General features: G+C 52.0%; 4 protein-coding genes across 5 annotated transcripts; 1 reads left to right on the top strand and 3 right to left on the bottom strand.

The window, feature by feature from the left end:
* Positions 1-7462: 7462 nt before the first annotated feature.
* On the bottom strand, positions 7463-18193 carry TAP2 (transporter 2, ATP binding cassette subfamily B member). Of its 2 annotated transcripts, none has more exons than XM_036414658.2 (12): positions 18039-18193; positions 17229-17728; positions 17034-17148; positions 14912-15042; positions 14518-14723; positions 10509-10706; positions 10259-10387; positions 9293-9481; positions 9000-9173; positions 8672-8831; positions 8337-8473; positions 7463-8113 (listed from the first exon to the last, which is right to left on the bottom strand). In XM_036414658.2, the coding sequence occupies exons 2-12, from the start codon at positions 17719-17721 to the stop codon at positions 7910-7912; spliced, it is 2136 nt and encodes a 711-aa protein (XP_036270551.1). In that variant the 5' UTR covers positions 17722-17728; positions 18039-18193; the 3' UTR covers positions 7463-7909. The 2 variants fall into 2 exon arrangements, with proteins under 2 accessions (XP_036270551.1, XP_045428754.1); XM_045572798.1 differs by having other exon boundaries at positions 17229-17732; positions 18039-18177.
* A 1517-nt stretch (positions 18194-19710) lies between these two features.
* PSMB8 (proteasome 20S subunit beta 8) lies at positions 19711-22391 on the bottom strand. Its single transcript, XM_036414687.2, has 6 exons — positions 22142-22391; positions 21296-21443; positions 21031-21142; positions 20780-20909; positions 20215-20419; positions 19711-20012 (listed from the first exon to the last, which is right to left on the bottom strand). Exons 1-6 carry the CDS (start codon positions 22379-22381, stop codon positions 19924-19926), a joined length of 924 nt encoding a protein of 307 aa, XP_036270580.2. The 5' UTR covers positions 22382-22391; the 3' UTR covers positions 19711-19923.
* A 1423-nt stretch (positions 22392-23814) lies between these two features.
* TAP1 (transporter 1, ATP binding cassette subfamily B member) lies at positions 23815-31141 on the bottom strand. Its single transcript, XM_036414651.2, has 11 exons — positions 30249-31141; positions 29743-29857; positions 29477-29607; positions 28284-28489; positions 27655-27852; positions 26741-26869; positions 26403-26591; positions 25686-25859; positions 25259-25421; positions 24791-24927; positions 23815-24087 (listed from the first exon to the last, which is right to left on the bottom strand). The coding sequence occupies exons 1-11, from the start codon at positions 30853-30855 to the stop codon at positions 23875-23877; spliced, it is 2262 nt and encodes a 753-aa protein (XP_036270544.1). The 5' UTR covers positions 30856-31141; the 3' UTR covers positions 23815-23874.
* A 191-nt stretch (positions 31142-31332) lies between these two features.
* On the top strand, positions 31333-35700 carry PSMB9 (proteasome 20S subunit beta 9). The gene is made up of 6 exons (XM_036414716.2): positions 31333-31473; positions 33040-33107; positions 33766-33897; positions 34391-34520; positions 34771-34912; positions 35524-35700. The coding sequence occupies exons 1-6, from the start codon at positions 31414-31416 to the stop codon at positions 35649-35651; spliced, it is 660 nt and encodes a 219-aa protein (XP_036270609.1). The 5' UTR covers positions 31333-31413; the 3' UTR covers positions 35652-35700.
* The last annotated feature ends 33179 nt before the right edge of the window (positions 35701-68879 follow it).

Raw genomic sequence — 68879 nt, 5'->3', positions numbered from 1 at the left:
TGGATGTGTCTCTCTCTCTCATCCATGTTTCTCTCTCTTTCTCTCTCTTCTACTCTCTCTGAAAAGCAATGAAAAATATATTCTCAGGTGAGAATTAACACAAAAACAAAAAGAACATCCAAGTAGATGATTGAGTCACAAAAAGACTATGTCCAAGACGACAGAAATAGGATTCAGAGAAAAGAGGCAAAATGCAGCTGTGTAACCTTTTAATGTATTGTGATACACTTCCACACTCACTCTTACTAAGCATGCCCTGCCCAGGAATCTCACCAATCAGAATAATTTCTTCTCTTGTAGATCATGACAGATAAGAAAAAGATGGGGAGGTGTGGAAAACATCACCAGTTTTCACCAGCTTCCTCTACTTCTTCAACACATGGGGAACTATACCTCCTAGCCTCCTGGGACTCTGTGACTAGTTCTAGCCAAAGGTTAGTGGATAAAAGATTCTTGGTCAAAAAATTTAACTACCATTGCACGATTCTTCTCTTCCCATCCCAAGTCAACCAAGACAGCCTTGTATTGAAATGTGGAATCCTACCTAATAAAAGAGTGATATGCAAATTAACCATCACTCCGTTACACTAACAAACCATGCCCACCAGCCACACCCACCAGCCTATCAGAGCGAGTATGCAAATAAACCCAACAAAGATGGCTACAGCCACAGAGAGCAGGAGAGAGGCTTGGGTTTCCCAGGCAACAGAGGAAGCCAAGCTTTCCACCTGCCCTTGCCAACCTAAACCTCACTCAAGGCTACGAAGTTTCAATTATAGAAGGTTATTCAATTATAGAAGGTAAACAAATCCAAACAGAAATGGCTGCAGTCACAAAGTGAGCAGGGGGCTGGCTCTGCTCTAGGCTACAAAGTTTCAATTGTAGAAGGTAAAAAAATTCCAGATACCAGGGCCTTCACCAGCCTGAAAACCACCACAGGCCCCCCAGGCTGTCCCATGCCCCAAGGGAATCCCCACCCTGATCCAGGACATTCTTCAGGGCAAACTACAGTAGCTGGCCCCCACCGGTGCACCAGGCCCCTATCCTGTCTAATAAAACAGTAATATGCACATTAACCATCACTCCAACACATAATAGCTGCCCCCATGCAGTCAAAGATGGCTGCCCCCATGTGGACACAAGATGGCCACCACAAGATGGCCAGCAGGGGAGGGCAGTTGGGAGGGACCAGGCCTGCAAGGAATGGCAGTTGGAGGTGATCAACCTTGCAGGGGAGGGGAGTTAGAGGTGACCAGGCCAGCAGAGGAGGGAAGTTGGGGACAAACAGGCTGGCAGGGGAGCAGTTAGACATTAATCAGGCTGGCATGGGAGTGGTTAGGGGGTGATCAGGCTGGCAGGCTGGCAAGCAGTTGGGAGCCAGCAGTCCTGAATTGTGAGAAGGATGATCCCTCTAGGGTCCCATATTGGAAAGGGTGCAGGCTGGGCTGAGGGCCACCACCAACCCTTCCCACACACACACACACACAGAATTTCATGCACCGGGCCTCTAGTCAGAATATAAAAGTGGTATAGTGAGCTGAATTACCCAAAGCTACAACAGATGCTGTATGAATGGGAGATAATTTTTGCTTAATTAAGGCGCTGGGGGTTGTTTGTTACCACAGCCTGGCCTAACATGACCTAATAAAGGACAGGAATAAGAATGGTGACTGCCCCTACCATATCCCTCAGATAGATTTGATTGGTCATGAATGAAGTCTGACCACAGGCCAGAAAAAGGTAGATGCTGTGGGTGCTTCTAGGGGTAGATGTGTGCTGCCCTATTTGTGAGGCCGTGTGTGAAGCCAAGCTGAGGGAAAGGCGACAGAGGAGCTCAAGCCACTGAGTTTGACCCTCCTCCCTTCTTCCTCCCCACACCTGCTTTAGTCTTTCCTGTTATCTTAGCTCATTTGGCCGTGGAGAGAAACATTTGACTTGGGGCTGCGTGAATGAGGTTATCAGAAGCAGTAAAAGCCTGAGAGGGAAAATTAGGCATTAAGTCTACACCTTTTCTCTCCCTGCAGGTAGTACCTTGGCTGGGCTTCTGCAGCTGCTCTCAGAGATGAAAGAGACAGGAGGAGAGGAGAAAGGATGGGGCCAGAGAACTGAGATCAAATGGAAGCTTGTATTTGGATTTAGAGGGAAGAGAAGGAGTTGTCACATGTCAGATGGGGGTGGGGGGGTCAGGGGGAGTTGGAGGACATAGAAGTTGACTCAGCAAGTTAGGAGGCCTGCTCTTTTTTCCTTCTGGGTGAATGTTTCCAAGGCCCATAAGCACTAAGCTTGGACCTGCCTACATCATAATAACTAATATTTGTTGCTTGCTCATTATTGGTCAGTTTTCTAAACACTATATGAAAGACAGACAGGAAGACAGGGAATCATTCCAACAACCATTCACAGTAGACTCTACTATGAACCCCATTTTACAGATGAAGTAACGAAAGGATGAACCAAAGGTCACATGCCTAGCAAGTCCAGAGGCCGTGCTCATTCCATCACACTGCATTTCGTACTTGGGAAGCTCTATTTGTAAACCTGAGCGTCTCGGCAATGATAAGGTGCTCAAGGGGGGAAATAACAAGAATGTTATTATAACCCTTGGTGTTAGACAGAGCTCCATCACATCCTGTCTCACAGAAGGAAGCCGGTGGGGAGCGGGAAGGGGCAGAGCTGTCTGCAGGAACTAAGATGAGAAAGCAATGCCAGCCTGGGAGGCCCCTTGCCAACAGCCTCAGATACATGTTGAGTAAATTAAATGTATCTGATTGGTCCAGTTCGAAGCTTTGTTGAGTCATTTCCCATTCTTGGTGTCAATGTCTACAGGGGAGGATGTGGGCTCCCAGGCTTATCAGAGAGACTGTAGAGCTCTGGGAGGCAGCCAGCAAAGGGAGAGGTTGCAGCCTGCTTCCTTCCTCCCACATTGTGTTCCTGTTCTCCTTGTATAAGCTTGGAAACAAGGAATTTCAATCTTCTCATCCTGTCTGACTTCAGCCAAGAGCCCTCCCTAACATAGACAGGCTTTCCTGTGCTGTTTTGCTCCAGCTCATAATTTGCATCTCTTTCTCTTTTTCGCCCCATTCTCTAGGGGGTGAGAAAAGTTGGTGACAACAAATAATTCTCCCTATTACCTAACCCAATCACCCCTTCAATTGCTATTTAGATGACTTTAAATTTGAAATATACTGTTCATTTAAATTCATGTTCCTCTTTCTACACCCTCCTATCACCAGAAACATAAGCTGACTTGGAGAAGTTAGAAAAGTATTCTGAGATGCTAGACAGCGAGTTAAAACATATTTTTAGAGAACACCATGTGAAAGGGTTATACGAGGCTAAAGACATTGCCAGCTCAAAACATGTAACTCTCCCTCGGTGGTGATCGAAGTCCCTAGCCAGAGGGGGCTGTCACCTGAGGGGAAGGTAAGAAGGAAAGAATATAAAAAGCAATGGAAATTGGTGGAATTTGGGGTGTCTGGAGCAAACTCATGATCTCACCCAGAGAATCCGTTGGTAGCTGAGGAACTAAAGGTCTGGACTCCAATCAGCAATCACTCCTTTGCTGTGCTGTCTGGTGAGTGGTTCCTGTCTGATTGAGTGACACCTTTCTCCTAGGATGGCTTTGTCTATCACCGCATCCTGGGAAAGTGAGTGTTTGTGGTCCTTCGTTGTCCTAATTTGTTCATTTGAACTCGTTGTTCCTAGAAAAGAGCCACTGAAATTATACAGTATTTTGAACTTCAGAAAGGTTTTCTAGAACAAACACAACTTGGTCTTGATGTTTTTGGTTTTTGTTTTTCATTTTTTGGGTTTTTTTTAATCTGTATTAGATTCTGTTTGCAATATTTTTAGCACTTTTGCATAAATATTAATAAGTAAATTCATCTGTAACCTTTTTGTGCATTATCACAGTTTAACTTTTATATTATACTTACTTCATGAAAATAATGCTTTTTTTTTCCTCTTTAAAGACTTTATTACAGTCCCCTAAATATCTGGGCTTTAGGCTTTCCTAGGGATAACTCTTTTACAATCTTCTCTATTTCTCCTATGGAAGTTATTTTATATAAATTTCTTTGGGTATGTTATATGTTTCGAGATAATTATTCATTTAATCCATAAAATTGAACAAAGTGGTCTTTTTATACAATATTTTTCCTATGTTCCTATATTAATTTTGTCATCTCTCATTTTCTCTACTTGCAACATCTTTACTGTTTTTCATGATTAGATTTATCTTAAGGGGAAAAATTTTAAGTTTGAATTAAGGTGTTCCACTGATCTGTAGGTGGGCCCCACAATCACCAGACCTCAATCCAATTGAGCATTTGTGGGATGAAGTTAAAGAGCCATCAGGCAGCTGGTTCCACAACCATCCAATCTCACAGACTGGACAGTGCTATTCATCAGGCATGGTGTTAGATTCCTCACATCACCTTTCAACATCTCCTGGAGTCAATGCCAAGAAGAATCTCTGCAGCATTGAAGGCAAAAGGTGGCCCAAGGAAGTACTGATGGGGTGGTCATAATAATCTAGCCACCCAGTATATGTATATATATTATGCTAAGTGTCCCTCCACCCATCTGACAGGTTGCTATGATGCCAGACTGAGAGACCACACCTGCTGAAGGGGACCCCAGTCACTCCACAGACACTGGGGAGGGACTGCAGGAGGTTGGCTTCAGGGCATGTCCAGCCCATCTCACCCAGTCCCACCCCGCCAGCCACCTTCTAATTAATTTGCTTTCAATGTGCGCGAATCCATTCATTGAATCACTAGTAATCTATCTACACTAATAAAAGAGAAATGTGCAAATTGACTGTACCTTCGCGATGCCCACCAGCCAATCAGGACTGGGTATGCAAATTAACCCAACAAATATGGTGTTTTAATTTGCATATGCAGGCACAAGGTGGCCAGATGGGGCAGGATGCCTGCTATGAGGGAGGGAGGGGAAGAGGAGAGAGACAGAGAGAGCTACAGGAGGGTGCTCTGGCCAGAAGCAAAGACTTGCAAAGGCTTTGGGGTGGCCAGGAGTGAAGCCAAGGGAAGGAAGGCCTATTCTTGCACGAATCTTTGTGCAACAGCTTCTAGTATATGTAAGCCTAAGTGACAGTTCAACTGGTAGACTTGACATGCACTGACCACCAGGGGGCAGACGCTCAATGCACATTCATGGAAACATGAAACTGATGAATCTCAGAGGGAAGTAGAGAAAGGGGAGAGTGGGAAGAGATTAACCAAAGGTCTAATATGCATAGTAGAGGCCAGGTGCATATATTTGTGCACTGGTGGTGTCCCTCAGCCTGGCCTGCAGGGATTGGGTCAAAACCAGCAGTCAGTCTGACATCTCCTGAGGAGTCCCAGATTTCGAGAGGGCACAGGCCAGGCCAAAAGACTCCATCGGTGCATGAATCCGTGCAACAGGCCTCTAGTTAATAAATAATAATACAAGAATACTTTGTGTTTTGTGTACTCTCAACTGTAAACCTACTTTCGTCCCACCTTGTATTTGTAATGTATTTGCAATTTAGGGAGTTGTTATAGGTAAAACTAGGGAGAAAGACTCACGTATGCTTATTAAGTTTCTCTGTAAGGATAAGCATAGAGCTCCAAGCAGGGATTGACAAACCATGGGGAGGAATGGGAGTGGGGCTTTCCTCTGTGCACCGTTTTGTGCCTTTGATTTTAAACCGCATCAACAAATTGCCTATTCAATACATTGTATCTTAAAAAAAAAAAAAAAGAAAGAAAGAAAGAAAAGAATAGCGGGAGGGAAAGTGGGTGCAGGAAGTATAAGCAACAGCTCTAGATGAGTCTGTTGTAAAACTAGCAGAGGCCACCTCTTCCTAGCTCTGTGGCCAGGAAGTCAGTACATGAGTCCAATTCTCTTGGATTTGGGGGTTGCAATACCTGCCATTTAGAATTACCTTGAAGATAAAATAAGAATATATATCAGGCACAGCACAGCAGTAGCATTCAGGAAGGACTCGATAAATGATTATTATTGTTATTGAATTACTTATAATTCATGAGTCCATAAAACTCTGTTGGAAACTCAGGGTTTTCCCAGAACCACTAGATGGCATCAGACTCAAATAAAGGGGCACTCCTTTCTCTTGCTGAACACCCAAAACCGGGGAGATGTTTGTTTTCCTTATTCCCTAGTCCTTTCCCTCACATCCCACAACTCCACGCTTCTCTGCATTCACCACTCGGCTGGGGCACAAGGGGCTTGAAGTTCAATGCTGACCAGGGCGGGGGAGGTAGCGGCTGCTCTGGGCTCCTAAAGTTCCCTCTTTCCTTTTATATCTTCCTTTGTAGCGAGTGAAACATGACTGAGTGGGAAGGATACTGAAGGTCAGCGACAAGAAGGGAAATCACATGGTGTTGGGGCTGGCAGGGTGAATGAAGAGAATAGAACTCTGGGACAAGCAGGACTCCCTGTGGTTGCTAAACAGGCCACACCTGTAGGGTTTGTCTGTCAAGACCGACCGCCTTGACTGCCGGGGAACATTCTCCTGTGTCCCTGACAGGTGTACCTGGGAGTTTGTCCTGAGATAATTGGGGACACCTTAGGCCCCACGGCCTGCTGCAGCTCCCTGCACTGGCATCGGCGCCTGACTCTTCCTCCGGCTGTCGCTGCAGAGCCCTGGTTTCAAGCTGCTTTCCTTTCTGGGTTTAAAGTATCGAGTCTGTGGGTGCAGTTGTAGTGAGGATACCACAGAATTTTAACAGATCTTCTTCATGAGCGCTGGTTTCCACAGGCTGGGAGGTCCGGGAATTACGATTCCCATGTGTAAGTGCAGGAAGAACTTTTTTTTTTCGGGGGGGGGGGGGGGGGAGGCTGGCCTGCGTCTCTCCAAAGCCGTGTTTCACCCTCATGATCTGCGAGCCCGAGCTGTGGCGCTGTGAGCGGGCCGCCAGCTCTTCCACCCGCTGCCGCTGCCCAGTTCCAGGCAGAACAGAACTCACAGCAGCAGCCCTGGCCCGCCCACTGCCAGCTGGAAAGTACCTGCCGTTTCTGAGAATGTGAAAGCTTCTGCTTCCTAGAATCGGAGCCTTCACCGGCAGCCCCTCCCTGCAGCCGGACATGTGTACAGCTCTGCTTTCATTGGCTGGTCCCCGGAGGAGGACCGGGAATGAGGACAGTGGGAGAAGAGATGTATTCACATACCAACAGGCACGTAGTTTTGCCTGCAATGAAGGGAGCCCTGTGCCAAGTAGTGGGAAAGAGCTTATTGTGATTCGTGGCCTAGTGTGGGAGTCAGGCCTGGATTCAAACCCCGGCTCCACTGTGCACTCTTGGGGAAGTTATTTAATCTCTTTGAGACTCGGTTTCTTCATCTATAAAACGGGGATAATACCCACCTCATAGGATTGAGAATAAGGACTCAAAATGGTAACACAGGAAAAACACTCGGCACAGTTCCTATTCGCATTAAACATATAAACAGCAGTTATTATCCGTTTTTATTAACGTTGTTAATTATGGCACTGAGCTCTGCCCCTCCGGGTGCTGGTGGGAATGGGGAAGGACTGGGGACTATGTCTGTCCGTGTGGCTGGCACGGCTCTCAAACAGACAAAGCACCAGCAGGAGGCGGAAACGCAGCGACGGTCACCTCTGGGAGGTGGAGCAGGTCAGCCCTACTTCTCTGTGTGAGTGTGTGCTGCTTAGATCCCAAGGAACGTATTTAAAATACATTGATTCTGCACAGTACCCGGCTGCAGCAGGCACTGCGCTGCTCTTCAAGGAAATAAGGTCGCTGGGCAGACAGTAGCCCCCTCCGCAAAGGCACGTGTGGGTCCAAATCTGCATCAAGGAGCTACGGCTGCAGGGAGGTGCAGCCCGGGAGGCTCAGAGCGCGCTGCTCCTCCGAAGGCCGCGGGGGCCAGTGGCGGGCCTCAGTCCTCCAAGCCCTCCAAGCCCTCCAAGCCCTCCAGCTGCTGCGCCAGGCGGGAGTAGAGGTCCTGGCCCGCCCGGAGCTGCTCGGGCTCCAGCAGCTGCCCCTGCCGCAGCACCAGGACCTGGTCGGCGCGCTGCACCGTCTGCAGCCTGTGCGCGATCACCAGCACCGTGCGGTCCTTGCGGCAGCGCCAGTCCTGCAGCTGCATGGGGTCCCAGCCTCAGGAGAGCGCCGCACCCCGGCGCGCCCCTGCGGTTTAGGGTCCCGAAGGCGAGAAAGCCAAGGGGCAGGAGAGGGGCCCACAAAGGCCGCACTGCCCCCTCGGCCGCAGCAGCCCCCGCGGGACTGCCCCACAGCACCAAGCTTCATGCCCCCCTCTCCCCCCCCCCCCGCCTTCTCATGCCCGCAGGCCCGCCCGCACTCACCGCCTGTTCGCACTCCACGTCCAGGGCGCTGGTGGCTTCGTCCAGGATGAGCACGCGAGGGTCCCGCACGAGGGCCCGCGCAATGGCCAGGCGCTGCTTCTGCCCCACGGCCAGCAGGCTGCCCTTCTCCCCTATGTCTGAGGGCCCGGAAACGCCGCCCTCACTTACAGGTACCCCGACCCTCCCTACCCTCCCGCAAGCCGGGCCGCACCGCCGGGAGCCTGGGAAAGGGGGGCGCCGGGGGGCGGGGGGCCCGGGGAGGCCAAGGAGCAGAGCCGGCGCAGCTACAGGGGCGCCGCCCTCACGCACAAAGCAGTCCGCTGGGCAGACGGTACCTGTGTGCAGTCCCTGCGGCAAGTCCCGGATGAACTCCTCCGCCCGGGCCGCGCGGGCCGCCGCCAGCACCTCCTCGTCGCTGCAGCGCTGCAGCCCGTAGGCGATGTTGTCCCGCACGGAGCCCGAGAACAGCACGGGCTCCTGCCCGACCACAGCCACCTGTGCGGGAGCGGCGGCCTGGCACCTGGCGGGTCTCCTCCCCCGGGCGTCCCCCAGGACCGTGCCGTCTGCACCCGCCCCCTTCCCTCCCCCCCCCCCCGCCCCGCCGCCCCACCCCCTACTCCCCCGGCCCCACTCCGCCCCCGGCCCCGCCTTCCTCCCACGCACCTGCCGGTGCAGGTAGCGGTGCTCGTACTGGGCCAGGGGCGCCCCGTCCAGCAGCAGCGCCCCCGCCGTGGGCTGGTACAGGTTCTGCAGCAGCGCCGCCACCGTGCTCTTCCCCGAGCCGTTGGGCCCCACCAGCGCCGTCATCTGGCCGGGGCGCAGGGTGAACGTCAGCCCCTGGGGAGGCAGGAGAGACTGAGGGCCTCTTCCCCTCAGAGGCCGGGCCGCCCCCCTCCTCCCCCCACCTCCCCGCACCTGCGGTCCCGCCCGAGGCCTGGCGGCCAGGGCAGCCGCACCTTGAGCACCGGCTGGTCGGGGCGGTGCGGGTAGGCGAAGCTCACATCCCGGAATTCCACCAGGCCGCGCACCGCGGGCGGCTCCAGCACGCCGGGCGGAGGCAGGTTCGGCCGCCGGTCCAGGTAGCGGAACACCTTCTCGGCGGCGCCCACGTTGCTCAGCATGTCCCCGCACATGTACACCAGGGTCTGGGAGACAGGAGGGAGGGTCAGCCCCCCGAAACCAGCCTCCGCTGCGCATCCGCTCTGCCACGCCCCACACCCCCAGCCACACTCCCCTCGTCCAGGCAAGTGTCCACCTTGAAAGGTGATCTACAAGCCGCGCCAATGCCCCGGTTCCCGCCGGGCCGCTCCCAGTCCCGCTGTGGGTGTGCTGGTGCCCAGACCAGCCCGGGAGGCAGGGCGTGCTTAGAGGGGCCCTGTGCCCACCCGCCTCCGCAGGCCTCCACACACAGAATGCTCAACCAACGTCTGGGGAATTCACAAAATGAAGCCAGGATGAAGTGACGAGCTGTTATTGAAACCCGCTCAGTCCAGGCAAAGAGCCAAACGCTCCTTCTGCCTTTTCTAGTCACACCACACGGCTGGGCACCAAGCAGTGGGGACGTGATGGGATGGCAGAGTCACTGCTTTGCAGGCCCGGGCTGATGCACCACAGCCGAGAGAGAGAGAGAGAGAGAGAGAGAGAGAGAGAGAGAGAGAGAGAGAGAGAGAGAGAGAGAGAGAGAGAGAGAGAGAGAGAGAGAGAACAAGGTGGGCATGAACTGGCCCTTGCTGAAGCGGGTGATGGTACATGCGGGTCATTAAAGTCTGTCCGTGGGGAGGGGAGGGTATGTTTTAAATTCTTCATATCACAATGAGCTGGGATTTTTGTTTTGTATTTTTAAGGAGAACCAATAAATCCCAAGGCCCAGAGGCCAGAGAGAACACAGAGGGACGGAGAGAGCATGCGCGCTGCTGACGCACCTGCACGTGGTGGCCCACGTCCTCCTGGAACAGCAGGAAGGAGAGCAGCCCGCCCCGCGTGAGGTCCCCCGCCAGGATCTGCCGCAGCCCGCAGCTCAGCATCAGCACCTGCATGGCCAAGTGCAGCATCTGGAGGGAGGAGAGAGGCGGCGCTGAGAGACTCCTCCCGTCCCCTCCCACCCAGCCCCGCCCTGGGCGCCCCCTCCCTACCACCACCACACCCAGCCCCGCCCCCAGGCACCCTGCTCACCCTCCGGAAGAGCAGGTAGAGGGCCCTCTCCAGGTCTCGCTGCCACCACAGCTTCCGGCACCGTTCCAGGGCCTCCTCGTAGCGACAGGCCTCGTGCTCCTCAGCCCCAAAGCTGCGCACGGTCTTCAGCCCTCCAACTGCCTCCCGCACCACCTGCCCCGCCTGTGCCACCGCGTCCTGGATCTCCAGAAGCACCGCCTGGGAACGCGGAGGACATGCAGGGGTTCGCAGGCAGAAGGCAGCATCCCAGCCCCGATGTCCCAGTCTACCTAGGAGCACAGCCCTCTTCTTCCCTCTCCCTTACATTTCCCGGGGAAATGCGTGAGGAGGGAGGGGACAAGGGAGCACCCACTCTCGCGCTGGTGAGTGTAGGGGACACTATTTCCCTTCACTTGAGCTCACACACACACACACACACACACACACACACACACACATTGTCTAAACAAGAGGGGCGGGGTCGTTTCCCTAGGAGCTATGGCTACTTCACAGAAGGTGGAGATGTAACTTAACATGAACCACAGACCAACCCCTGGTGCCCTGGCGTGGCTCAGCGGCTGACTGCTGATCTATGAACCAGGAGGTCATGTTCAATACAGGTCAGGGCACATGCCTGAGTTGCAGGCTCCATCCTCAGTAGAGAGCCTGCAGGAGGCTGCCAATCAATGATTCTCTCTCATCGTTTATGTTTTTTCTCTCTCTCTTTCTCTCTCTCTCTCCCTTCTCCTCTGAAATCAATTTTTAAAAAACTTTATTTTTTAATGGACCAAAGACCTACACCTAAGAGCTAAAATTATAAAACTCTTAGAAGAAAACACAGGGAAAGCTCAGGACACAGGATTTGGCAATGGTTTCTTGGATATGACACCAGATGCACAGATAACAAAATAAAAAATAGACAAATTGGACTTCATCAAGATGAAAAACTTTCGTGCAACAAAGGACGCTATCAATAGAGTGGAAAAGAAATGCACAGAACTGGAGAGAACATTTGCTTATCGCTCATGAAAAGATAGAACACAGAATATACAGAGAACTCCTACAACTCAACAATTTAAAAACAACCCACTCTTAAGACATTTCTCCAAAAAAGATATAAAAATGGCCAATAAGCATGTGCTCAACGACACTAATCATTAGGAAAATGCAAATCAAAACCAGTGAGATATCACCTCACAGCCATTGACAGTTATTACTTTTTAATGTATATAAATGCATGTTATTCTACCATTAAAAAAGGAAATCTACCTTTTGTCATAACATGGGCCTTGGTAACATTATGCTAGGTGAGATGTCAGAGAGGGCAAAGACAAAAACTGTATGAGCTCATTTATAAATGGAATCTAAAAAAAACCCAAGTTCAAAGAAAAAAGATCAGATTTATGGTTACCAAAGGCTGGTGTAGAGGGCAGGAAAATTGGATGAAAGTGGTCAAAATTCCAATCATAAGATAAATAAGTGCAAGGAATGTAATTTTATAAAACACAGACGGTAACAAGTGTTGGCCAGGATGTGGAGAAACTGAACCCCTGTGCTTTGCTGGTGAGAACATAGTGCAGTGGCTGGGAAAACAGCACGGTGGCTCTTCAAAACATTAAACATAAGGTTACCATGCAATCCAGCATTCTACCTCTGAGTATATGCCCAAAAGAACTGGAAGCAAGGATGCCAACAGACATTTGTACACTTGTGTTCCTAGCAACACTATTCACAATACCAGTAGCCAAAGGGTGGAAGCAACCCCAGTGTCCATCAACAGATGGCTGGATAAACAGACTGCTGCCTGCACCGATGGAATATTACTCAGCCTTAAAGGAGAAAGACCTCCCGGCCAGCTTGGCTCAGTGGTTGAGCACTGACCTATGAACCGGGAGATCACTATTCCATTCCTGGTCAGGGCACATGCCCGGGTTGCAGACTTAATCCCCAGTGTGGGGTGTGTGACAGGCAGCCAGATCCATGATTCTCTCACATCATTGATGTTTCTATCTCTCTCTCCCTCTTCCTTCCTTTCTGAAATCAATAAAAATATTTTTTTTTAAAAGGAGAAAAATTCTGACACATGCTACCACATGGATGAACCCTGAGGACACTATGCTAAGTGAAGTGAGCCAGTCACAAAAAGACAAACACTGTATGAACCCACTGATAGGATACCTACGTAATCAAACCCACAGACAGAAAGCACATGGTGGCTGCCAGGGCCAGGGGGAGGAGGGATGGGGATTTATTGTTTAATGGGTTGGACAGGCCAGTGAGACAGGCCAGTAAGCCAGGTCAAGTGGGATGGGGAAACTGAGGCAGGGAGCTAGACACACTGCAGAGCAATGTACAGCAGATGCAGAAGGTCTCCTCCCTAGAGACAGCATCTAGGCCTCAGCTGTGTTTCAGCCTCGGGCTCACAAAGCCAGGCCCAGCTGCGATGCCTGATGACTCCCTGCCCGGACACTGACCAATTGGTGGAGACCATGGCCCTGACGGAGCCCACCTAGAAAACTGATGAGTATTCTGTTGAACACACCCCCCAAAAACCGGAGACCTCCCCTAAGATTCCTTCCTGTGAGAAGATAAAGCCTCAAGACAAAGGACCCAGGTGGGCTCTCCCTCTGGGGAGCAGCCGGCCATACTCTTTCCCCTCTTCTCCCCCCACTCCCCTCCCCCACAGGCGTGCATCTCCTAAACCCTAAAGGGCCCCACAAGGCTTGCAACCAGGGAGCAATGGGCAGCTAAGCCTGAACTGCCCCCAAGGCCCCCTTGTCTCTGACGCCCTGAGAGCTAGGGCGGCCCAGACGGGGCTCTCCTGTAGCTTCTTCTAGGCTAGGCCCTTCATGTTTTATGCCCGCAGCTCTAATACATGTTCCCTCACACTGTGGAGATCTGGCTCCTGGGTAAGTGGTGGGCCAGCCGCCTGGGAACAGGTGTGTGTGTAATGGACTTTGTGCCTGGAGCCTTTGTAGGGGTGTCGAACTCAATCAGAGAAGGGGCCAAAATCTAAAATCCAGCCTAAATCGTGGGCCGAATGGTTTACTGAACAGTCATAAACTGTCATTGTGATGGAAACGCAGCGGAGTGCAGTGATGACAGCGCGGTGCAGGCCACATTGCAAGGCCTGGCGGGACGGATTTGGCCCGCGGGCCTTGTGTTTGACACATGTGCCTCACAGCGACCTGGACTCACATTGTAAAACGTTTCCTGCATGAAGGCAAGAACCCATACACTGCTGGCCAGTCTCCAGCAGACCTGCTCGGGGCCAGGTCCCCTTTCTGGTAACGGTGGTACAACAGTGTGAATGTGTTTAATGCCACCGAAATGGCATTTTTTAAAAACATATTTCAATATTGGTTTCAGAGAGGAAGGGAGAAGGAGAGAGAGATAGAAACATCAATGATGAGAGAGAATCATTGATCGGCTGCCTCCTGCACACCCCCTACTGGGGATGGAGCCCACAACCCAGCCATGTGCCCTTGGCCAGAATCGAATCGAACCTGGGACCCTTCAGTCTGCAGGCTCACGCTCTATCCACTGAGCCAAACTGGCTAGGGCTGAAATGGCATTTTAAAATGGTGAGAAATGGTAATTTTCTATGTTACACACATTTCCCACAATTTTTGTAGAAGAGAGAGATGGGGCTAACATGACCACACACTCTACCTGCTCCACACTCTTGCTGATTACAAGGGGAAAGCTCTGCCTAAACCTTCAAGGCAGCAGTTTTAATCTTTTGTGGGGAAGTTACGTGCACACTCGGCTGAGAACCTGATGGAAATTACCCTCTCCTCAGAAAAATGTGCCTTCCCTCCATCCTTCTCTCTCTCCTCCACCTCCCCCCACACACACTCATACTCTCTCTCTCTCTCTCTCTCTCTCACACACACACACACACACACACACGCACACACACACACATATAGTCCCAGGGGTCATGGATCTTCCGAAGCTGTCAGAACTGCTGCCCTGAGGGCTGAGGAGAGACCTCTAGGACTGGTTCTTCCCTAACCGCCACGCATACCTGATGGCGGCCATTGTACACCTTTTCAGCCGCCATTGTGAGAGGCATCTCGAACAGAGACAGGAGGGTGAGTCGAGGCGACAGGTTGAGCATGAAGCTGTACAGTCCCAGCACTTTCACCAGGCTCCGCAGGAGCACGTTGGCATTAAGAGGAAGCCAGGAGCTCATCAGTTTGGTATCCGAGTTCAGCCGTGAGTTCAGCTCCCCTGGGAGGACAGAGCAGGTGAGGGAGCCCCGTGCAATGTAGACCCAGAAACTGCCCCTGCCCCTCCCCCTGACACAGCCCCTCCTCTGAGCACCTCCTCCACGTGCAGGCCAGGGGGCAGGCTGTGTGCAGTGGGGGGAAAGCCCTCCAGGCCCTAGCTGTCTTAGTCTCCTGGACTCCAGGCCCCACCTGTCTTAGTCTCCTGGAAGAAACTCAGGTCCTGGTGCAGAAGGGAGGAGAAGAGCTGCTCCCGGACCCGCAAGTTGATCCTGGACATGGTGAAGAGGAAGCAGCCTCCTCGGCAGCCAGCAGACAGCGAGCTGTGGGGTCAGGAGGGATGGGACGGGGAAGGGGACCGAGAAAAAGGGAAGGAATGAGTGAGGGAAACAAAGGAGAAAGCACAGAATGACAAGAAATGCAAAGTTGGGGGAAGTATACCAGGACAGGCAGGAGAGAAATGAACCAGACAAGGACAGTGGCAAAAGGGGCAGAAATAAGCAGAGGACAGGAAGGGGGGGAGGGGAAGGCATGGTGAGCAATACTGCAGAACCAAATCCTAACTCATACAAATTCACCAGTATTGATGCCAGACACAAGGGAAGAACACAATAGAAGTGAGGAGATGTTGTAAATAGAGATCAGCTGTGACTGCCCCGCTATCCCTGCAGGCTTCCCCTCCGGCTCAGTCTCCTTTCCCCCCACCCAAAGTCCTTCCTCCTCGCCCTGGTACTTACTTCTCTGAGGGAACCACCCTCCCAAGCCCCTCGCCCATCTTGTTGTTCCCCACTCTACAGGCCCTGGAGTTGGACAACTCCTCTTGGACCAACCAGATATCCTAAATAATAAAAGGCTAAAATGCAATTTGTTCTCCAGGAGTTCCACCCACTGGTTTGACTGTTCGCTATGATGCATGTTGACCACCAGGGGGCGGCAAAGAACGAAAGGAGGCCCTGGCCAGCAGCCAGAAACCTCCCCCCATCCCCATCAGCCCTGCTCACTGCCCAGGCCTAGGAACCCTACCTGTGCGTGAATTTAATGCACCAAGCCTCTAGTTTACAATAAAATGTGAAGGGGAAATGTAAAAGCATGGAAATGGGTGTTTTACAAAATATGGGTTTCTCATACAAATCTATTATATAATAGTACCAGGTTTGGGAGGCTGTTGGGATATAGTCAATCACAAAATGATGAGGGTTTGGACTTTGGCCACAGTGAGGACAGAGAGAAAAGAGCCACAGAGAAACACTGTGAAAGCAGAAAACGACATGGCTGGCTCTGAGCATGAGGAAGGCATCCCTGACGCTGATGCTGGACCCCAGGGGACTGATGCTCTCAGGAAGGGGAACAAGCCCAGGAGGGAGGGTGAAGCACCCGGGTATGTGGAGTGGGAGGTGAGAGTGGGCTATCCGGGCCAAGGGTCAAGGGGGCACCTGGGTTACAAGGCTGGAGCTGGGCACGGAGGTGTGGATCTTGGAGTCACCTACAGAGAGGAACTGAGTCAGCTCAGTGGGAAGAATGTCCTTCAAGATGGAAGGCCTGAGTGAGGAGGGGAGCCCCTGTGTAAGGTCCGGAGGAGGAAGTCTCCAGAGTGGCCTGGGAAGGGGGAAGGGGGTCATGAAAGCTAACTGGAGAAAGAGATCCACAGTGAGAGATGGCTCCAGGCCCACGTGCTTCAGAAGCTAAGAAAATTGGTGACCGGTTTTTTTTTAAAGTTTGTTTAAAAATAAAAACCACTTTCGAGAAATCGGTTTCAGCAAAAATGAAATGAAGACATAATGGTTTCTGGGGCTGCCGGGTGCGAGGGTGAGGAGAGTGAGCAACTCGTTCACCTGTGTGCCTCGCCCACCTGGTCCTCGCCCCGCCCTCGGCGGGCAGTGGGTGGTGGCAGCCGATTCCTGGGTGTGTCTGAGAGGGAAAAGCAATGAGACAGTAAAGGTGGGGACAGAAGAGCGACAGGGCAGGGTAAGCTCTTCAGAGTCAGAGAGAGAAACACCCGCCCTGACAAGAGGGTGACTTTGGAGACCAGCCTGAGGCGGGCGGGAGAAGACCAAGGAGAAGGGGTATTCCGTGGAGATGAAAAAGCCGAGGAGCACTGAGCCTCCGCACTTCGCACCGCCTGCGCTCTCTGCACTGTGATCATGTACCATGTATGAACTTTGAGGATGGTGGGCAGCAACGGCGAGTGGCGGGGTGAGCGGACGCAGGAAGCAGAAAGGCGGCTCCGTAAGCGCGCCCAGGCCTCCGCTTCAGTGCCAGCTGGGACTGCGACGGCCCGTGGGCTTCGCGCAGGGGCCCACCGCCCACCACCTACCTCCCCAGGGAGAAGAGACACATGAAGAAGATGGCGCTGGCGAAGGCTTCGGGGTCAAAATCGCCTCCCAGGATGTCGATCACCCGGCCAGAGTAATAGGGGATCAGCATCTCCCCTGCAGCCAGGAGGGTGAGTCAGGGCGGGCAGGTGCCAGGGCCTTTCCCGCCGCGTCCCCAGCGCCTCCCCCTGGCTCACCCAGCACGGCGACCACGAGGAAGAAGAAGGCGGCGGCGAGTAAGGGCAGGTCCGGCCTGGAGAGCCTCAGCAGCCGCCACATGAGGGCGTGGCTCTTCTCCGGGCCCTGCTCCCCGCCCGGGGCTCCGGGGGGGCTGAGCACGGCCCACGCCGCCGCGCTGAGCGCCGCGGCCCCGTACCCCGCCAGCAGCCAGCTCCAGGGGGCTGCAGCCACGCTGGCTGGGGGCGCACTCAAGGCCCCCGGGCTCAGCGCCCGCAGGGAGAGGAACAGAGGGGGCGCCAGGCAGAGCGCGGGCAGCAGTGTCCCCGTCGGGCCCAGCAGCCCCCCCAGCTTCAGCAGACTCCACAGACACCCAAGCCGCAGGGTCCCCTCCAGCCACAGCCCCAGCAGCCCCCGGGGGAGCAGAGCATCCAGGGTGCCCTGGAGCAGCCGGAGCACAGCCCAGTCCGCCAGCAGCAGGGAGGCCCAGGGCCTCGGGTCGGGGAGCCGCATGGTTTGCCTGCGCGACGGAGGGCGAGAATTAGGGAGCTGGAGTCCCCGCTCCGCCCGCCCCTCCCTACCCCCACTCCGCCCACCGACCCCGAAAGCTCCCGGGCGCGCGCGCCCGTCGGTGCATCCTCCCCGGACCAAAGGCAGCAGCCTGCCAGGGGAGCAGGGAGCCTGGCCGGGGCCTTCGTCCTTAAAAGCCCCGCGACCCCTGCCCGCCCCGGCACACTCGGGTCCAGGGGGGCAGGAAGCAGGGGCGCAGGGGGCCAGCAGGCTGGGCAGCGTCCCTGGGAGCGCTGCGGGCGCCCCCCGCTCGGACTCACCGGCCTGCGGCTCCGGAGGTCTCCAGGTGAGATTCTGAAGGCTGAGCTCGGAAACCCGCTCCTGCACCTCTGCCTGGCTTCCCTTCGGTCCGCCCTCCCCGCCTCCAGCCCCAGCCCCAGCCCCCAGGATGTCCTCCGCGCTTTTCCTTTCGCTTTCACTTCCTGGCCCGGCACTGCTCTGCGCCTCGCGGCCACCGGGGGGCGCGCGACACCGCAGACGCCGTGCCAGGGCCCCCTTCAGGCCGCACCTGCTGGCCTGGGAGCCTCTCGCCCTTAGCGACTGTTACTCTAACAGAGAACCGTTGCAATTTTTTTAAATTGTCACGAAGTTTAAAAAAAAAAAGCCCTATACTTGGAGAACCACCGGATTGTCTTGCCTCCATGTCTTGCTACCCCAAACTGAAGCCGTTTTGAGAAGTGCCCTCCTCCTTCGCCCAAGCTCCAGTTTGAGGGTCTTGGGGTAAAAACAGCAAGTCCGGAGCGAGAAGCACACAGGGCCTCCCACACAGAAGGCAGCAGCCTCTCAGCTTCCGCGCGTGAGGGACGGACTTGGTTTCCTGGTTTCGTTTGGCACTGAGAACCCAGTGGCCAGGGCCCTGCAGGTCCTGCCTGACCCAGAGCCTATTTATGGGCATGCGCACTGGCTGATTCCAGAAATGACTCTTCGGTTGAAACTACCTCCCAAACACAAGCTGTCCTAGAGGTGAGGCTGGGATTCCCAATGACCCTTTTCTTAAATATATATTTCATTGATTTTTTTACAGAGAGGAAGGGAGAGGGAGAGTTAGAAACATCCATCAGCTGCCTCCTGCACACCCCACACCAGGGATGTGCCCTCAACCAAGGTATGCCCTTGACTGGAATCGAACCCGGGACCTTTCAGTCCGCAGACCGACGCTCTATCCACTGAGCCAAACCGGTTTCGGCCCCAATGACCCTTTTGAAACCTTGTTGGTCTGAGTACCAGTGAGTCACTTCAAACTGGAAACCCTGGGGAGGGAGGAACTTAAAGTGGGGGTTACTACAATTTCTCCACTCCTGTTCGTGTGGGATTTCAAGGATCTCTCCCTCATGAAAAAGCTTGGTGCTCAATTCGACCTACTTTCAACTTGTCCCTTTAACAGCTCTCCCCTGGGAGGTGGCGGGCCCCAGGCCACATTCCTCCCTGCCGCCCCAGCGTGACCAGGAAATCACAGTGCCTCTCATTTTTCTAACCTCCTGACCTTTCCTATAGCCCCCACTTGAGGGCGTCCTCCTCATCTCTTCCCCTTCAATCCCGGTCCGGTCATCCCGCGATGGAGCACAACCGCCATGACGCTGAGCCCCAAGGCCCATCGCCACAGTCCAGCCCAGCATCGCCCGCCCATGTGCTGTTTCAGTCGGTGGTGCCGTGTTTCCAGCCACCACACCCCCGAGAGGTGGGACTTTGTCATCCCACGCTGTCAGTTCAGAAACGGTTGTTCTAGGGCCCTACCCTGAATTAAACTGCAGACCCGGGACCACCGGTGACGATGAGCGGGATCCTGGGTCCGGAGAGCCACACGTGGCAGCAAAGCCGGGAGAAACACTGGGTGAGGCCCATTGCTTAAGTGGGGGGGGTTGAGTCTGTCTTCTCAGGAAATGCTTTTCTTTCTTTCCTGTCCCCGCCCCCACCTCACAGCCACAACACAGAGGCTTTATAACCGTCTCCTTTATTGTACTTAGTGGGGCACCCAGATGGCTGAAGGGGGGAGGGGTGCGCGACACAGAGCCCACAAAGCACAGCCCGCCCCACCCCGGCCGCTCCCGCTCCTGGGCTGGGGCCAGGCCCTCTTTCTCTGGGAGGGTGAGCTGCCGCAGGCCCAGGCGGCGGGCTCCCCAGGGGGCTGCCCAGCTGCCGCCTCCGTCACTGCTTGGCCTCCTGGTACTGGTGCATCAGGTCGCTGACGTCTGTGCTCTCCACTTTCACCCAGCCGTCTTCCTTCATGTGGTACACTGCGGGCATGGGAAAGAACGGGGGGGTCACCCTCCGCTCCGGCAAGTCCCCTTAATGATGGTATGCTGAAGGCCGTGACAACAGCACACACCACAACCCTTGCTACTGGACTCCAGGACCCCTCATCTGGCTCTGGAAACCTCCCCCCACCCCCAATGTCAACCCCCTCCCGGCCCAGGGCTGGGAGCGCTGGTCTCTTACTATTGACGACGCCTCCAGAATAGCTGTCTCGGTGGGTGGCGTGAACAATGGCCCTGCGGCCCAGGTCATAGGCCTCTTCCGGGCTGAGGTCCGGCCGGTAGCCACTGTCCATGACCCCGTAGGCGTAGGAGTTCCCGCTGCCCGTGGAGAACATGCTTCCTGAGAGCCGGGTCCCATTCTCATTCACATAGTAGAGTCCAGGGCCCTAATGGATGCGACAAGGGTCCGGGTTGGAGACGGAGAGGGAGTCGCTGGTCACACGCGGTTTCAAATGCGACCCGTAAAGAGTGGACAAAAGAGTAAGAATTTACGGGAGGGGGGGGAGGGGGCTGAGCACTTAAGTAACAATCACAGCACCTTGGAGGGGGAGGAGCAAACGTGACATCAGCTCTTCTAGCGAAAGGGACAGGCGTATGGACCCATGGTCCCCACCTGGGCCCAGAAATGGCCGTGGACATGCAGCGAGAGCCCTGTGACCGCGGACCTTGCAGGGGAGGCAGTGGGAGGGTCAGCGGGGACCGATCTCTCGTCACCAGTGGGGGGTATGGAGGATGAGTGCACCCACCTTCTTGTCCCAGCCGCAGATCATGCTGCCCATGGAGAGGCCCATGCCCCGGTACTGGCACATCATGTTGGAGAGCAGTTTGGAGGCTGCTGACACAGAGATGCGCTCCCCGTTCCGCAGGTAGTACAGTCTGGGGGGGGGGGGGGGTGAGAGAGCTTAGAGGGCAGGGCGAAGGGTGAGGAGCACTGATCTCAGGGCCCAGGATCCAGAACTGACCCGGAGCCTCAGGGGGCAGACGAGGGGCCGCCTACCTGCACTCCTTGGCCAGCAGACGCTCCCAGTACTGACAGTCGGCCGCACAGCCCGACATGGTGCCAAGCAGGTACGGGTTGATCTCAATCACCTTGTTCACCTTTAAGGTGGCTGGAAGGAGACGGGTTTGAGAGAGGAGGAATGGCCCACAGCGCTGCCTGAGTGTCCTACGTCAGCACCGGCCTCCATTTGGGTGCAGAGGCTGGGCCCTGCTGGGAGGAGGGCCCAGGGCCGGGAGCTGGCCTGGGGGGACGGGCCACTCACCGATGTAACTCCCCGCCGAGGCCCGGGAATCCACGGCCACGATCACTCCGTGCTGGAACTTGAAAGCCAGCGTGGTGGTGCCGTGCGCCATATCGATCTGAACGCCATTCTCCCGGTCCCCGCGCAGGGCCTGCAGGAACTCGGGGGGCTGGGCGGGAGGAAGGCAGGGAGAGGGCCGTAAAGCTCCTGCAGGAGGCTCCCTGGGGAGAAGTGGGGCTGGAGGGCCTTCAGGCCAGAGGTACAGAGATTCCCCAACCACGAGTGACGAGATCGTCCACAGCGGACTCCACCAGGAAACGGCCGGGAAGGAAGGAGGCGGCCCGCACCGCCCGCACCGCGGCTCAGCACAAAGAACAGCGAGAAGAGAAGCTGACCACAGCCACACGCTGAAGGGTAGCTTCGATGGTTTTTCACTATTAGGTCACGTCACCCTCACAAAACACGTTATCACTGGTGTCCCCACTTTACGGGAGGCCCCAAATCCAGCCTGCGTGCCCTTGATCCAGGACACACCCAGTGAGGGCTGATGGCCGGTGCATGGATTTTCCGAAGCCGCTGCAGGGCCTGTGCCCTCGGGCAGCCGGGAGGGGGCTTCGGGCTGTATGATGGGAGCCTGGCCCTCGAGGGGCGCCCCTCCTCCCCTCCAGTCTCCTCCCAACCTGCTCTTCCTCACCCTCAGACCCAACCCTGAGACCCGCGCGGCGGGCCCACGTGGCCTCTCCCCGGCCTCGGCCCACCGCGGCTCCCGCGGCTCCGGGGGCCCCTCCGCGTTGCCCCGCCGGGGCCGGCTCCGGGAGGACCCGCTCCCTCCGCCCGCCCCGCCTCCGGCTCTCCGCCCGCCCTGACCTGCATTCCCCGCGGGACGGCGAGCTCCGGAGACCGCGCGGAGAAACTGTAGTGTCCCGGGTCCGAGCCGGGCCGGCCTCCCGAGAGGGGGAGCGCCCAGGCGCCGGGCCGCGCTCCGGGGGCTCCGCACACCTCCAGCAGCGCCATGACGGCCAGCACCGGGGATCGGCCGCTGGCGCAGGAGGAAGTGAAAGCGAAAGCTGCAGCCCGAAGGGGAGGGAACCAGAATGTCTTCCACATCCCCCGGCCCTTTCCGAGAAGAAGGCGGGCGGGGGGGGGGGGTGTGAGGATGAGGGGCAGGTGTGTGCCGGGACAGGCTCCTCCGCTCCCGCTGCCAGGACGGCGGCAGCCACGGGGGCGAGGCTGTCGGAAGAGAGGGAGGAAAGACCAGCGGCTTCGAAAGCCCCCGGCCACGGGTTCCGGGAGACACCCTTGGGCTCCCGGGAGGCACGGCGGCTCGGGCATCCTCTGCGGACTCATACGCAGCGGGCGGGAGTCGCCTCGTGTGGCCTCGAGAACACTGGAGCTCCGCGAGAGGCCGGAGCGGGGTCACGTCGGGTGGGGAGAGATGTCCACAGAGCATCATTTTATAGAAGCGGGAGGCACAGGGGTAGCGGGGCTCTGGGTCTTGAGGACAGGTCTTGGGGCCACAGAACAAACTCACAGAGCGTGGGGGAGGGGCACCAAGGAGAGGGCGCAGTCTCTGAACCTGCCCACGTGGTCCTTCCTGGGGCCCCTCCCGGTTCAACGGTCCCCAACCCGCAGCCACCCACAAGCACTGCCCTTCTGCCCGCACCTCCTCGCGTGATTGTTGCCTGACTGGGCAATGCTGAGTTCAACTCCTCTAAACCCCGCCTCTCTCTGCAACCTGTATTGGCCTAATCTGCCCAGCAACTGGTGACGTCATGGGCCATATCCCTCTCTGATTGGGAGATATTCACCACTACACTGAGATTTCCCAGCCAAGGGCCACTTGGATGCCGGCGGAGCCCTACAGGACAGGGGCAGGGCTGCGAGGTGCTGACCGGTGAATTCCTCCGCTCGCGTCCTGGCGCTTCCTGCAGCCGCTAGCCCTCCGCCTTCCACCTCAGAGAGGCCCGGGCTCCCAGAGCTGCGGCTAGTGACTCTGGTCCATCCTTGGGGGTGGGCATGAGGACGTGGGGCAACCAAAGGGAATGGAACACTTAGGAGAGAGGATGCTCGCTGTGGCTGTGAACCACGAGGGTCCTAGAGAAGTCACCCGGCTCCTGAAAAGTGCGCTGCAAAAGTCGGAGAGCCATTGATGCGAGGAAACGCAGTACAAAACACCGATTTTATTATTAAATATCAAGCAATCCACAGGGTACTCATAAGTCATATATATATATATATATATATATATATATATATATATATATATATATATATATATATATGCCTTTGCTTGTCTTTGGAAAGTAGCTGATCTTTCCTTTACGTCGATTCTAAATACTTCTCATTTTCAGTGTGAGACACAGACTCCGGCTGTATACCCAGTCACAGCGGAGTGATAAGCCAGGTTTTCTTCCTGGAAATCTGCATTTCTCAAGAGGAGCTAGGAGAGAGGCTACCACGCATGGCAGAATTTCAAGTATCACCTAGGGGTTACATTTTAAGGAGTCACTCCTGTCTACTCTGCAGCTCTGTGAGCTCTCTGTTCCCAAATTCTCCCCCATGGCAAGCAGGAAAGGGGGGGGGGGACCATGAGAAGTCTTTCATTCCGGGTCACCCGACCCGCCAGGAGCCTGCACCATGGCCCAATAGCGTCCCCTCTTCTGCATGAGCTGCTGGTGGGTCCCCGACTCGCAGATAGTGCCCCCTTCCAGAAAGAGGATGTGGTCAGCCTGCTCCACGGAGCTGAGGCGCTGGGTGATGAGAAGCACAGAGCGGGAGTGTCGCTCGGGGCTCTCGTACAGGAGCTGCTCCACCTGGAACGAGGGAACTCTGTCAGCTCAGGAAGGCCTGTGCTCCAGAGCCCACAGACCTCACCAGGCCGCAGCCACCTGGGCGCTTCTCTCTAAAGCCTTTCATCTGCTCAGGGCCGTCCACATGCAGGAGCAACAGAGGAATAAAAGCCACAGTCCTATGGTGAAGCCAGTAAGAGAGGAGCTAAGTGTATTCACTGGTCTCTCTCCCTCTGGACTGGGAATTTTTATGCTCTGTTTGAAAGAAGTACAACTTAGTGGTAAATACATGAGAATTTGAGTCAGATAGACTTAAATTTGGGTCCAGTCTCTGCTGCTCAACAGATGACTACCATTGAGCAGGCTCTTCGACCTCTCTGGGCCTCCATTTCATCATCTGCAGAGAGGCTAGCAATGGCCAGCTCACTAGCACTCACGAAGAAAAAAGCAGTAAGACAGTACATGCCAAGGGTCTAATAGCAGGCCTGGCAATAGAATGAGCTCAATTAACATTGATATTGACATTGGGGTAGTCTTTTCCTTATGTCTGGCTTCAGAGAGTGAAGATACTCTTGTAACTGGTTCTGTGCATCTTAGGGAGAAGCTAGTAGAAGCTGAGAATTGCAAGGACTGGTTTGCATGATTATGATGTTAGTATAACTAACGCAGGATGAGTGAAGGAAGGGAGATCGGTGGGATACAGGCATGAAGAAAATGACAGTCTCACCCGTAATTGGCTGTTTGCATCCAGGGCGCTGGTAGCATCGTCCAGGATGAGTACTCGTGGTTTCCTGATCAATGCTCGAGCCAAGGCCACTGCCTGTCGCTGACCCCCTGATAGCTGGCCCCCAGCCTCGCCTACCTCTGCAGAGACAGAAGCCAAGGTAACAGTTGGATAACCACATGTGGACCCATGTGCACACACACACATACACACGCATGCACATACGCACACACACACATACCAAGGACTACAGCCATCCGGTACAAAATATGACAGAGTCATGGAGCAAGGGATAATGGGAGCAGCTGGACAGGGAAGGTTCTGGGAAGGTGAAGGAGCTCTGAGGATGTGAGGATGAAGGAGCCATACGAACTAGATCGTAAAACCTCAAACTGCTGTCGGGGCAGGAAGAACTGATGAACAAAGGCAAGACTATTGGGGTTTCTGGGGTGACACGTGTGGATGGAGCACCTGTGTCGTAGCCCTGAGGGAGTTCAGAGATGAAGGCATGGGCTCCGGACTCCATTGCTGCAGCTGTGACCTCCTCCAGGGTTGGCTTCTGGGTCAGGCCATAGGCAATATTTTCTCGGAAACTTCTTCCAAATAACTGTGGCTCCTGTCCCACTGCGGCCACCTGGGACAAAGCACGAGGAAGAGTCATGGAATAAGGAATACTGGAATGGTCATATAGATATTAAAGACTCAAATTCTGCACTGATATCATACCGCAAAATTACACGCCCTCTCTCCTGACCACACCCCCATCTCCACCCACGCAGGGTCTCCCATCATCCCTTCACTGTTAGAACCTAATCCTTCTTCCGAGAACTCAGTGACGCTTAGTGAGAATATTCATACCTGGTGCTCCCCACCCTCCCCCAGACCACTTCTTGCTCACCTGCCGGTGCAGGTAGCGGTGCTCATACTGGGGAAGGGGCTTCCCATCCAGCAGCAGCGCCCCCGCCGTGGGCTGGTACAGGTTCTGCAGCAGGGCCGCCACCGTGCTCTTCCCGGAGCCATTGGGCCCCACCAGCGCCGTCACCTCACCAGGACACAGGGTGAACGTCAGCCCCTGGAGGCCAGAGAATCAATCACACAATAAGAGGCGGCTGGGGCCCTAACCTTGAGACTGTCACGGCTTGTTACACAGCAGGATGTCTGACCCCGGGGAAGAAACGAGGAAAATGGGGAAATAGAGTCACCCTCCCCTCCCACTGCACAGACTAGGGACGTAAGTCCCAGAGGAGTAGAGCTGGAAGATGAGGCAAAGACAGGAACAAAGACTCAGCACCACTATGCCACACTGTGGTGTCAGCTGCCAGGAGAAAACAACCACCACGTTCAAAATCACAAAGGGGAAAGAGGAGAGACGGAGGCTGGAGGCACAGATCTTCCTTTAGCAGCTCCGTTGGGTGCGAGCTCTTCCTCCCTGAGAGCCCCCTCCCACTCTCCTTGGAAACCCAAACTGGCTTTTCGATTGGGGGCGGTTTTATGGAACAGATGATGCACATCTTGCCTTTGGGGGTCAGGAAGGGGGTCAGCCTGGGTTAAGCAGGCTGAATGAGGGAGAGAGGGTGGAAGAGCTGGGAGCACGGTGGTGGACTGGGAGGTGCACCTGCAGCACTGGGGCATCTGGATGGTTGGGGTAGGCGAAGGAGACATCTTGGAACTGAACAAGGCCCTCCAGGTCCAAAGGAGTCAACACACCACTGGCTGGGCAGCAAGGGGTCCGATCCAGGTACTCAAATATTTTCTCTGAGGAGCCCACAGCCTTCTGCACCCTGGGGTAGGTGGAGAGTAGTACCTGGAAGGGAGGTATGGACAGTGAGTGGGGGATGGGCACCCAATCTGCTTGCCAGGTCATGTGATGTGAGAAAGGTAAAGAATGGAAGGAACATGACAGGGATGGTGACAGGATGGGAGAAGGGGGGAGTGAAACTCCCAGGACCTCACCTGAACAGCCGTGGTGAACTGGATCTGGTAGAGAACAAATGTGACAAGGTTCCCACTGCTCACAGCCCCACTTGTCACCAGCTGCCCGCCGACATATAGGATTCCCACCTTCAGCAGCATCCCCGAGATCTGTGGAGAGACCCCAGAGAAAGGAATCATGTAGAAATCTAACAGGGTGCAAAGAACCAGAATCCTTGGAATTGAGGAGATAGAGAGTCCCTTCCCCGCTGTAACAGCAGGAGGCTCAGTCAGTAGAAAGAAAGAATGAACCATGTAGACACATGGAGTCTTATTCAGACACATGCCAGAGGTCATCACATCACCATCACCATTATCACCTTGTTGGGGAGCATTTTGCTCTTCACAAAAGGCTTTCATGAATGTACATAATCTAACATTCATATCAAGAGCCCTGTGAGCAAGATTATATCACTCTCATTCTTTAAAAGGAGGAAACCATGTCAGAGAAGGTGTACTAGGCCATGGTCACAGAGCTAGTAAATGGCATCACCAAGCCAGGAACTTGCGATTGCTGGTCGAGTTCTCTTTCAAATACATCATAGATGCCCTGTCCCCTATACTGGGATTCTGCACTCTCATGGCTCTCACTAGCACACCCACACCGTCCCAGCATGAATCGGGCTCCCTACACACGTCCTGAGAAGGAAGGACCTGGGACCGGAAGACATGGCATCTTCCCAAAAGGAGGATTAGGTAGGTTTTGTGTATCACAGTGAAAGGAAGCTGTCTAGCCTAAGAAGAGGGAGCACCGAGGAGGGTGACTGAGCCTCAGATTGCTAGGATGAGAACGCTGAACCAAGCATTGTCCAGGGAGGAGGAGTGTGCAGCAGGGTCCAGAGGAAGGGGATGGAGCCAAGGCATCTGGGAATGGGCATTCATCTCCAGGTGCTCACAGTGGAGGTCCAGAGGTCGACTGCATAGGCCACGGCTTCCTTCTGGTTGAGTATATTCATTTCCTGCTGTTTTTGCCTGAACTTCTGGGCCTCACCCTCCTCGTTGGCAAAGCTCCGGACTGTAGGCATGGCTGACAAAACCTCAATGGCCACCTGGCTGGACTTTGCCAGAGATTCCTGCACCTGTGCTGCCAGCATCTGTGGAGACATAGCCAAGAGATGTCACACAGGGTTGGAAAACCATAGGGACAGTTGTACCTAAGTGACCCAGTTGGAGATTAAAGGTGAGAAGAGGCAGAGGGTCAAGAGAGAAGAGAAAGAGACACAGATGTACCCTCTGGATACTGCAGAGATCCGGAGAAGAGAATGACTTGGGAGGGTGGTAGGGATCATATTCTCGAGATTGGTGATCATAACTTTAAAGACAGGTTGTGGGCAGGAGTTAGGAGAGAAGTTACAGAGAAGGTGAAGATCAGCACTCCCACTTAATCTGGGAACCGGACTACAAGGGCAGGGAGTCCATGAAGATGGAGAACCATGGAGGGGCCAGGAGGAAAGCCGAGAGAAACTGAGACCACCAAGGTAGGAGAGGAGGGTCGGTGTAGGTTGAGGCAACTCCCTGGACATACCTGGTGCCATTTCCCCAGCTTCTTAGGCAGAAGGAACAGCAGAGGCAGGGCGGCCAGGGTGACCAGGGTGAGGAACGGTGACCCCCAGAGCATGAGCCCCAGGAGACACAGCCCCCGCACCAGGTACCACAGCAACAGGCTCAGCTGCTCACTCAGAGACTCACTCACGGTGGCCGTGTCCTCTGTCACCCTCGATGTGATGGCACCTGCCGGAGGTTGGGGAAGAGAATGGGGAGTGAGGGTCTCAGAGGGAGGGAGGGACTAGCAGTGGCCCGGGTGCCAGAGGGAGGGGTGTCAACCGTGGTGTTCTAAGGATGCTGGAGGAAATGAGGGGAGGGATAGAGGGAAGTTCTGGGACCTCACTGCAGGGAAAATGTGTTAGAGCAGCAAAGTCTGGCCAAAACCTTCATTTTAACTACAGAGAATTTGTACCTCCCATGCCGCACACATGGGCAGGAACAGCTCACGCTGGGCCCGTAACGGAGCTGAGAAAAACGCAGGGTCCTGCTGGCCGTGGTCCCGGAGACTGTGATGTCCATGTGAACCGAGTGAGACTCCATGGGTCTCTGTGCTTCAGTCTCCTTGCTACTTACTGAGCCTCCTGTTGTTATTTCTCCTTCGTGCTAAGGGTTCTGGTTCTCTGCACCCCGTTCGATTCCCACCGAGCACTGGACTGGAAATCAGGAGATGGGCTCTGCCCAAGTTCATCCATCACTCTCTATGCGACCAAGTTCATCTGCCCCAAGTTCTTCACTCTCTACATATGACCAAGTTCACCTGCCCCAAGTTCATCACTCTCTACATGCGACCAAGTTCATCTGCCCCAAGTTCTTCACTCTCTACGACCAAGTTCACCTGCCCCAAGTTCATCACTCTCTACATGTGACCATGCGAGTGTTAGCATGTAGGGCCTAGGCCTCACGTTCCTTCTCTGTGAAATGAGACACTTGGACTCTGTGGTCTCAGAATGTCCAGGTTTGCAATTCTCTCTAAATACACATGTAGGGGTAACTTTGTGTTAAACCTGGGGTGGGAAACTAGGCTTTTTTCTGAAGGCATGAATGCAATATTCAGCTCTGGGGGTACACCAAGAATACGAAATGACCGTGTCTGTGTGCGAGAGGGCCACGGTGATAGGTGAGGGGTGGGGGCACACTGGCAGGTGGTTACAGTGAAGGAATTCCATGAGAAACCTGTTTGGTTCTGTTGGAAAAACTCCGTCTCCTGGCGCAGGACGGCACGGAGCACCTGGCCCTGCAGGCGGCTGTGCACGCGGCCCATGGTGCTGTTGTACAGGCCGTCGCCCAGGAACTCCAGCGTAGCACTAGAGAAAGGAGGGGGGTGTGCAGGCTCAGAGAGGAGGGCCCGCAGTTGTGCCCCTCAGAGCGCAGCCCCAACTCCCAACCCCTCTTTTTCAGCCCCCCTCCCCCCTTCCCAGCCTCCCTCCTGGGGCCCAGACCTGGCTATGGTGAGGATGGACATGAGCGCGATGTTTCGAGTGAAGGCAGAGGCAGGTCCGTCTTGTAGGATCCAGTCGGTGAGGCGACCGGTGAAGAACGGAATGGCCATCTCACCTGGGAGGGAAGGAGGGGGGGGGGGGGGGGTCGGTCACAGTATCTAGTCCAAGCCGGTAGCCCCTGGAACTGCCCCGACTCAGCCCGACCCCCCCTCCCCCCCCCCCCGCGCCGCCAGGCTCTTAGGAGCCGGATGAGGAGGCAGCCGCGGTGATGGAGGAAGGTGCCCCGGGCGGGGGGCGGGGGGCAGTGCCTGGGGGGCACTCTTGTCCTGACTCCGGGCTCCCACCCAGTCCAGGGTGGTCTCCTCGGAGAAGACCGGAGCTGGGTCGCCTCCCCTGGTCCGCATTCCCCGGAACCCACTCACCCACCGCACAGCCCGTGCCTCCTGATTCCCACCCAGTCCCCCCGGGTCAGTCCCTCTCCCCGAACCCCTTACGGAGTCCCTTACCGAAACAGGAGAGGACCAGCAGGCCCAGAACCAGCGGGAGGCGGCGCACCTCTGCGCCCAGGCAGCCCAGGAGCCGGCGGACGGGGTCCGCAGAGCCCGCGGGGCCTCCTCGCGCCCAAAGGCTCCAGAGCTTGAGCCACAGGGCGGCCGCGGGCAGAGCCGCCGCGTAGCTGAGGGCGAAGGCGTCGAGGCGACTCCCCCAGTGCAGCAGCCGCGCGCCGTCCGCGCCGCCGGGGGCGCCCCAGGAGACCAGCGCTCGGAACAAGGCGAGTCCCGGCAGAGCCAAGCCCAGCGCCGCCGCCAGCGGCTGCAGAGCGGCCAGGCCTCCCAGGGCGCCGCCTTCACGCGTGGGGCCGACGGTCGCCCTGAGAACCCCCCGGGCCCCGAGCCCCAGAGCCGCCCAGCGGGCCAGGCCCCCCACCCAGACCCGGAGCAGCGGCAGCGCCGCGGGCACCAGCAGGGACGCCACGCCGGGCAGCGCCGGCCGCAGCAGCGCCCAGTCCGCGAGCAGCAGCAGCGCGGCGCCCAGCCAAGCGGGGCCGAGGCTCCCGCGGGGAGCGGGGCCCCCCGCGCGGGCGCTGCCTCCGGGCCTGGGACTCTCCGCCATCCCGGCCGGGCAGAGGTCCGGTGCCGTCCCGTCTGCGCCCGAGCGCCGGGACCGCCGGGACCGCCGGCTGCGGAGGGCGGACGGGCGGGCGGGGCTCCCGGAAAGTCCCGGAACCCGCCGAGCCGCCCGGTCTTGCCTAGAAGCGGGCCATTTAGGGGAAAGAGAAAACGAAAGCGCGGCGGCCGCCTAGGTCCGCCCACTTGCAGCGCGCGAGCCCAGACTATTTGGGGAGAGGGCGTGGGAATCCCATCCGAGGCCGCGGGGCGCAGCCTTCCTGCTCCGCTTCTCCATCACGCACCCCGGCCCCTTCCCCTCCCCTCGCCTCCTCTTGCGGGACCCATTTCTGGCGACTTCCCTGCCCCGGGCTCAGGGCGGGCTCTCCGGTCACTTGTCTCCGGGCAGATCTGCCCCACGCAGGTTAGCGCTGCGCCGGGTGCGCGGCCTCGCGGGGTGGACGCGGGCGCCCCCTGGCGGGCGGGGCGAAGGGGCGGGGCTGCGCGCTGCGCGCGGTCTGAAGTCGGGATTCGGCGCCGCAGGCGGCGAGCAGCAGAAGCAGGGATGCTGCGGGCAGGACCACCTGCCGGGGGCCTCCTCCGGGCCGGGGAAGTCCACACCGGGGTAAGGCGCCTGGCTGGAGGGTTAGCGGGGAGGGGAAGGGGAAGGGGCTTGGCAGCTTTGGAACACCAAGGAGTGAGCGGAGACCAACCGGGTGAGAGGGCAGCGCGTAGTCCCGGCGCCCAGTCCCCGCAAGGAACACGCAGGGTTTCTACTCCGAAGGGATCGCGGGGCCGAGAAGGGACTGCGCCGCGAGGCTGGAGGAGAGGGGGTGCTTGGCTCCTAGCTGGGAGCGTCCAGGGGAAGCTGCTCTGGCGCTTTCGCTTTCACTCTGGCTGGAGCGGGGGGCTGGTTAAACCCAGGGAAGGGGCTGGAGAGGGTGCAGCGGCTGAGGAGACGTGCCCTGGTGGACAGCACCTGGGCGAGGGGAATGCACTGATCGAGAAGTGCCAGCTCATCACTCAGGCTCTGGTGGGCTGGCACCTGGGCAATCACGGTCCCAGCCCTGACTGCGAGGTCCCCGGGCCCCTCCCCAGCCTTCCCACGGAGGGCTCCTGCGTGGCCCGGGCTGCGCAGCCCCCTCCGCGTCCACTCCCACGCATGGGCTGGGGGACTTTGCCCGGGGGCGAGGGGGGGTGGCAACCCAAGACTGGCTGGCTTCTGGTCCCAGACTGCGCCACCAGCGGCTGGGGGCACGTTGCTTGGGAGGAGTAAGCCCGGAGGGGTGGCTGCCCCTGGGCCCTGGCCCCGGTCTTCTGGGGGAGCCAGCCAGGGCAGGTCCCCAGGCCAGCGGGTGAGAAAGAGCCGGAGACCACTTCTAGGTTAGAAATCTCGCTGCCAGACCAGCCAGAACGTAGAAAGCAGAAGCCACACGGGGTGGCAGCTGGGCCTGGGCTTCAGTCCGGGGTCTGCCACTCACTGTGTGACCTTGGACACGTCACTCGCCTGTTCGATGACTCAGTTTCTCATTTGAGCCAGGGACCTGTAAGGCTTTTTCAGACCCAACAGAAGTAGAAAACGTGTCCACGTGTTCACTCCTTCACTCTTCCTTCGTTTCTGTTCTGGAGCTGGAAAGTCAGCTCGCAGGCTCCGGTCAGATCCTCTCAGAGCAGGTCTCTCCCCGAGTCCCCAGATGCCTCTGCACCTCTTGCTCAGAAATCCCTAAACAAAACCTGTTCTCACCACCTCGTGCTCCTTGCTGCTTTCCTCCTTCCTTGAAACGTGGCCTTGCTGACCACCCCTCCCCCATGTTTCCCCGCGTGAGAGCTGGCTTCTGGCTAAGTGTCCTGTGGAGGATTCTGGCCCAATAAGACCTGAGCTTGCCCTGTCAGGTCTCCCGCACCTGCACACCCAAGCACCTGTGATGGAGGCTGCAATTCCCTGGAGCCAAACGCCTGCCTCTAGGAGCTTCGCCCCCACCTCTCCTCACAGTGAGAAGAACCCACACAGAAGGAGGGCTGATTGCACGGCACCTGTCCTGCCTGTGTGGGCCCACGGCCAGGCGGGCATTCCCATCAGCCAGGAGACACAATGGAGGGATGAAGTGGGCTCCGGCCTGCATTTCTGGGTGCCCCTGAGCCATGCCCGCCCTCTCCTCTTGCTCTGACAGTCCCTCCTCTCTCTCTGCAGACAACCATCATGGCGGTAGAGTTTGATGGGGGCGTGGTGGTGGGTTCTGACTCCCGGGTGTCCGCAGGGTAAGTACCAGTGAAGGTATATGCTTTGGAAGGAAGCGAATGGCCCCAAATACACATGTTTTGTACCCATTCATAAAGAACCTGGTGAACTGAGCTTCAGAGAAATGGAGTTAGCCTCTCAGAAGGTGGCTATAAGATATTGGGTGGGTGCTTGGGTCTCTGAATTCATGGGTCCTGAATGCCCCAGCCTGTCCCTGGAAGCAGGGACTGAGAAGGGGGAAGGGATAGAGATTTGAGATGGAAAAGATGGGTCTGAAACACAGGTATCTTGGTTTCTCACCTATCGCGTGTTGACTAGTTTTGTCTTTCTCCCTCCTGGCCAGTTCCCTCAGATGCAAAATGGACATATGGGATTAGATCCACATTATTTTATGTTCCATAGAACACATGGTTAATAGCAAAGAAAAATTTGTAAAAGTATCATCATTCTTAGCTTACTATTTTTATTGTATTATAAAATCTAAGCCTGAAATAAGTGGTTTTGATTACTTGCAGTGTTTCATCTGGCTGAGATTATTCTTGCTTCCTGCTCTAATCCAACCATTGAATTTCATGCAGTCCGTAGCTGTCCTCTTGTCAAATGAATGTGAGAAACACCGGCTGATTCACCTCAAAACCCTGCCCCTCTGCGCTGCTGACCGCTGCTCCTTCCCTGCAGGGAGGCGGTGGTGAACCGGGTGTTCGACAAGCTGTCCCCCTTGCACCAGCGCATCTACTGCGCTCTCTCCGGCTCGGCTGCCGACGCCCAGGCCGTGGCTGACATGGCTGCCTACCAGCTGGAGCTCCATGGGTATGACGCTTTGGGGTCCTCACACTTCGCCCCCGAGCCCCCTGCAGTGCCCTGCTCCGGGAGCACTGCTGCTGCTTTTATTAGCTTTCGCCCGGCCTGGGCCCTCCACACTGGTGTCCACGCCCGCCCGTAAGGTTATTTTGAGAATCGAATCACACCTGTGAAGGCAGTTTGCAAACTGTAGCCCCTGTCCTAATGCAATTACTGAGGAAGAAAACGATGAGTGGCCCCTGGATCCGGTCACCCATGGGGAGCCAAGGTCACTGGGCAGAGGCGAGGCTTATCTGCTTTCACCCACAGGGCAGGCTGATCACTGGGGAGTGGCGGGTGCGAGCAGAGGAGGGGCATGGAGGTGTGAGGCTCGGGCTCCTGCACAGCGGGAGGGGAGTGGAGTTTGCCCTGCGGCAGCTCTGGGTTTCAGGAGGCCATTGGCAGGGATGGTGGTGATGGCACACGAGGGTGGAACTTGAGGAGAGTGTACTGACCCCTTCAGGATGGAACTGGAAGAACCTCCCCTCGTTCTGGCTGCTGCAAACGTGGTGAGAAACATTAGCTACAAATACCGGGAGGAACTGTCTGCTCACCTCATGGTAGCCGGCTGGGACCAACGTGAAGGGGGCCAGGTGGGTCTCTCCCAAGGCACGCCCTCCCTTGGGGTCCCCCAGTCCCCTGGAGAGGAGGCTGGCGGCCGTGTCCTTCTAGCAGTGACTTCCCAAGACACTGCCCAAAAGCACAGGCCAGTCTCCTCCAACGGGGATTGGAGATGCGAGGCCTCCCCTGCAGAGCCTAGAGGCCACCTGCTTGTCCTGGTGGCAAGAACAGAACTGAAGCTTCTCTGGTCTGACTTGAGGGTCATGCCCCCCCCCCCTCCAGGTGTATGGAACCCTGGGAGGAATGCTGACTCGACAGCCCTTTGCCATCGGTGGCTCCGGCAGCACCTACATCTACGGTTATGTGGACGCAGCGTACAAGCGCGGCATGTCCCCTGAGGAGTGCCGGCGCTTCACCACGGAGGGTAACCGGCCGAGGGCGAGGCGCCGGGGCTTCCCGAGGGGAAGGGAGTGGCCGGGGGAACAGGAAGCGGAGGACGCGGTGGCCATTTAACTTAACATCCAAACTGGGACACTGCAGAGTGAAAGGGGGCAGGACACATGCTGAGCCAGATGGGACTTCAGGACAAAGGGCCTGAACCAGGACTGTTCTGAGAAGAGCGAACTAAGAAACGCGCATAGGAAGCAGCGGGGAGCTGGAGCTGGGGCTGGGGCTGGGGCTGGGGCTGGGGCTGGGGCTGGGGCTGGCTCAGGCCTGCCCACGAGAGCCCACTGTCAATAGTCAAGGATTTGGGAGCTGCAGTTAAGCTGTTTACAACTGGACATGAATCTCGGTAGGAGTAGTGAGACCATGGACATTAGGAGGTGTTCCATGCAAAGGGCGTGTCTGTTTATTTTTTTACTTCTAAGATGGTTTTAGTTTATCACTAACTCGCCTCTCTAGATATGGGCCTGGAGTTGGAAGGGGGCGTAGGCTTGTGGATGGAAGGGAAGGAAGTGTTTTTTTAAGGTAAGCCTTTCTCTCTCTCTCTCTCTCTCTCTCTCTCTCTCTCTCTCCCACTTGAACCCTCTGCAGCTATTACTCTGGCCATGAACAGGGACGGTTCCAGTGGGGGTGTCATCTACCTGGTCACCATCACAGCTGCCGGCGTGGACCATCGCGTGATCTTGGGCAACGAGCTGCCGAAATTCTATGACGAGTGAATCTTCCTCGCACATCTCTCCTCATTTTGTAATAAACTTTCTGAAGTCAGACCCGGCGTGGTCCGTGGGCAGGGGGTGCTGAGAGAGGAAGCTTGGGGGAGGGGCTCCTCCCCTCTCTCCTCCCTTTTCATTCTTTAGCTCCGAGGTCTAAAACCTCTTTCCCAGGAGGAGGGCGGGTGAAGTAGAAAGAGCCCTCCACAGCACAGGCTGTCAGGTCCTGGTGGATTTAAATGTCAGATACACGATTCATTCTGACGCCGAGGATGAGGTGGAAGCTGAGGAGATGGGACTCATCCCTTTGCAGTGGCTCTGGGCCTTCCTAGTGCCGCGGCCCTGTAAGACAGCTCCTCGTGTTGTGGTGACCCCCAACCCCAAAACTATTTTCGTTGCTACTTCATAACTGCAATGTTGCTACTGTTATAAATCATAACGTAAATAGCTGTGTTTCCCAATGGTCTTAGGCGACCCTGCTAGCTGTTCTCAACCTGTGGGTCACGGCCCCTTCCTTTCACAGGGGTCGCCTAAGACCATCAGAAAACACAGGTATATACATTACAACTCCTAACAGTAGCAAAATTACAGTTATGAAGTAGCAATGAAAATAGTTTTGTGGTTGGGGGTCACCACAACACGAGGAACTGAATTAAAGGGCCACGGCACTAGGAAGGTTGAGAACCACTGCTTTAGGGGAAAGACCAGCGATCCTCAGCAGGTGTGAGGCGGCACAACGGTGTGCCACAGAACCTTTAAAACATGCAATGCCTGGCCTCGTTTCCTTTAGATTGTCAAATTAAAAAATGACAGCAGCCAACACAATGATAGCCGCCCAGTGTGAATGAATCAAATTATACCTTTTTTTTTTTTTTTCCCAGATTGGAAAACATGTACTCTATTCCTTGGTGTGGCTCGGGATTTCAGTAGTTAGTGTATGTGTCCATGAGGGAGAAGGTGGGAATCGCTGGCTAAGACTGAGGAGATGAGACAGTGGCACACATGAGAGTTTGCTAAGAGCACCAGCAACCGCACTGAAAAGCATTCTTTCACAATGCGTCCATTTACTCCAAAGGTCCACGCGTGATGAATGCTTACGTTAAAAACAAAACATTTCACGGGGGGCCTTCCTCCACCGCCTCACCAAGCTTCCCATCCCCTCGCGCTTCCTGGAACTCCGCGGTAATTAGCCAGGCCCGTTAGTTGCCACTCAGGAACCCGCTACCAGAAGCCCGAGTAACTGTGCTCAGGAGCCGCGTTCTGGGCCTGAGTGGCCTTTGCCGTGCGCTTCCTGAGTGACAGGACCGATTCATCTGCTGGGAGCCTCTTTCCTCTTCTGCCGTGAAGGTGCTGGGTGACTTCCACGGAGGTTCACAGCTCGGCGTTCAATGCCAGTTTGCTGTGGAGTGAGCAGTGAAGAGCTATGTTCACGGAAACCCTAGCAGGTCCCTCTGGAAGCTTCTGTCTGCTTTGCTTCCTGGACCTCAGGCCAAACATACAAATTCAAAGCACCCTAAAAGCAGCCCCACACCCTTGAAGGATCTACGTCCACTAGAGCTGGAGTCCTTCCCAGCCAGGACATTTAATTTATTTCAAAATTTAAAATAATAGCTGAAGGCCTACCTCGCCTGCTGATTGCCACTAGAAACTGGGGAGTAGGCAAAAAGCAAGCACTACAGGAAGATGGAGAGGACTCGCCTCTGGGAGGCAGCCTCCCGCTGTCATTGGTTTTCCTTTCCTCCAGCTTTGCCCTCCGTGCGAGCTGCAGGGCAGAGCCAGGAGACACCCCTGCTATGGCCAGAGGAAGCGAGGAAAGAGACCTGCAGGCGGGCGGGGGAGAGAAGGGAACTGAGAGCGGAGAGCAGGAGAGGGGGACTTGCTCATTCTAGGCATGAGCCTCCGGGCACTGGTGCGGGCTGAGCCTCCCAGCCGGCGGCCCCCCTGGACCCTCACAGAGATTTAACCTCTTAAAGGAGAAAGCTCTCTTTTCGTTATTGGCCAGCAATTATGTCCTGTGCCTTATTCCTAAAAGGGCTTAGAGCAGCTCACAGGGCCAGGCACAATTTAAAACAAAGAAAGAAGAAATTGGAGCGAAGAGAAAATAAAGTTTAGAAATAAGTGAAGCAAAAGGGACCATGGACAGTGGCGACAGCATGGTACTGCACAAAAGGCAGACACCAGGAGGGGAGGGTCGATGGACTAAATGTGCTATTAGGGAGTTAATGTTATTAATATAAATATTAATAACACTAAGTGAAGCCCAGCGTAAGACTAATATACAACATAAATATCTTAACACATTGTGGGCCAGTACTTTTATTGCTAGCTTTACCCCGTGGCCAGATAAGTTTCTATTGAACAAGTACAAAAAACATTTTACATAAATGTTAAAGGCAATTCTTTAAAATTAAATACCCACCAAAACCGGTTTGGCTCAGTGGTAGAGCGTCGGTCTGCAGACTGGAAGGTCCCAGGTTCGATTCCGGTTGGGGGCATGTACATTGGTTGCGGGCACATCCCCAGTAGGAGGTGTGCAAGAGGTAGCTGGTCGATGTTTCTCTCTCATTGACATTTCTAACTCTCTATCTCTCTCCCTTCCTCTCTGTAAAAAATCAATAAAATATATTTAAAAATAATAATAATTAAAAAAAAATTAAATACCCATTGCATTTGAAGTTATTTGTTACATGTTCTTACAAGCTAATACCTTTTTAAAGTATGATACTTTGTAAAACACTGTGTCATATGAAGCGAGAATTCTCGTGATCCGTCCGCAATGTGTTAAGAAAAAGCGGACTGCCTTCCCCTGGCTACAGGGCAGATGCGAAGTACGGGGGGATTTGAAAGGCAGCTGTTAAGCAGCGGCAGCCGGACCCTGGCCACGCGGAAACATTTATGCCCAGAAGCCAGCACCGCTCCAGGACAGAGCTTTCCCCAGCGAACAGGTCTACCGAGCACATTTGTTAATAGGAACCAACTGGCTGAGCTACAGGGTAGTGAAAGCAAAGAAGGAAGTGAAATTAGGTACAAGATTTGTTAAGAAATGAAGTCATAAAAATTTTTAAAAAGTTTCAAATCACAGAACCTTTACTGAAATAGAACATGCACTATGCCATAGAGAAAAACCACTAAATTCCAGAGTATTAGTTAAACACAGTTAAAACAGTACTCAGAAAGAATTATATAGCTTCAAATACATTTATTAGAACAAGAAAAGTTAAAAATATATAACCTAGAAATTCTCCTAATAGGTCTGGATAAAGAGCAACTGAGCAAACCTAAAGAAATACGAAGGAAATTATAAACATAAGAATAGAAAGCAATTTACTAGAAAACAAAACTGTAATAAAGATTCACAAAACTCAAAGCTGCTTCTTAAAAAAAAAATTGAGATATTCAGACTCAGAAGCAGACTGATCATGAACAAAGGGGTGTAAAGAATAAATAAACAAAATACAGAATAGCTATAGCTATAACCGATATATGAAACATAAAGGTTTTATGAACAAGTATATGCTAATAAATTTGAAAATCTCTATGAATAAATTCCTAGAAAAATTTAAGCTACAAAAGTTAGCAAGAAGAAATACAAAATTTGACTATGCCAATAAATATTGAAGAAATAGAAAATGTTGCCAAAGCCTCAAATAAAAATAAATTTTTTTAAAAAATGCTCAGCCCTGGCCAGTGTGATTCAGTTGGTTAGAGCAGTGTTTCCCAACCTTCTCTCATGATGAGAATCACCTGGTGGAGTTGTTAAAACACAGATTCCTGAATCCCAACTAAGAAGTGCTAAACTAGAATTTTTGGGAACATATAGGTAAATTTGTATACTTAACTAGTGCTCTAAGACAGATTTTATATACAGAGCACTAAGTTAGGTATGCAATTTTACCTATATGTTCTCAAAAATTCTAGTTTAGCACTTCTTAGTTGGGATTCAGGAATCTGTGTTTTAACAACTCCACCAGGTGATTCTCATCATGAGAGAAGGTTGGGAAACACTGGGTTAGAGCATCATATGGTACACCGAAAGGTTCCCTTCCCGGACACACATACTTAGGTTTGGGCTCAATCCCCAGGCCAATAGGCGGTATGTGCGGGAGCCAACTGATCAATGTTTCTCTCTCATGTCCATTTCTCTCTCTCTCTCTTTCTCTCTCTCTTTCCCTCCCTCTTTCCCCCTCCTCCCTCTAAAAACAAAAATCAATGAAAATGTCCTAAAGTAAGCCTTTTTAAAAATGCCTACATGGTTTAATAGGTGGGACACATCAAACATTCAAGTAACATGCAACTCCTATCTTATGTTGTTGTTTTTTATCAGAAGATAGAAAAAAGATCAAAAGCTGCTCAGCTCATGTTATCAGGCTAGTACAATCTTGATTCCAAATTGAGGTATGGGAAAATCAAGGACAGAAAATAGGCTGTTTCACTTTGAACATAGGTGGGAAGAATAAATAATTATTTATTAACTGAATCAACAGTGTTAAATATAATAATATATCATGATCAAGTAAAAAGTCCTTAGAATGCAAAGATACTTTAATGCAATAAAATATCTATACTAATAAAAGGGTAATATGCTACTTAGACTGGGTGACCTTCCAGACATCCTCCCAGACAAAGGAACAAAGCCATGGTGTCAGGGCCAAGGCAGAGGTGGTTAGGGGCGATCAGACCAGGAGGGGAAGGCAGTTCAGGGTGATCAGGCCAGCGGGAGGGCGGGGGGCATTTGGGGGCAAGCAGGCTGACAGGGGGAACAGTTGGGGGCAATCAAGCTGACAGGGAGGCAGTTGGGGGCGAGCAGGCTGGTGGGGGGGTGGGCAGTTGGGGGCAGGAAGGCCGGTGGGGGACAGTTGGGGGTGAGCAGGCCAGCAGGCAGAGTGGTTAGGGTGATCGAGCAGGCAGGCAGGTGAGCAGTTAGGAGCCAGCAGTCCAGGATTGTGAGGAACTCTGAGATCGGGCCTTACGCAGCAGTTGGACATCCCCAAGGAGTCCCAGATTGGAGAGGGTGCAGGCCAGGCTGACCGACACCCCCCACCATAGCAACAGGCCACTAGTATTATTATAATTCACCATATTCATAGACTAAAAAAGAAAACTCATCTGCTTTTCTCAATTAGTTAATGAAGATATTTCATAAAGTTAAATATCCATTTATGATTTGTGAAAAACAGTTAAGGAACTGGGAATCAAATAAAAGTTTCTTCTCTTGGTAAAGGTTGTTATTCAAAAGACTGACGACAAGCAGTTTGCATAATGGAAACATCTTAGAGCCCAAGACAAGAATGCACGCTGTAGTTACTAGTTAAACATAGCACAGAGTTCAGCCTAATGCATTAAGGGAAGAGAAATAAGAGGACTGAATAAAACTATTGTTACTTGAAGACTGAGTGATCATCTACTTAAAAATAAAAAACAACAGAAGCAGTAAACCATAAAAATAACAAAAAAATTAACCAAGGTCTTTAGACTTAAGAACAACTTACAAAAATCAATAACATTTCTCTACACCAGAATAACCAATAAGAAATACAATAAAAATTTGCCCTAGCCTGTTTGGCTCAGTGCATCGGCCTTGCAGACTGAAGGATCTCAGGTTCGATTCCAGTAAAGGGCACATACCCAGGGGTTGTGGACTCGATCCCCAGCAGGGGGCAAGCAGGAGACAACTGGTCAATGATTCACTCTCATCATTGACATTTCTATCTCTCTCTCTCCCTTTCCCTTCCTCTCTGAAATCAATAAAAATACATATTTTTTTAAAAAAGACAAAAAAATTAGAAATAGTTTATAATAGCTGGAAAAATATTATTAAAGTATTTACTAAGTCAGTTAAAAATTCATAGAAAATGCCCTAGATGGTTTTGCTCAGTGGATGGAGCATTGGGGACTGAAGACTCCTAGGTTTGATTCCAGACAAGGGCATGTACCTTGGTTGTAGGCTTGATCCCCAGCCCTAGCCCAGGGCGCATGCAGGAGGCAACCAATCAAGGAGTTCATCACCACCAAACCAGTATTATATGAAATGCGGAAAGGTATTCTTTAAGAAGAGGAAGAAAAAGAAAAAGGTAAAGATAAAAATTATGAACAACAAATACATATCTATCAAAAAGTAAATCTAAAAATTAAGTGAATAAAAAATCTGAGGAACAAAATAAACTGGTGAATATAATAGAATCAGGGGCATAGAAAGGGGGTGGACTGGTAATCCTTGGGGGGGAGGGAAGGGGTGTGAGGGTGCAGGAAGAGACTGGGTAGTAAGGGCATGGGGTGAGGTGGGAACCGGGTGGAGGGGAGCTATGGGGGGGAGGGGGGGAGGATGAACAATTGTAATAATTTGAACAATAAAGATTTATTTTTAAAAAATAAAAGAGCTTTAAGGACATGGCTTGTGCAGTGCGAGGCTGGCAAGTTCAGCTGTGGAGGGCAGGCTGGAGGCCCAGAGGGGAGCTGGTGCTGCAGTGGAGTGGGAAGGCAGTCTGGAGGCCGATCCCCCTCCTCGGGCACCTCGCTCTTTTTTTCTTTAGGACCGCCCACACTGCAGAGGGGAAGCCACCTTACTCAATTCTAGTGATTGAATATTAATCTCATCCGAAAAAGACCTTCACAGCAACATGGAGACCAGTACCCAAAGCATCCAGTGCCAAGCTGACCCCAAACCAGCCAGCCCACGGCTCACGGTAAAACAGAACCACCGTGTCAGAGGTGCTGAGGAAAGACAGGGGCTCCGCGCGGACCAGAGAAGACAGCGGGCCCATCACTGCAGTCGGAGTGACCTCACGTGCAAGGCCACATGCTACAAGCTTTCAGGATGGGGGCCAGACCACGGCTGGGGGAGTCTGCTGAGGTTTCTGCCAGGCCGCCACAGGCTGGCTGCTTCCGACGGCGCTAGAGAGCATCCCCCAAGAGAAAGACTAAAGCAAAAGCTTCCCATCCAAACTCAAGATAAAAGTGAAAAACTTTCAAAAGCCATGATAGCAATTCTAAAGGACACCTTTTTCCCAGCAAGATACAGACGAGGGGTCTGAGGATAAAGTTGGGAAGTTGTAGAAATAGTAGCCTCTTAGGCGCAGGCAAGGCCTCCGGGGGGGATGAACCTGGAGCCTGAGATATGAAGTGGAGACAAAAAGAGAGACAGAAGCTGTGAACCACCACGTCCCCAACCCTTTCATGGAGAAGCAGGCCCAGAGCTCTAGGTAGCGGCTGCTGTGCAGCAAATGACGCCAAAATTTAGCAGCTTAAAAAACAAACATGTACAATTAGGCATTATTGGGACAATCAGGAAAGTAGGAATATGATGTCTATATTTTATCATATCGAATCAATTTTAATTGTCGTGGGGATGGTTGTGGTATTGTGGTTTTATGGGAGAAAGGTCCCTGCTCCTAAAACACACCTGGCAAACTATTTAGGGGTGTAATGGTATAGTGTCCAAAACTACTGTCAAATGGTTTAACAAAATAATTCCTCAGCAGTGTTAACGAAAATCCATTGAAACCTGTAGAGAATTTTTGTGAGTTTATTTGAGCCAAACTGTTGACATATGCCCAGAAGCAGAACCTCAATGGATTGAGATGATGCTCCAAAGAATGGCAGGTTACATTTCTATTTATACATTGCACTCAAAGGAGGGAAATAGGTGGGTTACATGAAATTTATTGGTGATGGATTAAGGAGGCTGAAGAAAGCATAGCAGTGGGAAACCCCTGGGATTGGATAAAAAGTAAAATGATGGAAGCGTACTTAGGTGAATGCAGGAAGAATTAACATGATAACGAAGGAATTTGAGGCATCTGTCCCTGCACCCACCGTGGGCTCCAGAAAAAGGGAAGTTACAAGTTACCCAGACATCTTATAGATATGTTATCTTAGAGTCAGGAAGGCAAATGGGCTCAGTAAAGAAGATCTAAGTTGATCTTTGTCTCCAAAACCTGTTTGGCTCAGTGGTAGAGCGTTGGCCTGCGGACTGAAAGGTCCCAGGTTCAATTCCGGTCAGGGGCATGTACGGTCAAGGGCATGTACGTTGGTTGTGGGCACATCTCCGGTAGGGGGTGTACAGGAGGCAGCTGGTCAATGTTTCTCTCTCATCGATGTTTCTAGCTCTCTATCTCTTTCCCTTCCTCTCTGTAAAAAATCAATAAAATATATATATTTTTTAAAAATAAGTTGATCTTTGTCAGGTGAAATATCGGTCAAGGACATGACTACCCACTATTACCTGTTTATAGTTAGATATTTAATTTTCAAACCATCTTTTGTGGTTATTTTAGGTTTCTGGGTTTGCAAGACTGCCATGCAGGCCTCCCCTGAGCTTGTCAGGTTAGCATGTGGCTCTTTTCCTTCACAACAGTAAGTGGATAAATAAAGTGTAGAATATTCATGCGATTGAATACGATATTAGCAATCCATTTTAACCAACGGGTGATGATACAACAGCATGGACAAAACTTACAGAAATAATGTTGAGGGAAGATGCCAGATACACACAAAAATGCGCCATATACGTTTCAGTTACCTATTGCTGTGCAGCAAACCACCCTAAACTTGGTGGCTTAACACAAAGACAGTCATTTTGTTCTTTCTGGTGAGTCTGGACTAACTGATCTCTAAGCACACTGACACGGCCATGAGCCACGCCGTACTCAGGGCAGCTCGCATGCCCCTGGACGGACCCCGGCTGCCCAGCTGCCCGGCAGACTTGTGCATCTTCAGAATACTGCAAACGCCCTGCCTTACAGGCCTTGCTTCCCACCGTGCATGTGTGTATTTGTGTGTGTGGGGGGGGGGGGAGTTGGTGGGTGTGTGTTGCAGGGGGAACTCCCTTCCCCTCGCCCTGTTGGAGCGAGCACACAAACACCATCCGATCCATCCACCTGAGAGTCAGCCCAAAACCCCGCGACGGGAGGAAGCGGCTCCTTCTGCAATCACTGGCCACCAACATAACCAAGAAGCAACCGGCTTTTGGGGAAGCAGCGGTCGAAAAGGTGAAGTTCCCAGAGCAGAAGTGGCTTGGGAGCCGTGAGGGCTGGTTACCCAGAAGCCCCGTCCTGACAGCGGGGAACAGCCGGGCAGCGTGGCTCTATCAGGCCCCGATCGGTTCCTGATGAGCTGCAGCATTTCCACCCTGAAAGCCTAATTCTGAGAGAGATTCACTTGTTTTCAAAGTGTCAAAACCGACTAACCAGGAAGAATACAAGAGACTTCAGCAAAGAGTATTTGCAATACAATGTGCTGCCTTAGAGATTCAACGTGTTTACTCACTCCAGGGTCATAAAAGCACGGCCTTGGCCTTAGCGTTACCGCCTTTGCTGCCAGCCCCTTATCGGCTCTCTGGAAGCCAGCCAGCCCCCCGTGGAGCCGACCAACCAATCTGCGCCACCCCTAGACACCCAGACTTCGATCAGGCAGGATAATGAGAAAACGTTCACGTGTGGCATGAAACTTTCAAGCAAGCACAGCTCTGCCTTATTGATAATTCTAGGAACATTGTCCCTACACAGTTCCCTCCCCTAAGGTACAGAACTGACCAATTAAGACTGTTTCAGAAATGCTCTAATTCAGTACCATTACTTGCATAGTCTCCTTTTCTTGGCTATTTCAGGATTGAGACGTAAACGTGTTGTGTGGTTATCGAAACGAAGGTCTTCTGACATTAAGGCTGGAGAGTTCACATCTTTCTGGTAGGATTTAGCTCATAAGTCATAATTTCATTTTTTCCAATTTTTATTATAAAGTTTTCTTTTTTCCCTTTTCTTATTAAATGTATTGGGATGACATTGATGAATATGTCACATAAGTGTCGGTGTGGGCTTCTCTGTCACAGGTCAGACCTTCTCCCCTCACCATATATCAGGATTCCCTTCTGCTCCACCCCCTCCCTCTGGCGAACACTATGCTGCCATTTGTGTTCAGGAGCTTCCGATTTACAGCCCGCCTGAGTGAATCACGTAGCTCTTACTCTCTCTGACAGGCTTATTTCACCAGCATAATGTTCTCAGGGTCCACCCACTGTTGCAAATGGTGATATCCCACCCTTTCCATGGTCCTAGTCTTAATCACTTCTGTCATAACCAGAAATACTTCTATTGCCACTCACCCGCTCACTGTTTTGCGAGCGCTGCCTCAGCTCACCTCTGCAGCCTGCTTGCAGCGCTCTGCCTGTGTGAGGCCGCAGCTGCCCAGTGACCCCGGCTGCTCAGGGGCACCCTTCCCCGCCCGTCCGGTGGGGCCGCACCCAGAGGTAGCGGGCGAGAACTCTGAAGGCCTTGTTCCCATGTATGAACTCAGTCCTTTCTCTTAGGCACTGACGTCTCATACCCAATCGAATGAGAGTTTGCTTTAAAGGTGACCTTCCTGGCATGACCATGGTCCCGGTTTGGAGATGGGACTGCTGAACCCTTGCACACCAGCACATCGCCATAGGACGCACAGCAACCCACCAAAGCGCCTTGCGGAGTATTCGCAGGAAAGCTATACATCAGCTTTTCTATAGAATCATCATCCCTCCCACCAGTGACACCATCCGCAAAGCTGTGATTGTTTGTAGATGTGTGGTAGTTCTAAAAAGCAACATTTCACTTGGTGTTTTTTAATAAAGGATAACTGAGATTTTCTAGGTTTAAAAAACTGCAGAAGCGTTTCTCAGAATTCCAGTTAACAGGGTCATCATCGTCTGTAATTTCTCCTCGTATTTATACTTTGTAATCTATATTAAGGTTTATTGTAGGGTATTTTTTTCTTGAATTCTTTATTCCCATTGGAAAAGAACATTTGGTTTCCATTTCCATAAGCGTAGGCTAAAGTTGAGGGGTATAGGTAGACAAGTCAAGAAGAAAATTAGTTTTCTCGTACATTCATCAGAAAACAGAACATTTAAAACAATATTCTAGAACAAATTATCATGAGGAAGCATTGGATGGCAGTTTCACCCGGTCTTATTTCTTGTTCCGCTGACAGACGCCAGTGGGTCCATCTGCCTCTGCCCTGAAGCCCTGAGGTCCCAGAGCTTCGCCGGGGAAGGCTGTTCTCAGGGGTCCACACGCTGCAATGACCAGGCAGTCTTCCCAGGCTTCCGAGGGGGCCCTTTCCCGCTGTTTCCCTCAGGAGTCCCGAGTGGATGGCAGCTCACAGCAAGGCCTTCAGGCGGGCGTGCGAGCAAGGCAGGAAGCATCTGCCTGGAAAAGGCTGGACGGCTCTGTGGCGCCAGTCACAGTCACAGCGACATCGGAGAGAGGAGTAGGGTCTCCCATGTACCACACTTTCTCAGACTTACCAGTCGTTACGCGGAAGGCAGACACACGTGGCAGACGGTGAGGGCACTGACAGCTGCCCAGGCCAGCCAGCCTGTGAAGCGTGACTGGGATTCCTCCCAGCTCCCCTGCTTCTGGGTATCTTAACCCCGAGACAAAATCTCCTTCTTGAGTGCGTTAATGTCCAGCTCGGAATGTGAACAGGAGCAGGCTTTTTCATTTCTTGAAACATATTTTTACCTGCACAAAATTAAGAAAGGAAAGCGTGTGTGTTTTACTTGTCAGCTTTTCCACACGATGGGTCTGACACCCAGAGTAGCTCTTTCGATAGAGGTAGGTTAAATTTTTTTAAATATATTTTATTGCTTTTTTACAAAGAGGAAGGGAGCAGGATAGAGAGTCAGAAACATCAAATGAGAGAAGAAACATTGATCAGTTGCCTCCTGCACACCCCCCACTGGGGATGTGCCCGCACGTAACCAAGGTACATGCCCTTGACGGGAATCGAACCTGGGACCTTTCAGTCCATAGGCCGATGCTCTATCCACTGAGCCAAACCGGTCAGGGCTAATTTAAGATGTATAAAGCATGCCGAATGCACCTAATTACTTCTGGCCGCCTTCACTTAATAAGGCTAGCCCGAAAATAAAGAAATAAAGGCCTTCAAAGTGAGAGGCAACAGCATGCAGGTGAGATCAGTGAGAAGCTATTCGTGATGCCCGGACTCAGGCTGAAGCCCAAACATTTCCGATTAGGGACAACGGCGGCGGTATTTACTAAGGGAAGGGGGATAATTACATCCACAGAAGGAAGGCATTTCTAACGGTGCTCTGTTATTCTGAGCGATATTTTAAATGTTCAGTCCACAGTCCTCAGTCTGGTCACAATCCTTGCTTCCTGGTTATCTTTGCAAAAAGGCTGCTTCAGCGCTGGGCAAAGGTCCTTTTGCCGGGTTTTAGCATTCCCAAGGCAGCGCCTCCGGGCGGCAGCTCCAGCTCCCTCAGAGGCCCGGCTTTGCCTCACAGGGTGAAAGATCTAGCCTTTGGTGCCATCTAGTGGTCAAGTGGGAATCGACTACCTGGTGGGGAAAAAACTAATTTTCTTAGAGATAACGGTAGCATGAGGGTTTAATATTTTCAACTCAGGGTCTGGGTTTCAGGAAAGAATAAAAAATAACCTTCAGAAGAAACTGGTCACTTAATACATGGCGGGCGGATCACAAGCGTTCTTGTGTTTTCATATTACACAGCGCTTTATATACATGTTAAAGGCACGCCTTAAAATTAACTACCCATTGCATTTGAAGTTACTTATTACACGTTCTCATGAGCTAATATCTTTTTAAAGTATGAGGCTTTGTAAAACGTGTTTTGTACTCGTGCAATGCAGAGCAAGGGGGTAAAACTGGCGATAAAACCACTGGTGCAATGTGATAATTAACACCAGTGCCAGGCACCTGAGGGGGAGCAATGGCTACAGCTTTTGCTCCCCAATAACCAGAGTGACAACGCCTTTTAAAATAAATATAAAGAGAGAAATATAATCATCATAAGAAGTTTTAGGTCTCAGAAGCAATGGGATTTTGTGATCTGTTTCAAAACTGGTTTAAGAGTATGACAACATCAGCATACAGTCATCAGGATGGGAGTGAAAGAATTCTGATCAGAACAGAAATCTCAGCTGGGCCGATTACACTAAAAGGGGAACCCTTTTTTACCTCCTTTTAAGAGGACAATGGCTACTCCAAGCCCAATCATGAACTACACATCCTCTCTTTTTGTGCTTCTTAATTTTAATTCATTATTACATGTATGTTTTTTAAATATCTTTTATTGATTTTTTACAGAGAGGAAGGGAGAGGGATAAAGAGCTAGAAACATCGATGAGAGAGAAACATCGACCAGCTGCCTCTGGGGATGTGCCCGCAACCAATGTACATGCCCTTGACCCGAATTGAACCTGGGACCCTTCAGTCCTCTGAGCCAAACCGGTTTTGGCTACATGTATGTTTTAAACACACGGAAATGAGCATATAGTTACAACAGTGGTTCTCAACCTTCCTAATGTTATAACCCTTTAATACAGTTCCTCATGTTGTGGTGACCCCCAACCATAAAATTATTCTTGTTGCTACTTCATAACTGTAATTTTGCTACTGTTATGAATCGTAAGGTAAATATCTGTGCTTTCCAATGGTCTTAGGTGATCCCTGTGAAAGGGTCGTTCAACCCCCCAAAGGGTTGAGAACCGCAGATTTAAGGCGATTTTTGATGATTTAGGAAATATAATTCTGCAGCAATTCAAACAATTAAGCAAAATTGTTATGGCAAAATTTCACCTGTTGCCATCTATCTACTTATGTACACAGTTTCCTATATAATGAAGAGGTACTATGCAAATTGACCATCACACTCTCGAACAAGATGGCCACCCCATGTGGTCACAAGATGAGGTGGGCTGTTAGGGGCAACCAGGCCAGCAGGAGAGGGCAGTTAGGGGTGACCAGGCTGGCAGAGGAGGGCAGTTGGGGGCAACCAGGCCAGCAGGGAAGGGCAGTTAGGGGTGACCAGGCTGGCAGAGGAGGGCAATTGGGGGCAACCAGGCCGGCAGGGAAGGGCAGTTAGGGGTAACCAAGCCTGCAGGGGAGGGTAGTTGGGGGCAACCAGGCTGGCAGGGGCAGGCAGTTAGGGGTGACCATGCCAGCAGGGGAGGGCAGTTGGGAGGGAAGTTAGGGGTGACCGGGCTGGCAGGGGAGGGCAGTGGGGGCGATTGGGCCAGCAGAGGAGCAGTTAAGCATTGATCAGGCTGGCCGGGGAGTAGTTAGGAGGTGATCAGGCTGGCAGGCAGAAGCGGTTAAGGGCAATCAGGCAGGTTGGCAAGTGAGCAGTTTTGAGCCAGCAATCCTGGATTATGAAAGGGATGTCCCAGATTGGAGAGGGTGCAGGCTGGGCTGAGGGACACACATACATACACCCTTCCCCAACCCCCAGTTCACTTATTTCATGCATGGAGCCTCTAGTATGTATATAAAAGGAGAATTCAAAATACAACTAAAGCTACATTTTGTCTCATTCTAGAAATAAGTATTATTCACCCACAGATACATTAAAGTAATTGGAAAATCCCCATCTATTCCATTAAGAGACTCATTGCCAAGAAAAGCCTACGTTTATTGTTGACAATTATTTATAAAATGTGTAATAAATTTATACTGTTTTTAACTATTGTGTACACAGTACCTAACTGCAATAAGTCAAACAAAAACTGTTTAATTCTTAGAGCTTATGGCCATCGAAATTCTATATTGATGGACTTTGTTGTTGCACAGAAATATAATATGGTGATTAACCAAGGAAACCTGGGAGTTTAAATTTAGGACAAAGTTCTGGTGGGCAAGTTGAGAATGAAATTGGGAAAAAGAGAAACAATGCAAAATGTCTACATGTTTATATTATGTAACAGATGGTGGCATGGATAAAAGCTTGGATATTTTTTTTTAGATGATGTGACAGTTTTATTGTTTAAATGCCCGTATTGACCAGAAACTTGCTTATATTTAAACTTGCAATAAGAATCTTGTCAACATCAAAATGTGTGGAGGGCAGACTTCTGCTTCCAACACAGAGTCCACGGGCCTGTCGCTGCCGAGCGCAGCTCCCTCTCCCGAACGCACAGCAGAACGATGCAGGTCCAAAGGCCGCAGGCGGCAGCCTGGCTGGGGCTCAGGCCCCAAAGAGCCAGGTGTCCCTCCCTCATACGCCTCGGACTGGGAGCTCAAGAAGCCAGCGACCCAGCAGCGCCAGCAGCGCCAGCAGCGCCAGCAGCTGCGTGGAATAAAGGGGGAGAAAGGCGGACAGCCTCGCCAGACAGACAGACAAACAGCTTTTGAGAACTGCTCTACTTCAGCCAAACCCCACAAAAATCAAACTCACCAGCAAAGGCCCACTGAGGAGCCTTGACTTCCACCCTCAGCAGGCAGAAAAGACCACCGAGCCCCGCAGTGCGCGTGTGTACACACACACACACACACACACACACACACACACACACATGCACATGCACACACACCCATCGTGCTGTCAGAGAAAGTGAGTAGGGAGCCAGAATGCTCATCCTTCCCAGGGGTGTGAAGCTCCTCCCCACGCCGCCCACATGTCTGTGGAGACCTAGACTCCCCAGCATGGAAACACCTGATCCCCCCACCCCGGGTGTCACTCAGTGCCCAGTGTCCCAGATACTGTTACCACCACCCACAGCTAATCCGGCAGCCCCCGACCCGCGACCCCGCCCCATCTCGGAGTTCTGCTCCGGTGTGAGAGGCACTCCTGCCCCAAGCAGCAGGGCGGTCCCAGGGCCGGCTGGTGAGGAGGCAGAGCTCCCGCTCCAACAACCCCTGTGGGGAATCGGGGGCTGAGAGGGGAAGCCGGGCTCTGGAATAAGGAAGCTCACTGCCTCCCCGGCTGGAGCCGTGGCTGGAGGAGCCATACATACTGGGAGTCCATTCACATAAAGACATGAGATGACAAAGGTGCTGCTGCTGTGAGGCAGGTGGTGGGAGCGGGAGGAAGGTGGGGATGGAGGCTGTGGACGGACGGGTGGACGGATGGACAGAAGGTAACGTGCACATGGGCTGCCGCACTTCAACACCCTGGCTGTGGCTCTTCCACCCTCAAGATGCTGCTGTGGGGGAAACGGCCGGTAAAGGGTCCTGTCCACATTGCTTCTCACAGCTGAGGTGTGTTCTCAGTCACCTCCAAATAAAGGGGTTAATTTTCAAAACGTGTATGAAGCTGTTTATAGTTTTTCAAAACATTTTCGAAAAAAAGAAAGTGAACCAAAATTATATCCAGAATTCTGGTTGCAAATAAGCCTGGGGAAAGTCAGACCAAATCCATGTGACAGGCTCTGTGTGACTGGATCTATGTGACGGGCTCTGTGTGGAGGGCTCTGTGTGACGGGCTCTGTGTGACGGGCTCTGTGTGACGGGCTCCGTGTGGGGGGCTCTGTGTGACGGGCTCTGTGTGACGGGCTCCGTGTGACGGGCTCCGTGTGACGGGCTCCGTGTGGGGGGCTCTGTGTGACGGGCTCTGTGTGATGGGCTCTGTGTGACGGGCTCCGTGTGGAGGGCTCTGTGTGACGGGCTCTGTGTGACGGGCTCTGTGTGACGGGCTCTGTGTGGAGGGCTCTGTGTGACGGGCTCTGTGTGACGGGCTCCGTGTGACGGGCTCTGTGTGACGGGCTCTGTGTGACGGGCTCTGTGTGACGGGCTCCGTGTGGAGGGCTCTGTGTGACGGGCTCTGTGTGACGGGCTCTGTGTGACGGGCTCTGTGTGACGGGCTCCGTGTGGAGGGCTCTGTGTGGAGGGCTCTGTGTGGAGGGCTCTGTGTGACGGGCTCTGTGTGACGGGCTCCGTGTGGATGGGCTCTCTGTGGAGGGCTCTGTGTGACGGGCTCTGTGTGACGGGCTCTGTGTGACGGGCTCCGTGTGACGGGCTCTGTGTGGAGGGCTCTGTGTGGAGAGCTCTGTGTGGAGGGCTCCGTGTGGATGGGCTCTGTGTGGAGGGCTCTGTGTGACGGGCTCTGTGTGACGGGCTCTGTGTGACGGGCTCCGTGTGACGGGCTCCGTGTGGAGGGCTCTGTGTGGAGGGCTCTGTGTGACGGGCTCCGTGTGGAGGGCTCCGTGTGACGGGCTCTGTGTGACGGGCTCTGTGTGGAGGGCTCCGTGTGACGGGCTCTGTGTGACGGGCTCTGTGTGACGGGCTCTGTGTGACGGGCTCCGTGTGGAGGGCTCTGTGTGACGGGCTCTGTGTGATGGGCTCTGTGTGACGGGCTCTGTGTGGAGGGCTCCGTGTGGAGGGCTCTGTGTGGAGGGCTCTGTGTGGAGGGCTCTGTGTGACGGTCTCTGTGTGACGGGCTCTGTGTGACGGGCTCTGTGTGACGGGCTCTGTGTGGAGGGCTCTGTGTGGAGGGCTCTGTGTGGAGGGCTCCGTGTGGAGGGCTCTGTGTGACGGGCTCTGTGTGACGGGCTCTGTGTGACGGGCTCTGTGTGACCGGCTCTGTGTGGGGGGCTCTGTGTGACGGGCTCTGTGTGACCGGCTCTGTGTGGAGGGCTCCGTGTGGAGGGCTCTGTGTGGAGGGCTCCGTGTGGAGGGCTCTGTGTGACGGGCTCTGTGTGACGGGCTCTGTGTGGAGGGCTCTGTGTGGAGGGCTCTGTGTGGAGGGCTCTGTGTGACCGGCTCTGTGTGGAGGGCTCCGTGTGGAGGGCTCGGTGTGGAGGGCTCCACGTGGGGGGCTCCGTGTGGGGGGCTCTGTGTGACGGGCTCTGTGTGTCGGGCTCTGTGTGACGGGCTCCATGTGGAGGGCTCCATGTGGAGGGCTCCGTGTGGAGGGCTCCGTGTGGAGGGCTCTGTGTGACGGGCTCCATGTGGAGGGCTCCGTGTGGGGGGCTCCGTGTGGGGGGCTCTGTGTGGGGGGCTCCGTGTGGGGGGCTCCGTGTGGAGGGCTCTGTGTGATTGGCATGTGTGGAGGGCTGTTTGTTTTTGGCTCTGTGTGACGGCCTCTGAGTGCCTGGCTCCGTGTAGTGGTCTATGTGTCTCAGTTCTAAGCAACTTCCAGTTCTGCTTTTGCTCACTGTTCCTATGGAAGCCTGGAGCTCCCAGGTAGTGTCAGTTATGCCCAAACCCGGGTCCAGTTTACTCTTTTCTCCCCTTGGCTGTTGGGAGGAAAGAAATGGAGCTGGGGAAGGCTTTTCTTTCTCCTCCTGTCCCTGACTGTGGGCTGCCTTGTGCCCCTGCCCGCCTCCCCCAAATGCACATGTTGAGGTCCTTGTACCCAGTTACTGGGAGGTCCTGGCTTCAAAGAGGTAATTAAGTTAACGTGAGGATGGGCCCTAACCCAACGAGACAGGGGTGGGACACAGGCACACGCAGGGGAGACCATGTGATCACGGGGGGCTGATGGCATCTCCATGCCAAGAAGAGGGACCACCAGGCCTGCTGGCACCCGGACCTCAGCCAGACATTAATCTGCCGGCTACGACCGCCACACAGAGCCAGTCACACGGAGTCCTGTGTGAGGCAGCCTGGCGAACCCTCCTGCCTCCTGTGCATGCGCCAGGCCTGCTCCCTGACTGCCAGGTAAGCCTGGGACATTCAGTAACGGCTGAAGGTTCGGGCACAACTGGAGAAAATGACCACAGAAAACCCTTCGCCTTTGACGGCAAACAGCATGGGCCTTAGGGACTACGGCCCAGCCCATCCAGGGCTTTTCCCCTGAAGCCTCAGCGGGGCCACCGCCCAGGGCTGCCCATGTCCCCGGTCCTCCCCGCAGGCCACTAAGGCTTCTCAAGAGCACAGAGCTATCCCAAAACCCCTTCCCCCGCCACAGCCTGATGGGATGGGGGAGAGGGGTCACACGCCAGGATGCAGCTCTCTCACCCTCAGCTGGGAGAGCGCCACACTGATCCCCAGGGGTTCCCATGGGATCTAGCTCTGGTCATGTGCCCTGTGTTAGCTGCCCTCCTTCCCTCCTTCCCTCCTTCCCCCTCCAGATCCTGCCATTTCCTGCGTCTCCAAGATAAACTGCTTCCCTCGTGCTTGTCCCAGAACTGCTTTCGGACGAGACTAAACGGAGGCCCCTGGCTGGCTTTCTACTGGCCTCAGAGCATGCCGGTCACTGGCTCTCACCGTTGCCCCAGAGGAACAGCCCTGACTGTCGGGGTGCCTGGTCCCCCGCACCGTCTCTCCAAAACCTGCTTTCCCTTCTTTTCTGGCCAAGGCCGTTCCTTCTCCAGCACAGGGGACAGTCAGTTCCACAGAATATTAAGCAGACAGTTTAGAAACTGTCAGAAATAGCTTCATTTTGTTCAAATTTGTAATGAGAGACTATACATCTCCTCTGCGCTGCCCTTTATGCCAAAAACATCTGAGATGGGGTGGCTCCGATCCCCTTGACAGTGTAATGAACCCAAGTGCAAGCCCCACTCCCCACTCTCCTTCCTCCGCCCAGGGCTCTCACCCACTCCCAGGCAGGAAAACTGGCTGCTTCCGGAGCCATTCCCAAATCTGTTATTGGTGGCAGGTCTTTTCTCATCTAGGCCGTTCTTCCATCCAGCTCTACCTGGTTCTCAAAAGTAAATTTTAAATTCAAGAGCTTAATCTTTTGATCACTATTGTTTTGCTGTGGTCACAGGCAGGAAGGGAAAATGTCGCATCTGCTTCTGCATTAGAAAGCCGAGCCTCCGCAGGCACCTCAGAGCTGCCGCCTTTTACCTGAACAGGTAACCGTAGGGAGTCTCCTCCCAGGATTTGGCAGTGTCCTCTGGGGGTAGAGGGAAGTGGGGGGGCAGAGAGAGGCGCGGGCGGGAGGCATGACCAGGGAGACCTTTTCCCCTACACTCTTCTACATCGCTCCAACCTTTTATAACAAGAATAAATTTGGGTGTTTATGTGGAGTTAGTTTAATGATAAGAGATAGGACTTTTAAAAACAATGAATGGCCGAAACCAGTTTGGCTCAGTGGATAGAGTGTCGGCCTGCAGACTGAAAGGTCCCAGGTTCGATTCCAGTCAAGGGCATGTACATTGGTTTCGGGCACATCCCTGGTGAGGGATGTGCAGGAGGCAGCTGTTGATGTTTCTCTCATCGATGTTTCTAGCTTTCTATCCCTCTCCCTTCCTCTCTGTAAAAAAATCAATAAAATATATTTTTAAAAAAAATGAATGCATTTCCGCTGGGTGATAGAGAATCATAATCAGCACCAGTCTGAACCTGAAGGGCAGAGAAAATTCTCACTGAGCTGAGGAGCCAACTCCATAGCCCACTTGTAGTTGCAAATATTTGTGAACCAGCGCAGTCCAAGGTCCAGTCTTTCCTGAGTGCCAGGTGTCACGCAGTGTGCTCTCCTGGGCAGTGCCTTTCTGGTTCTGTTCTCCCACAACCTGTGCTCCGGTGACCCGGCCTGAGGTGAGTGCCCCTTCTTGGAACTGAGCGATCCGTGCCCGCTGTGGTCAAATGCTAGGAACCTGAGAGCAGACACACAAGCTGGTAATAAACCAGTGAACAGCGCACTCTTTCCTACGGTGGCGTGCAATGTAGCAATGTGCTCAGATCAGCACCCAGTCCTCTCCCCGAATCTTCCCGGGATTAAAGGCGGCATCCGTGTTCGGACGGAGCGGCAACCCTCACCTACCCTGCCCCCGTCTGACCAGACTGCTCAGGGGCCTCTGTCCAGGGGTCTTGCCATTCCTTTCACCCTATGCCAGCCCCAGCAGCCCGGCTCTGCTCTGGCAGGGCTGTAAGCGCCGGATGTCCTCTCCTGTGACCTGCCTGCTTTTCCCTAGAAGCCAGGTCTGGTTCTGGGAACCACCTGTCCCATCTTGCAGCAACCCGCAGAAGTGGGGCCAGATTCAGCCCCTGTGCCGAGCTTCCAATGCGCCTCAGATATGTCTTCCTCGGGAACTGCCGGGGCTGCGCGCAGTTCAAGCCTCATGTGTTCTATCAGACCCTGGCGTGACCCTTGCTGCTCATCCCTGCCCCCCAAGCTGGGTCTTACTTCATTTTCTGTGACTGTAACGAGTGCCAGTTCCGGGAAAGGCACAGCAGCTCCTCCCTCACTGGTCAGAGGTCCTGGCAAACTGAGCTGGAAATCCTGGCATCTTAACAATGCAGTCAGTCGCTGCTCCCCTGTGACTCAAGGGGACTCCAGGCCTCTCTCTACGGCCAAAAGTCCCACAGCATTTCTCTCCTTACTGTTCATTCTCCAATTTGATAGCACTGTTCCTGTGCTTCTCCCACGTTAGCACCAGGGGCCCTTTGCCAAGTAACCTTGAGAATGCCAAGTGATAAAATCTCACACATTTTTAAATTTGTCCAGTGATTTTAAAATGTGTGAGATTTCAAAGGCAGTTCTAAAACACAATTCTTGGGTAACTATGGGGATGTGCATAATTTTTAATATATATTCACTGGCCGTTTACATTTCCTTTTTTGTGAAATGCCTACTCATATCTTTTGATCATCTCTCTCCTAGATTATTCTTAAATACTGTGGAGCTACTCATCTGTGAAGTATGTGTGATGCAAATAAGCCTGATTTGTGAATTCCCAGTTTCCAATATTAATGTGGTGAGAATTCTTTTATTTTTAATGTTTCATTTTAAGTTTGTATCTTGTTTAATCAGTATTTCCTTTCTGGAAGTCATAGTTATTTTTTACATTTTCATTTGAAGTTTTAATGTTTTGTCTTCAACATTTTAGTCCTAAGTTTACTTGGAACTTATACTATTATTCCAATGTCATTTATTGAGTAGTACATCTTTTACCCACCAGTCTGTTATGTCCACTCTTCATGTACAGGGGACCTGCTGCTGTTTTGCCTTCCTATTCTATTGGTCCAGCTTCCACACTTCCAACCACCATCAATAGTGCACGGTCTTACCTACAGTGGCTTTTATTTTCTTCTTATATTTTTGGGAAGCCCCCAACATCCTCTTTGTCTTCAGTTGTATCTTGCCTCTTTTCAACCTTGTGTTATTTAATTTCATGTTAGAACGAGTTTGTCTAAATTCCATAAATACCTGGTAGATATTGTTCTAGGAATTGTGTTGAACCTATATATTACATTGGGGAACACTAACATTTTTGTAATATTAATGTTTCCTAACCGTGATTCTAGATAGCTCCCCACTTTGGCAATGCCTTTCAACATTTTAAACTTTCCTCATTAAGATCTTGCATGTCAAAATAATAATAATAATAATAATAATAATAATAATAATGTACCTACAAATAAATTTAACCAAGGAGGTAAAAGACCTATACTTGGAAAATTATAAGATACTAAAGAAATAAATTGAGGAAGACACAAATAAGTGTAAGCAAATACCATGCTCATGGATAGGAAGAATTAGCATCATTAAAATATCCTTACTACCCAAAGCTATAGATTCAGCACAATTCCTATCAAAATACCAATGGTCTAGTTCATAGAACTAGACAAATATTCCAAAAATTTATACGAAACCACAAAAGACAACAAGTAGCCACAGCAATCTTAAGAAAGAAGAACAAAATTGGATGTATCACTCTACCTCAAATCAAACTATACTACAAGGCCAGAGTAAACAAAACAGCAATGATACTGGCATGAAAACTAACACATAGATGAATGGAACAGAATAGAGAACCCAGAAATAAACCCACATCTGTTTAGTCAATTAACCTTTGACAAAGGAGGCAAGAACATATAAGAGAGCAAAGACAGTGCTGGGGAAATTGGATAAATACATGTAAAAAAAATGAAACTGGACCACCTTCCTACACCATACACAAGAATAAAGGCAAAATGGATTAAAGACTTAAATGTAAGATCAAAACTATAAAAATCCTTGAAGAAAACATAGGCAGTAAAATCTCAGACCTTTCTCATAGCAATATTTTTTTCAGACATATTGCTTTCATCAAAGGAAACAAAAGAAAAAAATAAACAAATGGGACTACATCAAACTAGTTTTTATACAGCAAAGGAAACTATCAACAAAATAAAGACAACCCACTGAATAGGAGAATATAGTTGCTGATACACCTGATAAAGGTTTTATATCCAAAAATTAATAAATAACTTTAAAAAACTAAACACCAAAAAACAATCCGATTTAAAAATTGGCAAAGAAGTTAAATAGATACTTCTCCAAAGAGGCCAATAGACATATGAAAAGATGTTCAACATCACTAATCATCAGAGAGATGCAAATAAAACCACAATGAGATATCACCTCACACCAGTCAAAATGGCTATCATCAATAAATCTACAAATGACAAGAGTTAAGAGAGAAAAGGGAATCCCGATGCACTGTTGGTGGGAATGCAGATTGTGGAAGATATGGAGTTTCCTTAAAAAGTTAAAAATTGAACTGCTTTATGGCCCCAAAATTCCACTTCTGAGAATATACCCAAAGAGACCTGGAAGAATATTCACCCCTATGTTTATACAATAGCAGCACTGCTTGACATAGCCAAGACTTGGAAGCAGCCCAAGTGCCCAAGGTGAGTGGATAAAAAAAATCTGTGGTACATTTATATCATGGAATACTACTCGGCCATAAAAAAAAAATAAGAAAATCTGAGGAGCCTTGGGAAGCACATCAGAGGTACCAGGCTGACAGCCGCGCTCCACAGCAGCTCAATGTTGAGTCAGGATCCCCCAGCTTGAAGGTCTGTGAACCAGCAATGGTCCTCGGTTAGGAAACCTAGAGTTTAGATCTGCCAACAGGAGTGAGGAGAGGAGGTTGCGGAGGTCAGCTCCTCCAGCCCTGGGCTCTCTCATTGAACAACAGTGGCCAGGCGCATGGGAAGAAGCAGATTCAGAACCTCTGTCAGTCCTTCAACAACTTGCTGAAGCCAGAGACAAACAGCAAGCAGGAGATGATTGTCTGGCGCTGGAGCAGTTCCTGCACAACAGGCCCCAAGGAGAAAGGGCCGCGTGGCAGCGGAAGTGGGAGTCGTGTGGCAGAGACCTGGAGTCGTTCATGGAGGACCTGGATGATGAGGACCTGAGGCCCGTTGGCTTGATCCACGTCCAAATGCAGGGGCAGGAAGAACATGTTTTCGGAGAACATGCCCTTAGGACAGGTCATGGCCTACTTCATGGAGCAGCACTCAGCACCAGCCCCCACAGTGTTCACCCCGGGGGCATCCTCCCGGACTCCCGCAGACACATCCCGGCCAACAGCACCAGGAGATGCAGGTGAACATGGTGGCAGCCTTCCAGCGAGGCCACCTACCCTCCTCCCTGATCATCCTCCAGGGAGAGAGCCGCCCGGGCCCTGCAGAGGGCGCCGTGTCCTGGGAGAGTCCACGCAGCCCCAGAGCAGCCAGTCCGGGCGCCTCCACCGCCCAGGCACAGCCTCCCCAAGAGGAGACCCTGGAGGAGACCCGGAAGGAGACCAGGGAGGAGACCCGGAAGCCCGTGGGCGGAAGCCCTGGCACCATCCGGAAGCTATACTCCTGTGACCAGTGTTCCCAGGCCTTCCGGTACTTATCACGCTTCCGGCTCCACCAGAGGAGACACGTCTGTGCCACATGCGGCAAGGGGTTCTTCCAGGCCTCAGACCTGCACGTGCCCTAGCGGATCCTCTTGCAGGAGAGGCCTTTCCGCTGAGGCCGCTGCAGCCGGGCCTTCAGCCACAGGACCAACCTGCTGGCCCACGAGCGCATCCACACAGACGCCAGGCCCTACGTGTGCGCTCAGTGCAGGACCTACCACCCGTCCTCCGCCTACCACCGCCACCTGCGGATGCACCAGAGGAAGGACTCTACACTGGGGACCTCCACATCCAGGGACTCCACATCTGGGGACTCCATGCCCAGGGCCTCTCCACCCATGGACACCATGCCCGGTGCTTCCTCCCTGTAATATGTATATGTGTGTAGATATATTTATTTATTTTGTTTAGGTGTTTTTTGTTTTTTGTTTTAATATCAGGGAGGAAGGGAGAGGGAGGGAGAGAAACGTCAATGACCAGAGAGAATCATGGATCAGCTGCCTCCTGCACGGCCCCCACTGAGGATCAAGCCCCCAACCCCTCAAGGGGCATGTGCCCTAGAAAGTGGCTGCCACGGTTCCAATGACCAATAAATCGTTGTTGAGTAAAAAAACAAATAAATAAAAATAAGAAAATTTTATCTTTTGCAACAGCATGGATGGATCTGGAGAGTATTATGCTAAGTGAAATAAGCCAGAGACAAATACCAAAGGATTTCACTTATATATGAACAAATAAACAAAGTAGAAACAGACTAATAGATACAGAGAACAGACTGACAGCTGTCGGAGGAGAGGTGGGTTAGGAGGCTGGGTGAAATAAATAAAGGGATTAAGAAGAAAGAAAAAAAAAAACAATCCATAGGCATAGGGAAAGGGGATGGGGCAGATAGAAGAGGGTAAACGGAATAAATAGTCACGGGAGACGAGACTTTTGATGGTGAACACACAATACAATGTACAGATGATGTATTATAGAATTATACCCCTGAAACCCATGTAATTTTATTAACCAGTGTCACCCCAATATATTTAATAAAAAAGATCTTGCATGTCTTTTCTTAGATTTTATTACTGATTACTCTAAGCTTGCTATTAAATGTAATTATTTTATCACATTTCCTACTTTTCTGTTTTGATAGAAAAATGCAATAGAGATTTTGCCTACTTATGCAACCACCTTGCTAAACATTATTAATTCTTGTCTTAGATTCTTTTGTATTTTCTCTGCAGACAATCATGTCATAACACCTATAAATAACAAAAGCTTGCTTTCTTCCTTTCTTATCCTTCTGACATTTTTTCTTCTTTCCATCCTTGTTTGTTTTTTCTTTCATAGCTATTGTTACACATCCCCCATTCTCTGCCTAACTAATCCTGCTACACCATTTTCCACTTCACAGTACAAAATTTGACTTTCTAAAAGGCTCTGAGTCTTTGTAATTCAATGCCAATAATGGAATTTTAATTCTTAACCTTGAAATGCAGATGACAAAATGCTCAGCCAGATAAGAAGGAAAAAAACGTTCTTTCCTGCTCCCCCTCAAGCCAGGGAGAACAATGAAGGTTTTTAACATGACTCTGTCTTTGTGAATATTATTTCTAACAATAATAATTTGTCAAACCCTTAGACTTCAAAGACTTTTAAAATGACGCTTTCCCTGTAAAATATTTGTAATTTTGACCACTCATCTTCCTTAATAATTTAATGTGTTGGTGACAATGTTAACATCTCCATCTGCAGGAAGGTAAGATTGTGGGGGTTTTTTGTCAAATCAGAAAAGAATCATTGGCATTTCCCTTTGAAGTATGGTAGCAACCATACTTGGGTAAAAATTGGTGTTTAATATTTTAACGTTGCTGTTTTGGGGTCTGTACTCATTTAAAAGTTATTTTGATTTTCTGAACTTATGTATGATTAAATACTCTCTTGATGATGGTTTGAACGTCCCATTGATTGTGATCTCACTGGTCATCGAAGCACATTTTTCTGGGACCCAGGATAGATAACTGAGTTTCAGTTGACCCAGTAGACCCAGAATAAGAGCACAAATTATCCTAAATTGCCTCAGTAGCTACAGATAGTATATCTTGTTGTCTCAGTGATCCCAGAATCTGGATAGCACAATTATTCTAAATTGTCCAGGTGGTTGGTCCCAGATAATGTGTTTCTGTTGATTCAATAATTTGTAGATAACCAAGTTACACAAAATCTGCTTCTGTAAAAATGCTTTTAAAAAAAACAGGTTCCTGCCGAAACCGGTTTGGCTCAGTGGTAGAGCGTTGGCCTGCGGACTGAAAGGCCCCAGGTTCGATTCCGGTCAAGGGCATGTATCTTGGTTGCAGGCACACCTCCAGTAGGGGGTGTGCAAGAGGCATCGATGTTTCTCACTCTCTATCCCTCTGTCTTCCTCTCTATAAAAAAATCAATAAAAATATATTTTTTTAAAAAGAAAAGAAAAGAAAAACAGGTTCCTCATTCCAGACCCAGAGTTGTAATCGATACGTTTGTGATATTCTACCAATATAGCCAGGCGTAGCAAGTTGTTCGGGGCTGCGAGATTTGGAGCTTTTGCTCCCTCTTATGCTGCTGGCCTTTAATAAATGACTCCATAATTTGACTTTTTTGAGGCGTCCTTTATAAGATGGGGGTTATACTACAACACCTTTCCTCACACACACAGAATAAAATGGCATTACTGGGTTTTTATTGAACAAAGTGTGAGAGACTGTTGGACGAGTGAGCCAAGCAGAGAGTAGCTGAGCCTAAAAATGAGCCCAAAATAGCCAAAACCGGTTTGGCTCAGTGGATAGAGCGTCGGTCTGTGGACTGAAAGGTCCCAGGTTCGATTCCGGTCAGGGGCATGTATGTTGGTTGCAGGCACATCCCCGGTATGTGTGTATATATATATATATATATATATATATATATATATATATATATATATATGCCTAAGCAGAGAAACCAAGATGGTGGCATAGGTAAGTACCTAACTGCAGCCTCACACAACATTTCAAAAAATACAATTAAAATATAAAGTGGACATCATCTAGAACTACAGGAAAGTTGACTGACTGCAAATTCTACAACTAGAAGGAAAGAGAAAACAGAAGGAAAATCAGAGGAGCTGTAAAAGCCTAAGGTACGGAGACACGGTGCACACATGGGGAGAGGATGGAGCTGGAGAGGAGGAGCAGCCAATTGCCTGGCTGGCGTTCCCTAGCGGGGAAAAAGATAAAAGCTCCAGACTGTGCTGAGCCCCAGTTCTGACTGCACTGAACCTCAGTTCTGGGCAAGACCCTGGGGACCCAGACTCATACAGAGGGATTATAAGCTATAAGGCGGAAACTCAGGGTAGCAGCGGAAAGCAGTGCCCCAGAGTCGTGCACATTGCGCGCAGAGGACGGACAGTTGACTGTGCCGCTAGATCGCCCTAGCGGGAAGGAGACAAAAGCTCTGGACTGCACTGAACCCCACTTCCAACTGCACTGAACCCCAGTTCCGGGCTCATTGGGGGAGAGACTAGACTGGTAGTGGGTGAAACTCGAGGGCACCTTTCTCTCAGAGGTGCTTACAGCGAGTACCAAAGCAGCAAGTACAAAGGACACTGAGGAACACTGAGACTCAGGAACTCATAGGGTGGGAGACTGACAGGAAGCCAAGGCTGTAGATTCCACCCTGAAACTCTGCCCCATCCAAGCTGAGCACAGAGGCTGTTGAATAAGTCTGTCTCCCGGCATAGACACAGCTGATCCTCACAGTCAATTGGCCTGGAGGTTGGTTCCTCCCAGTGATACCAACAACAATTAAGACTTAACTACAAAAAGCTGTACACTCAGTCCCCAAAGGGGTGCACCAAGAGTGTCTACCTCAGATAACTGGGAGGCTGACCCACTGAACCATATAGGACACCTTAGCACACAAAGCCACCCTACCAACTCAGGGAAGCTGCAAAAATGCTGAGACAAGGAAACAGATCACAAATGAAAGAAATGGAGAACAAAAAGCAACTGGATATAGAGTTCAAAACCACGGTTATAAGGTTTTTCAAGAATTTCCAAGAAAAGGCTGATAAAATAAACGAGACCTATGAGGATATGAAAAGGGAACAACTGGAAATAAAGAATACATTGTCTGAAATAAAAAATAATAATAATAAATATTATACAGAGTCCTAAAAACAGAATGGAAGATTGCAAGAATCAAGTCAAAGATTTAGAACACAAAGAGCCAGAGGACACTCCTCTGCAGAAGCAAGAAGACAAGAGAATCCAGAAAGTTGAAGATAGTGTAAGAAATCTCTGGGACAACTTCAAGCGAACCAACATCAGAATTATGGGAGTTCCAGAAGATGAGAGAGAGCAAGATACCAAAAACATATTGAAAGAAATAGTGACAGAAAACTTCCCCCACCTGGTGAAAGAAATAGACTTACAAGTCCAGGAAGTGCACAGAACCCCAAACAAAAGGAACCCAAAGAGGACCACACCAAGACACATCATAATTAAAATACCAAGAGCAAAAGACAAAGAGAGAATATTAAAAGCAGCAAGAGAAAAGAAGGTAGTTACCTATAAAGGAGCACCCATACGATTGTCAGCTGACTTCTCAACAGAAACCATGCAGGCCAGATGGAATGGCAAGAAATATTCAAGGTGATGAATAACAAGAACTTATAGCCAAAAATACTCTACCCAGCAAAGCTATCACTCAGAATCGAAGGCCAGATAAAGAGCTTCACCAATAAAATAAAATAAAAAAATAAAAAAAGCTAAAGGAATTCATCAACACCAAACCAGAATTATATGAATTGCTGAAAGGGGTTCTTTAGGAAGAGGAAGAAAATAAAGATAAAAATTATGACAACAAATATGTAACTATCAACAAGTGAATCTAAAAACCAAGGGAATTAAAAAACCTGATGAACAATATTAACTGTTGAATATAATAGAATTAGAGGTATGGAAGGGGAGTGGACTGACGATTCTCAGGAAAAAAGAGGAGTGGGGGTGTGAGAAAAGACTGAACATAAACTGTGAGTACAATGGGGGTGGGAAAAGGGGAGAGGGTGGAGTGGGGTGGGAACCTGGTGGAGGGGGGGGAAATGAGAAACATTTGTAATAATATGAACAATAAAGATTTATTTAAAAAATAAAAATAAATAAATAAATAATAACAAATAAAAGCCTAAGCAACCATTACCACCAAATGACTGGAATGATCAGTTGACTGTAGTTTAAAGGCTATGATACACACTGACCACCAGGGAACAGAAGCTCAACACAGGAGCTATCCCCTGGTAGTTTGTGCACTCCCACAGCCAATCTCCTGCACCTGACCAACCTCCCATAGTCCCTCCCCATGGCAAGTCAACCTCCCACAGTCCCTCCCAAAGCCAGCTGGCCAACCTCCGTGATCCCTCCCTCTGTCCATCCTCCAGCCAGCAGGGCCTGATCAGCCCAGCCCCAACTGGGACTAGGCAAGATGGCATTGATTGGCCCTGATCTCTAGCCAGGCCTTGGTACCCCTCCAGTGCATGATTTCATGCACCAGACCTCTAGTAAATAATAATGCAAGAATAAATTGTTTCACATACTCAAAACAGTAAACTTATGTTTGCCAACCCAGTATGTGTTTTATCCCTGCTTTTTCTTGGAAGGAAAGTGCTCCTGTATAAGCTTCAGCTTCCCCAGGAGGTTAATGATTCTTTTTGTGTTAGAGTGGGAGACATATCTTCCTGTAAGGGAGCCATGTGGCCTGTGTGCTAGTTAGGACTCTGGTATTTATCTTCATGAGATGACTGACATAATTTTTCTTTCTTGTAGTGTCTTTGTCACATAGTTTAAAGGCTATACTACTAGCCTCATAAGTGACTAGGGGATATATCCTCTATTTTCTCTAGAACTTATGTGAGATTAGAATTACTTCTTCAAGTGTATGTACAACTTGCTAGAGTAGCAATGTGGGGAGACCTTCACCAATCAATTCAATTCTTTCTATAGATGATGATTGGAATATAGGATTCAATGCAACTGAAAATGAGTTAATCAACCAGCGGTTATTTTCAGAAAGAAAGAACAAAGCTTGTTTCCATCACCCATCATCTCCTTTCCTTACAGATGAGTCAAGGGGGTGGAGGGGATCAGAGGAGAAGGCCAGGGGTTGAGAGTTCAGTTCAGGGAGAGGAATCAGTATTTTTCAAATTTTATCTATGATAATGAAAGCATAATATGTTAATTAGACTGGACAGCTGAACAACTTTCTGGACGTCATTCAGATGTCCTTCTGGACAAAGCTGCAGCATCAGGGGCCAAGGCAGAGGTGGTTAGGGGCGATCAAGCAGGCAGGCGAGCAGTTAGAGGTGATCAGGCAAGCGGTTATGGGCAATCAAGGCAGACAGGCAAGCAGGTAGGGGCAATCAGGCAGGCAGGAGAGTGGTTAGGGGTAATCAGGCAGGCAGGCAGAGGCAGTTAGGGGTAGTCAGGCAGGCAGACTACCTGGATAGGAGCAATCAGGCAGGTGAGTGGTTAGGGGAGATGAGGCAGGTATAGGTGTTAGGGGCAATTAGGCAGGCAGGCGGGCGAGCGGTTAGGAGCCAGTGGTACTGAATTATGAGAGGGATGTTCAATTGCCAGTTTAGGCCTGATTCAGGATCAGGCTTAAACCAGCAGTCAGACATCCCTAGAGGGGTCCCGGATTGCAAGAGGTGCAGAGTGGGCTGAGGGAGCCCCAATACCCCTGCACAAATTTCGTGCATTGAGCCTCTAATATATAAATAATGAAACTATATTTACACTCACTATCTATGATGCAGGCTGGTATTTTTCGTTCTATTTTTTTCTATTCCATTCCATTATGTACATAAAAAATATTTGTTATAGACTCTTTATATATTACTATAGTGTATATTATAGATCCTAATATATAAAAACCCTGGGTCCGTCACATCCACAACAACCAGAGGCTCGACCAACTGGAAGTTAGTCCTGCAGGTGTGGTGACCCAGCACTGACTGCTAAGGGGGCTGCGAATAAGGTCTGGAGAGAGGCCTAAAAAGATAAGCAGGGTCTAATCCATAGCCTCTTTGGCAGCTGATGATCAGCACTTGCCTCCCTCTTTCTCTCTAGGCCTGGGCAGTAGACTGGCCAGCAGTCATGACTCTATTTCTCTCCAGGCCTCCACCGGGTCTGCTGATCAGCCCCACCTTTCTGATCAGGCACTGTTGATAGGCCCAGAGATGCTGACTGGCATAGAAACTGACCAATTAGAACCAAATTCGGGTCAACTGTGAGAAGCCAACGGCTGCCTAGGAGGCAAAGCTTTTGACGCTGACTGGCATAGAAACCGACCAATCAGAACCAAATCCGGGTCAACTGTGAGGAGCCAATGGCTGCCTAAGAGGCAAAGTTTTTGATGCTGACTGGCATAGAAACCAACCGATCAGAATCAAATTGGCCAGCAGAGGAGAGCAGTTGGGGGAGAGATCAGACATGCAAGGGAGGGCAATTAGGGGTGTTCATGCAGGCAGAGGCAGTTAGGGGTGATCAGGTCGGCAGGGGTGGGCAGTTGGGGGCAACCAAGCCTGCAGGAGAGGGCAGATGGGGGCAAGATCAGGCAGACAAGCAAAGAGATTAGGGGTGATCAGGCAGGCAGAGGGGTAAGGGGCAATCAGGCAGACAGGCATAGGCAGTTAGGGACAATCAGGCAGGCAGGCAGGTGAGCTGTTCGGAGCCAGCAGTCCCAGATTGTGAGAGGGATGTCCAACTGCCAGTTTAGGCTTGATCCCACAGGGGTCCCTGATTGGAGAGGGTGCAGGCTGGGCTGAGCACAAATTTCATGCACCTGGCCACTATTTTGTAGATAAAATCCATTTTAGCTAAATAAATATATTCCACTAATAAAATGTATGTATATAGCCTTTCAGGTCGTGGGTGAGATTTGGAAGTGGACTTAGGAGCACAACCAGTGCTGGAATTCCTATGACCCCACATTTCCACACCCACAGTACCTGTACTTTCAGGCTATTCTGTTTGGGGACAGATTCCAGGGTTGGCCAAGATGCTGAGTTATCTTGATGGAGCGGACTTGATGCCAAGTTCCTGTTTCACGCTGTGGCCTCAGCAGAACCCAGTCACGAGGCCAGAAATCCCCTGGGATTTTCACAGCCACGGGGCGGGGAGCGGCCACTACCCTGGGGAGGAAACTGCTCCCGCCCCGCCCCCGTTGCCCTGCTTCCTCCCGCGGCCCTCACGCTGCCAGCGGATAACCCTCCTGGGCCTCTGAGGGGTGGGAAGTCCCCAGGCAGCCGGCCCAGAGCCCAGGTGGGATGGGGGCTGAGTCTGGAGGGGCGAGGCGGGGACAGGGGGCAGCCCCAGCGCGGACCCGGGGGAGAACCTGGGGCGGCGCCCGAGGGTCTTGGGGAGCCGCTCCACCCCGGGAGCACCGAGCGCGGAGAAGGACCCACCCGGGTTAGGCTGGAGAGTCCCATGGCGTTCCCCGCCCACACCGCGCCGAGCTCTGAGTGGGGTCCAGCCGAGCCAATCGTAGCCTCGGGCTGAGCTGGGCGAGGCGCTGGGTGGGGGAGCGGTGCGCCCCTGGAGGCCGGTCCACGTTCTCGCTCCCCCGGCACCTGGGGCGCCGGCTTTCGGACGCTCCAGCCACGCTCCAGCCCGCGGTGAGGGATCTGCTTCTGCGAAGGCCTCACCGAACGTCCGCACCGGCCTGGGGACCCGGGCAGAAGAGGACCCTGCGGCCCGGCTCCCGGGGAGACGCCTGCGGAGGGCGAGCCCCGGAGGCGCAGACACGGGGAGCGCAGGGGCGCCGCTGTGCCCGGGACCGCCCGGCGCGCAGGAGAGGAATCGGCCCTGAGCCCTCTGGTTCCCCCCGGGGCCCAGTGAGATGGAGGGGGAGGGTCTGCCCAGACCTCTGGGGCCTCTACTTGTGG

Source organism: Pipistrellus kuhlii, unplaced genomic scaffold (assembly GCF_014108245.1).
Source record: "Pipistrellus kuhlii isolate mPipKuh1 unplaced genomic scaffold, mPipKuh1.p scaffold_m20_p_5, whole genome shotgun sequence".
Taxonomy (NCBI): domain Eukaryota; kingdom Metazoa; phylum Chordata; class Mammalia; order Chiroptera; family Vespertilionidae; genus Pipistrellus; species Pipistrellus kuhlii.
This window is presented reverse-complemented; position numbering and strand designations above follow the sequence as displayed.

Excerpts from the sequence above, each read along its gene's own strand:
- PSMB9 (XM_036414716.2), top strand. The coding sequence starts at position 31,414 with ATGCTGCGGGCAGGACCACCTGCCGGGGGCCTCCTCCGGGCCGGGGAA. Across the intron at positions 33,108-33,765 it reads GACTCCCGGGTGTCCGCAGG|GGAGGCGGTGGTGAACCGGG; the intron begins GTAAGTACCAGT and ends CCTTCCCTGCAG. Across the intron at positions 33,898-34,390 it reads TACCAGCTGGAGCTCCATGG|GATGGAACTGGAAGAACCTC; the intron begins GTATGACGCTTT and ends TGACCCCTTCAG.
- TAP1 (XM_036414651.2), bottom strand. The coding sequence starts at position 30,855 with ATGGCGGAGAGTCCCAGGCCCGGAGGCAGCGCCCGCGCGGGGGGCCCC. Across the intron at positions 26,592-26,740 it reads AGTTCACCACGGCTGTTCAG|GTACTACTCTCCACCTACCC; the intron begins GTGAGGTCCTGG and ends CCTCCCTTCCAG. Across the intron at positions 25,860-26,402 it reads CAGATGCCCCAGTGCTGCAG|GGGCTGACGTTCACCCTGTG; the intron begins GTGCACCTCCCA and ends TCTGGCCTCCAG.
- TAP2 (XM_036414658.2), bottom strand. The coding sequence starts at position 17,721 with ATGCGGCTCCCCGACCCGAGGCCCTGGGCCTCCCTGCTGCTGGCGGAC. Across the intron at positions 15,043-17,033 it reads TGTCTCTTCTCCCTGGGGAG|CTCGCTGTCTGCTGGCTGCC; the intron begins GTAGGTGGTGGG and ends CTGACCCCACAG. Across the intron at positions 8,114-8,336 it reads ACGTGGAGTGCGAACAGGCG|CTGCAGGACTGGCGCTGCCG; the intron begins GTGAGTGCGGGC and ends GACCCCATGCAG.
- PSMB8 (XM_036414687.2), bottom strand. The coding sequence starts at position 22,381 with ATGTGGAAGACATTCTGGTTCCCTCCCCTTCGGGCTGCAGCTTTCGCT. Across the intron at positions 20,910-21,030 it reads CTGCTGGCCAAGGAGTGCAG|ACTGTACTACCTGCGGAACG; the intron begins GTAGGCGGCCCC and ends CCCCCCCCCCAG. Across the intron at positions 20,013-20,214 it reads TTCTGGAGGCGTCGTCAATA|TGTACCACATGAAGGAAGAC; the intron begins GTAAGAGACCAG and ends CCATGCCCGCAG.